Source organism: Pinus tabuliformis, chromosome 6 (genome assembly GCF_031772625.1).
Source record: "Pinus tabuliformis cultivar Carrire ecotype Pingquan chromosome 6, CPIR1, whole genome shotgun sequence".
NCBI classification, from domain to species: Eukaryota; Viridiplantae; Streptophyta; class Pinopsida; order Pinales; family Pinaceae; genus Pinus; species Pinus tabuliformis.
Genome location: NC_142292.1, coordinates 1,445,610,335 through 1,445,682,423, shown reverse-complemented (window position 1 = coordinate 1,445,682,423; position 72,089 = coordinate 1,445,610,335). Strand labels below are relative to the sequence as shown.

Genomic DNA, 72,089 nt, shown 5'->3' with positions numbered 1-72,089 from the left:
AATCGCCGAATACTTTTAGATACTGCACTTTAAGGCCGATTGCTTTATATAATCCCTGGACTAAAGCTTCATATTCGGCTGTGTTGTTAGTGCATTCAAATTCTAACCTACAAGACAGCATTGTCTTTTCTCCTTGTGGACTAACCAAAATGCAACCTGCTCCTGAGCCCTCGCTGGACTTAGAGCCATCAAAAAATAAAGACCAAAATAAAGAGGTATTAACAAAAGTATTTACATTTTTCTCAGCATCATTGAAACATCTAGACTTATCAGTTTGTGAAAAATTTTCAATCTGAGATGTAAAATGATTGACTGAAAAAGGAGATGGTTGGGCAACAAAGTTGCCAAAGAATGACTCTGACGAATAATTCCCCAAAATGTTATTGTTGAACGCTACAGGTTGGTTTTCTTGCTCAAATTCAGTAACTGTGTGGGTCATGTGTTTTTCTCGATCGATCCTTATTTGATTTGGCTTGCCCTTGCAGGGAAGCCACATATGTGACCAATCAGTGGAAATATACCCATGCAATTTTTCGGACCAATCCCTACTCAAAATTAAACCGTAAAATTCAGGTATATCGGCTATTAGGATGTCAATCCTCTGTACAACTCTGGGATCAGCAGACAACCTGATAGTTACGGAATTAATTTCTCCCACAACCTGCACTTTGGTCCTGTCCAACTGTACAATATGAATAGCAGACTTCTGGGGTTCAATGTTCAGTTTAGAGCAAACTGAAGCTGGCATTATGTTAGATGATGCCCCTGAGTCAATTAAACAGTTGTGCAGGTTTCTGTTATAAATCTCATAGGTCAGCAGGAAGGGTGGAGTATGAGAATTCGATCTATCTCCAATTAGAACTAAATCGGTAGCTTCAACCATACCTGGAGGAGGTTGGCCTGAATCATTAGCAGCTTTTGCACTGGGAAGGGGTGTAGAGGGAACAACATTCAATTCTTTAAGAAGTAATTTTTTCTGATGCTTTAATTTACTAAGTTCAAACATAGTTATGTTTGCTTTAGTTTTCTTCATGTCATCAACAATGTTATATTCCATTGAATCGGATACCACTAATGTTTTAGATGTTGAAGGAGAATTAGAAGTTGAAGGCTGGTTTTGGGGACTTCCTACAGGTGATTTGTTTGGAGGAACTTTTTCCTTTGTTGTGGTAGCACCTGCACTCCTTTTCTTTGAAGTTGCCTGGACAGGTTCAAAAGTACTTTTACTTCTAGTAGTAACCGGGAAGGCTTCTTCTTCATTATCGGTATCAGAGTTGGGGAGTATAAAATCCCACATTCCGTGGCATTCAGCTACTTCTTCTTCATCATCATTTTGTGAGGTTGTTTCCTCTTCCTCTTCTTCTTGCTCTGAATCTGCGTTAGATATGACATTCGGTGGCTTTGGTTCAGTTTTCTTATAAGTCCTAAATGGTCTTTTGTTTGAGGTTTCGGCCACCTGTTTCTTTATTTCAACCATTTTGTTAGACAAAGTTTTCAGGACCTTTTGCAAACCCTCCATGTCATATGGGTCTTTTGGGGTTTTCTTCTTGGAATCCTCTTTGAATGAAACTTTTTTGGCTTTTCTGTCTTCCAAAGCAGCTTTCTTCTCTAGAGCATTGATGCGTTTTTCCACAGCAAGCGCTTCTTTCATATTTTCGGCTAAGGTAGGTTTCCCTGCTCTATCTACAAAGATGGCTATATTGGCAGGCAGAGCTGTTATATACCATTCGCTCCGAATTTGTTCGCTTGGTTTGGAGGCAGTAGGGATTTTATTTATGAGTTTATTGAATCTAGCATTAAATTCTTTTATTGGTTCCCTATGCTCTATTCTTAGATTGGAGAGGTCGTTTATTAAAGTAGCCAAAGACCTATCATCTCCATATTTAGTAAGAAACTGCTCTTGGCAAGTGTTCCAACTGGTAATGGAACCAGAGGGTAAAGAAAAATACCAGGATCCTGCTGATCCTTGCAAGGTGTACGGGAAGAGTCTAACAACAACATCTTGTTCTGTTACTCCTTTCAAGTTGACTGCTAACATAAAATTATTAATGTGTTCTTCAGCCTGGGTCCCGTCATCTGGGTTAAATTTAGGTAGCCATTTTTCAGGAGCATCTGGTAAAGGATGCAATGGTGCAGGCATGTTGACTGCACCTGGCCTGGTCCATGGGTCTGCCATTATAATAGCAACAGTAGTTGATACTACTGTTGGAATTCCAGATGTATGGGAAGGAATTAATGCTGAGGAGTGAGCAGGTTGGGATGTTGAGGCTTCTAATCCCTGGTGAACAACAATATGTAATGGGGAAGTGGATGGTTGACTTTGCAGAGGGGAAGATGCAATGGAGGATGTGGATGAAAGCTCTCCACTATCAGATCCTTCAGTAATTTTCTTCGCCTTTTTCCTTTTGGGTAAAGGGAACTCAGTGGGTTCAATACCGAGTTTTTCGCTCTAAAGTCTGGTGAGAGGATGAGTTAAATTGAACTGCGAAGTCGCACTGCTTTGTGATACCTCAGATTTCTGTGGTGAAATCGAGAAGCTCTGAAGTTTGTGGATAAGAGACTGGACTTCAGGTGATTCAAGACTTAATTGTTCTGGAGTATGATGGGTTTGAGCAGTGGTAGTTGATTCCCCTTCTTCTTGTTTGGATACCGGCGAACCAGTATGCAAATGGGAAGATCGAGGGGATTCGGAGGGAGAATTACTCTTAGAATGGCTTATAGGTTTTGACTTATGTGCCATTCACAGTTGATGCCCTCCTTCTAGCGCCAAAAATGTTGATGCCTCGAAAATCGCTGCAACAACATCGGGGATAACCACCCGGTCCGGACCTTAGTACAGCTCCTTTTCCGTTTGGAATAGTGGCTCCGACTGGGGATAATGGGACCAGTTTCCCAGAAATAGATAAACGAGATGGATGGATGATTATAAACTACGCTAGCGATGAGCGAATAACTAAAACTATTGACAAGAATATAATAACTATGATCTACCCCGGGGACTTATTGAGCTTTTAAAGTGCAGCGCTTGATGATCTGTATCTATAAACGGGCATATAGATGACTCCATTTGACAGACATGGATGTTATTCTGTTCATGATTGCTATGCCTAAATAGTTAAGCAAAGCGATTAAAGCAATATTACCACACTTTATCACTTATATCATTGACATATACATGATTTAAAGAAAAGGCACATCGTAAAACATCCAATAGTGGAATGAATAAAGATCTGCTGTTACAGCGCATGCATATAATCAACAATAGCAAGAATAATCACATAACAATTCATATAAAAGGAATGAATTCAGACATAGATAAAAATACCATATGAGCTGCTTGACACTCCCAAATATCAATCGCTATTTGTAGTTCTTCCTTCAACGCAAAAACATTCTCAACAACGACAATAGTGCACAATTGCATAAAGAAGCTTCCTTGTTAAATTAAGAACAATTGGCCCAGTTTCATAAAAGAATATTGACTGAAGCACAATAGTGAAAACTTCAGTCTTTTAAGTCTGTTACAAAACTTTACGACCCTTTCCAAAATAACGAAAGGGTCTATAAATACTAAACTAATCTAAATATCTAATAAACAGAAATCCTACATAATTGGCATCAATAACTTATGATCCTATTTCCCAGAGTGATCTGGCAATCGGCGGTATGATTCATCAGGTAGGCTGCTTGCCTTTAAACCTGAGCTGACTTGTCGCAAGCATTGGCTCTACTTCAGGCGGTTTGTTGAGACGCGAACTGAGCTGGGCAGCATAGGTGGCATCCTGAATGTCGGGAATTATACACCCGATTGCATCTGTTAAACACTTAAGGGCGGCTCTCTGTGTGTGCGGCTTAATCAGGAAAAGCCAATATGCATCGAAGGTCAAACTGTTAACCCCACCGATTAATCTCTCCTTTTCCTCCAAATCAGGATAACACGTTTGCTCTAACATGTTTGTTGTTGTCATCTTTCCTGGCGTACATTGGGAAATCATATTCGCTAAGTAGAGAGTGTTGTTAACCAGATCAACTAGGTTGCTGGAGGTTGATTTACATCTTGAAGCTGCCCTTTCTGCTTTCATCACCTGAGTGTGCCATTCTGTGAAAAGTATGTCTTTATATGTTTCTGAAATCTTGGGCAAATTTGCTTCTCTCCCTTGATCAGAATCTTGCCAGTCAAGATATCCAGTTATGATCTCTTCGGCCTGGTCTAACTCATTTCTGACCTTCTCTACCTGCTGATTTATGGATGTCGTTAGCTCACACAATGGCTCTGCCTGAGCGATTTGTTGACACAGGAGCCTAATCTGTGATATTAATGCATTGTTGATTAGTGATGCTTCCTTTCTGAATTCTGCCACTTGTGAAGTGCCCTTTGCTTTTTCGAGCTGCGATGACAATTGAGTGATTTGCTCATCCTTTGTTTTCATCATTTGCTCATTCGCTGCTCTTAATTGTTCCAATGCTTCTGACAATTCCTTTTGTTTCTGGATTGCGTTTTGGTCGATCCTTTGCCTTTCTTCCTGCAATTGCTGGGTTAATTGATCATTCATTTGTTGTTGTGCCAACAACTGCTCCTCTGCTTGCGCTGCCTTCTGCTTTGTCTCGGCCAATTCTGCCTGTAGTGCAAAAATTTCTTGGTCCTTAGTCTTCAATAGAAGACTTACCTCCGATGCCTTGTCGATTGTTGCTGCGGAATAGGCTCCTGCATACTGTGACAGCTTTGTTAGGTCATCGGAGGGGTCCAATTCCTCCTTCCATACTACATTACCCGTGACTGTTTGGTCTGGAAAGATAGAAGGTTGATCAGTCCTTCGTCTTTTCCTTGATCGCTTTACAACTGCTCTATGCCTCGGGCTGTAAAAAACATCCAGGGGAGGAATATCCTCTACCTGGAGAATGATTTGATCAGAGGGGTCCTTTGGAATTATCTCAACATCCTTAGAAATGGGTGGGTCGCTGGTTCCACTTGGAACATGAGGTGAAGTGATGTCCTGTGTGTCACTTGTCTTGGAAGTGTCCCCAGTTTTTGAACATTCCAATCCACTGATGATGGAATGAAACTGCTGCCATTCCTGGAGTAGTTTGGGGTCTATGGTAGTGTCCACATTGATATCGGTGGTGGTATGTTTCTCCTTTTTGGCTTGGGACTCCTCCCGTTCCTTTTCCTGCTCTTTTTTCAGCTGTCCTCTTGTTCTTTCTTTTGCCTTTCGTCTTGCTCTTTTCTCTGTTGTTCCTCTTGCTCTTTCCTCTGTTGTTCCTCTTGTGCTCTCTTCTGCCTTTCTTCTTTTTCTTTTCTCTGCCTTTCCTCCTGTTCTTTTTTATGATCCTTTGTTACCACCGGAGGTTCCTTTGATTGTTGCCGAACAGGTCCGCTTGATGATGTCGCCGGGGTTGTTGCTAGTAATTCTAGAGGCAGAGTTTGCAACCTCTGTTCTCTAAGCTTATTAAACTCAGTCAGCCCTTCATCATTATATTTCAATCGAGCAAGTTCTTTAGCTTGACCTATTGTTTCGGCTGCAACGAATAGGTCGTCAAACCAATCTTCTTTGTGCTCAAATTTTGTTAATTTGGCCTGTTCTAGCGCATTGTAGGCAACTTTGCTTGGATCATATGGCCTGTTTGGGATAGTCGCCAGAGTTAAAGATTGAAGCTTTGTGGCTTCCTTTTCTGCATGTTTGAGATCATGCAGAGTATAGACACCACACCTAAAGGGAAAAGAGGGCCAGCCCCTCTTCTTTTCTTTCTTGAGAGTTTGCGTAACACTCTCAGCCATAATCTGATAGGCGATTTCTCTTGCTAGCAACTTGTCTGGTATATACAGAGGGAGAACATGTGGGTCGGCTTGGCTGCCGAAAACTCTTATGTAGGTAAATTTCTCCTCCCCAAACCAACTCGCTACCGCTGTTATATCAAACGAAGCTTGATAGGAAATCTTGGGAATGGGTTTGTCAAAAATAGAATAGTGAATAGGCACCATAAAGCCATTGCAGATTTGGTACAGATGGTGCTTGTAAGAGGACTTCCATAGTTTCTGATGGTATATGTGGATGGCCGTGGGATCTTGTGGCGTCCACCTGCAGCCGAGCACGAGGAATTCAGAATTAAAACATAGTGTATCTAAGATATATCCACTGTAATAGAATGGGGGAATTTTCCTTTCTGTGACGATAGTCTGATGTCTAAAGTCACGCACAGCTTGTGCTAATTTGTCAGAAAGGATGGTGGCCCAATCCATAATTATACCGTTTACAGCTGCCTCCATTAGAGGAACCATCTCTATGGTAAAATTAGCAGAGTCATGCAATCCCCATAATCTACACATCATTATTCCCGCATAGAAATAAGGAGAAGCAAGAGAATCGATCGAGTACTTACCGGAAGATTCGTGTTTGTGTTTGGCTGGATTTTGTCTCCAATCCCAGATGGGTTCGGATTCAACTTCATTTTCGCTTGCAAACTTCTCCAGGAATGCTTTATTATATATCTTCTTCGGCTCGGGCAAATGATACATTTGTCTTAGATCATCCGGCCTGAACGATCCGAAGATTCTCCCATCTCTAGTGTTGAAAGTTCTGTCTAAGATTGGGATTTCTTGAATCGCCCATTGCACTACATCTGTGTATGGGAGAATTTGCTCCCTGGCCGCTATTCTGTGAAGGAAAGAGTCGGCTAAATCTTTGAGAGTACAATCAGACTTGCGAGTAGGATCTGCAGTAGCTTCTGTTACTGTCTTTTCTGGTTCTTCGGCTTCAATTAAATTGTAAGTGCCTTGCCAAGTGACTCTGGTGAGACCCGTACACGTAGTATCGGATATTAAGCCCTTCTACTTGTCCACAAGAGCTTGTCCTGCTGCTGATGTAGTGGAAGCGCCTGCGGTCTTCTTAGATTTCTTCCCCATCTTGTTTGAGTTTTCTCTTTCGGATGGATTCTGCACAGAGAGACAAATGTACGTAATACAGAGATAGCAATGAAAACTTGCCAGTAATGAGAAAATATTCATAGGTGCGTAATAAGGGATTAGCCTTTAAAAATAGGCGCGAACACAATCCATGGAAAGATTTTAAGACTTATGATTTCATTAATTGGCCGTTTAAAACCTGTCATCCCTTAAATGCCCATTATATCGTTATTCGGCTGAATGATTCACTTAAGCGTGCAGTGGGCGTTTTGGCGGTTGAGTGCAGGTAAATGACTGCTTAACCGATCAAGCTTTAAATATGAATGAATTGTGATATCCCATCACTTAACGACTTTTTATTGAAAGCTGCGCTTTATCGCATCGCGTCGGGAGGATGAGGATTATAAAGTGCACATATAGTGTATCGCCGATCGCCGATAGCAATATCGGATCGCATCGGGGGTATGACCTGTGTGCCTTAATGATGTGCATTGGAATTTTCCGATTGCCGACTGCCGATTGCATCGCATCGGGGGAAAAGCTTTGAGCATATTAAGACTTAAGTAAAGATTACCGCCGATATCCGATCGCCGATTCAGCATCGCATCGGGGCTAATGGCATGGGGCGCTTTAAAATGTACATGAAGTATTGTCAACCACCGATTGCGATATCGCATCGGCGGAAATCAATGTGCCATTTATTTATATTTCTTATGTCATTGCGATATGCGATCTTGCGATCGCTTTATCGCAATGACAAAGATTTGCCTTATTTCTTTAAATGGGTTTTTCAAAAGGGTTTTATAAAATGAGTTCATTTGATTATCGGACCTTTTTGAACAATAATAAGTATTGATACCAATTAATATTTAAAGGGACCCATTTCATATGTTAATATTTATAAATAAAAATGATATGAAATGGGGGGTTGTTGTAGAGCACAACACTACACTACAACAAGTATATATCAATTTTTTTGGAATATTTTTCTAAAATATAAAATATTGTAAAATATTGGTGGATCTTTCAATCAATTGAAAAATATTGTAAAATATTAGTGAATCATTCCCTTAATTATAAAATATTGTAAATTATTGGTGAATCCCTCAATTAATCTTTACATCGAGTTATTTTTCCTTCGTATGCATTGATTCTCTAATAGAAAATTAGTTATCCAATTACTTCCCTTCAAATAAACCAACATCTTTAGGATTTCTTGGTTCCTCACCATCTATAAGTTTTTCAACTCCTTGGTGTGTAAATATGACAGTAAGTATTTTGTTTTCTTCTTCAATAAAAACTCTAATAATTCTTGATCAATACACAATTTTTTGAAATTACACAAAATGCACAATGAGATTGACAAAAATAAAAAATATGTAATTAAAGTTAATTTCCTATGTGATAAAAAAAATCTATTAACACAAACGCATTATAAAGCCACAATTTTCGAGTTTGAAAATATAGCCCACAAAGAAAAATGTTCATTACTTAGTATAACATGTTACAAAATAAGTATCATCAAGGGATATCAACTTCAAAAATCATAATACACTAAACAGTCTCTCATCCTCCACTAATTCCATGTATTGCTCCTTTAGCCTTCCCCTCAAAAGTATAATTTCATTACAATGAACACATAGGAAGCTAGAGAATATGCTATTTTTCCATGCAAATAACCAAGTAGAACATATATCCCTTTCCTAATAAATATTTTGAAATAAAATACAAGATAAATAGTGGATTAGCTAAAAAGCGAAGAAGCTTCAGTCATGCTGAACTGGAAATTAAATATTTTTCCTTAAGCCGCTAGATATATAAAAAAGTAATAATAACTACACAAAACATGTGGAATACCCCAAGAATAAATAAAGGCATATATGATTCCTAATATCTTATGTTTCTCAAGCAAACATAAAAAAAGAAGAACCTAGGTTTCTTATTCAAGAAACATTGTTAACTTTAACCCAAAACTTTTTAAATCAATGATAATTAGATGAAACTAGTCATTCCCAAACAAATGGTTCATTAAAAAATAAAACGAGAACTATAAGTGTTTAAGGGACTAACAATTTTTTTAAAGAAAATAAACACAAAAATGTAAACTTTAGCCTTTCCCTCAAAAGAATAGATTCATTAAACAAATGTTGTTCACATAACAATAGATCCCCTACAATGAACACATAGGAAGCTAGAGAATAGGTCATTTTCCCATACAAATAACCAATTAGAACATATTTTCCTCTCCTAATAAATATTTTGAAATAAAATACTAGATAAATAGTGGATTATCTAAAAAGCGAAGAAGCTTCGGTCATGCCAGAAACTGAACTAGAAATTAAATCTTTTGTGTTAAACGATTAGATATATAAAAAGTAATAAAAATTTATGTAACATATGTGGAATACCCAAAGAATAAACAAAGCCATAAATGATTCCTAAGATCCTATGTTTCTCAAATAAACATAAAAAAAGAAAAACATAAGGCTTCTTATTCAAGAAACACTGTTAACTTTAACCCAACACTTTTTAAATCAATGATAATTGGATGAAACCAATCGTTCCCAAACAAATGGCTCATTAATTTACAATAAAATGATAACTATAAGTGTTCAAGGGACAAAAAAAATTTAAACAAAATAAACACAAAATTTAAACTTGAAAAATGCTTGAAATTCTTGGCCAAGATATCAAATCTAAACGTTAAATAAATTTCATGTACTTCAATGACTATATTTGTGCATAGAGGAAAGCTTCTTAAATCAATTACTTATCATTTAATATGAAGAGATATGTTATGGATTCATGAGACTCTGGCTTTCATTTGCAACAGTGGAGAAGAAAATGACAATTTAATATCTGAATTTAAGACATGAATAAATTGCATATCTCCACCTCCTCCACCTCCACCTCCTCGACCACCTCGTCCTCCTCCCTGACTTCCTCATCATCCTCCTCCTTATTATCCTCCACATCCTCCTCCACCACCTCCTCTTCCTCCTCCTTCTCCACCTCCACCTCCATCTCCTCCTGAACCACCTCCACCTCCTCCTCCATCTCCATCTCCACCACCTCCTCCTCCTCCACCACCTACAACTCCAACTCCTCCTCCTCCACCACCACCTCCACCTCCACCACCTCCACTACCTCAACCTTCACCCCATCCTCCACCACCTCTACCTCAACCTCCACCTCCTCCTCCTCCTCCTCCTCCAACTCCTCCTCCTCCTCCACCACCTCCTCACTCCCCTGGTTTTTTATTTTGTAACTAAAGATAACACTTATGAAATTTAATAGCAAGGTTGTTTTGTAGTACTACACATATAAACTATGTCTAGGATGAAATTCTTCTCTACCTCCACCACCTCATCCTCCTCCACCACCACCTCCACCTCCTACTCCATCTCCACCTCCACCTCCTCCTCCACCACCTCCACCTCCACCTCCTGCACCTCTACTTCCTCCACCACCTCAACCTCCACCCCCTCCTCAACCTCCAACCCCTCCTTGACCTCCTCCACCTCCATCTCCACCTCTGCCTCCACCATTCCCTCCACAACATCGACCCCCACCCGCTCCTCCTCCTCCTCATCCTTTACCTCCACCTCCACCTCCTTGACTAGCTCCTCCTCCTTCACTTCCTCCTCATCCTCCAACTTCTTCTCCTCCACGTCCTCCACCACCACCTCCTCTTCCTCCACCTCCACCTGCACCACCTCAACCTCTAGCCACTCCTCCACCTCAACCACCTCAAACTCCACCTCTTCTTCCTCCTCCACCACCTCTTCCACCTCCACCTTCTCCTCTTCCTCCTCTACCTCTACCTCCACCTTGACCTCCACCTTCTCCTCAACCACCTCCACTTCCACCACCTCCTCCTCGACCTCCTCCTCCTCCTCCTACTCCTCCATCTCCTCCTCCATCTCCATCTCCACCACCTCCTCCTCTACCACCACCTCAAAAAGATCAACCTTAACCCCTCTTCCGCCTCCACCCCATCCTCCTCCTCCTCCTCCACCCCATCCTCCACTTCCACCTCAACCTCCACCTCCACCACCTCCTCCACCTCCACCCCCTCCTCCTCGTCCTCCTTCTACCTCACCTCCACATCCACCTCCTCCACCTCCACCTCCTTGACCACCTCCTCCTCATCCTTCACCTCCACCTCCACCTCCTCCACCTCCACCACCTTGACAAGCTCCTCCTCCTTGACCACCTCCTCCTGCTCCTTTGTTTCCTCCACCACCTTCTCTTCCTCCACCTCCACCTCCACCTCCACCACCTCCTCTTCCTCCACCTCCACCTCCACCTCCTCTGCTTCCACCATCACCTCCTCCTCCTCTTCCTCCTCTGCCTCTATCTCCACCTCATCCCTCCACCACCACCACCATCTCCACCTCCAACTCCACCTCTGCATCCACCATCCCCTCCGAAACCTCGACCTACTCCTCTACGTCCTCCTCCTTCACCTCCACCTCTTCCACCTGCACCTGAATGAGGGTGTTACCTCTAACTAACGTTCGCTTAGCTACTGCTAATTGACATTCACTCTTAGCTAAGGTAAGGGTGTGAACGAGAAGACTCTCCTTCCCGATATGAATGACTCTGACCGATATTAACTTGGACCACCTCCTCCTCCTCCTCCTCCCCCTCCTCCTCCTCCTCTTCTTCCTCCTCATCCTCCTCCTTCTCCTCCTCGGCATCCTCCTCCAACACCTCCTCCTTCTCCTTCTCAACATCCTCCTTGAACACCTCCACTTCCTCGACCTCCACATCCACCTCCACCTCCACCACATCCTCCACCACCTTCGCATCTGCCTCCTCCTCCTCCTCCTCCTCCTCCACCTCCAGCATCACCTCCACCACCTCCTCCTTGTCCTCCTCCTCCTTCTCCTCCTCCACCTCACCCACCTGCTCCACCTCCTCCTCCACCCCATCCTCATCCTCCACCTCCACCTCCACCTCTGCACTCCTCCTCCTACCTCACCCCCTCTTCCACCTCCTCCACCTCCCTCACCTCCTCCTCCTTATCCTCCACCTCCACCTCTCCATCTTCCTCCACCCCCTCTTCCACCTCCTCCTCCTCTTCCACCTCCACTCCACCTCCACCTCCAGCACCACCACCACCTCCTCTGCCTCCGCATCCAACCCACCCCCTCCCCTTCCTCATCCTCCACCTCCACCTCCACCTCTGCACTCCTCCTCCTACCTCACCCCCTCTTCCACCTCCTCCACCTCCTCCTCCTTATCCTCCACCTCCACCTCTCCCTCTTCCTCCACCCCCTCTTCCACCTTCTCCTCCTCTTCCACCTCCACCTCCACCTCTACCTCCAGCACCCCACCACCTCCTCTGCCTCTGCATCCAACCCACCCCCCTCCTCCTCCTCCTCCTCCTCCTCCACTCCCACCTCCACCTCCTCCGCACATCTGCCTCCTCCTCCACCCCATGCCCTTCCCCTCCCCCTCTTAAGTAAACTTAAAAAGGAAAAAATTACATATCATTTCATTCTATTTATTTATAATACTTATTAATTTTCACATTCCTTTACAGACATGATAATCTAATAAATAATATCTATAAAAAGTTGTTATATAAATAATTAATTATGAATAAAACAATTTAATTAATAAAATTTTATAAAAATTATATAAATAATATCAAACGTTGTTGAGAAAAATCATACAAAATTCAGTGTTTTATAATATTTATTGATTTTCACATTTCTTTACCATAATAATTCAGAAGTCAATATATACATGACAATCTAACAAATAATATATATATATATATATATATATATAATATAATATTGTAATATAAATAAATAATGATGAATAAGACAATTTTATTGATTTAAGTTTATAAAATTTATTGAAAGAAATCGTACATAACTAAATGTTTATTCCTAATATCGAAAACTATTTTTAAAATCAATAAAATAAAATAAACAAAAAAAACACAATTACCATAGAGAAATTTTGGAAACCCAAAAATAAGTAACACACAAACCGAAAGAAACTTCAGATTACCTCCACTGGTCATAAGCCTAAGTACGATGGAATACAACCATGGATATTCTATAATAATAATATTATTATAATCTAGCATATTCTATAGTTTGATGTGTTCTCGACAAAATAGGGTGGCCGAAACGCAAGATTACCAAAACCGCACTATGCCTTTAATACCTTAGCTGCTAAGATATATTTCAAATGTATTGGTGCATTAAGACAATGAACCCGCAGCGCTCTGTAGCCATTCAGGTTTTGTTGTTATTTGTGTTTATATTTCAGAAGCAAATTTAATTGGCTGGGGTGAGTACTAATTGTAATTGAGTGTGAGGATGGACAAAGTGCTCAGACTTTCAATGGAACACGAAAAGTATCAATAACTGCTTTGAAAACAATTATAAACAAGTGCTCAACATTTCATAAATTCTATCCATAGTTGCAAGAAAAAATTATAAACCATACTTTAAAACAGGCTCGAAGAACAGGCATGGCTTCGGTTTATCCATAGTTGCGGAAAAAAAAATTATAAACAAGAGTTTAAAACAAGGCATGACATGTTAAAATAATTCGAATGGACAGAAATGGCTTCCTTACCTCTAGTGTGATTAGAACTGGAATCATGAAGTTTTAGGTACGTTGAACGGGGACCGGAGCTTGCGTTCAGCGTGGATCGAACACATGACCTTCAGATACAACGGCAACAACATTGGCTTTACCAATGGAAACACCATTGTCAGGTTGTTACCACTCATCTTCTCTAATCTTCGAACATCCTCTACCAACTGTGCTACCACTCAATTATCCAACATCCTCATATGATAACTGATCGTTTCTCGTGTTGAAACAATTGGGCATGATCATGGTTTCCGTAGAAATCTTAACGTATTGCAATTGCGAAATCCGCATTTAACAATGAAGCAAACTGCTATGAAAAAAATTCCCATCGCTTGAGCAAACTGCTATGAAAAAAATTCCCATCGCTTGAAACGAAATGCAACGGTTGAATTTAAGATTCTTGATTGCCAATGAGAGATTGCGCTTGCGAAATCCGCATTGAAGAATGAAGGAAACCGCAATGAAAAAAAATCCCATCGCTCAAATCCCTCTATTAACTAAATTTAACTAAAGTAAAAAAGCAAAAAGCTCAAAAACGCAAAAAGTTAAATAAATTTTAAAAGCGGAATATTAATTTCATCTTGAAAGCTCTGCAAATAAAAGAAAAGTTAACAGTTACATTTGAAAAAAAAAAAAAACCAAAAAACTAAAAGCTAAATTTAAAAAGAACGGTTAATATCTTTTGAAATAAAAGGTTGGAAATTTCAAAGACCTAACCGTCAATGGCAAAGTAAAATACTAGAAGTTAAATTTTAAAAGAAACCTTTAATTTCTTTTGAAGTAAAAATTTGGCAGTTTCAAAGTCAGAAAGACCCAAGAGTTATTTGGATTTTTTTGAGTAGAAAAAGACAGTATTTCAAAATTACAAAGATAATGATGAAATTTAAAAACACAATGTGTACATTGCTTTTTTAGATTGACTTGAAAATAGCAAAGTTAATGAATTCACAGAATTACCAACAAGTAAAGAAAGTTATTATAATTTGTTTTCCCTAAATAATAAAATTGTTAAAATATAATTTGACGATAGGTTGTTTGATAACAAAATTATTTATTAGAATTCATATGGTTTAATAACTTTTGTCACTAATAAAATAACTTTTGATTAATAAAAAAAGTTATATGCACCAATAATTCTTTTTATTACTAATTAAAAAATAATTAGTTTATAATTTTTTTTAAGAAATTTGAAAGGATAAATAATAGAAATAAAATATTTATCTCAAAATTTCAGATAATCTGTTTTTTTCAATATTTCTAAGAGCTTTGCAAAACTCTAATAGTCTCAAAAACCGTAGCTATTATATTACTAAGGGTCTTTTTATGTACAACCAATTAGTTATTAGATTAAAACAATAAGGACAACTATAACGAAACACTAATTGGGTTTCCCAATAATATTTTGATTTGAAAATATATATATTAATATATGTATTTATAAATTCACTAATTACAATGAATTTGTTATTAGATATTTCCATATATTGCACTATATATTAACCTAATTGTCTCTCTTATTTAGTGTAACATTTGACCACTATGTCAACTATAATATCTGATTCAATATGTTTTCCTTAACCAAAAATCATTATGAATGTCAAATGATTGATATGATAATTGTTATGACGCATAACCCTAATTTATTGTGATCATTAATACTCCTAGAGAAATACAAGCTCTTTCATAATGCAACATCTAAACACTATTACGATTAAGAAAAAATGACATTGATCACTTGATTATTCTCAAGGGACTAACTCTAAAATTAATTAAACCATTAACAAAAAATGACATTGCTCACTTGATTATTCTCAAGGGACTAACTCTAAAATTAATTAAACCATAGTGCATTATGATATTTAACACATTGAATTCTAAAAGTTATCACCCATAGTACACTTTTAATAGCCAACACATTAACTGTAACATTAGAACTATAGCTTCTATGTAATTAAACTGGCCTAACATAGCCAAGATAAAGATGAATAAAGTGTAAGTCCAAATTCAATCCCATAAGAAAGGAATATAAGAAATGTTGAGAATTTTGGAGATAATATTTTTATTATTGATATGGACTGAGAAAGCACTTTTGGTAAGTGAAGATCATTAGAGTCAACATAAGGTAATGATCTTGACTAGTACTTATATTTCACCCATTACATGGTACAATGATGATGTACATTTTGTAGACCATTTAAGGTCTTAATGTTAGTGTCTGAACTATTATTTATTCACAATCTAATTTTATAAATAATTATATTTTTTGTATTTTATCCTTCCATGCACTAAAATTAACCAACTATAGATAAGTTTTTCTAAATTTACTTTTATTTATTTCAAAATTATAAAATTTCTAAATTGTGTATTTTGTATATGGTTTTCTACTATTTTGAGTGTATATGCAATATGAATAATAAATATTTTCTATTTGGTTTCTATTTATTCATCTTTATATTATTGGGTTAAATATATATATATATATATATATATATATATATATATATATATATATATATATATATATATATATATATATATATATATATTGTTAAAATAAGTTTTTGATATCTCATTTTTTTTCTTATTTCTAATTTTTTCCTAGTTAACATTAAATTAATTATTCAATTTTGAGTCAAATCTAAGATGAAGGCTTGTTGTTATGCTACTTTCATTGATATTTCAACTATTAGGGATATTTATTCTGATCACATTATATAAAATGTGTATGCAATCTCATTTCTTTATTTAGCAATGGCATTCAAAAGAAACAAAACACAACAAAATGGGATGACAGTATAAATTTTACTTCTCCATTAAGCTTGTTAGATTCAACAATAGTGTTATGTTTTTTTTTTTCACAATTATATAGAATAATGTCAACAATTAATTTTTTTAGATATCCATGATATCTATTATGCCATTCAAAATAAAATGTTAACATCAAAATAAGAATTGAGATTTTGGATTTCCAATTAATAAATATATTAAACAAAGTTCATTAAACTAAAACTCCATTCAAAAGGACAGCTTATCATTGTCATTTTGCATGAATAGGGAGAGTCTCTAACATTAAACTCATTATGCTAGAAGAAATTGGTGAAAGGACCATAACGACAAAAATATAAAACTGGGAAAAACACATTGGTGACATGTTGAATATGAATTGGTATGGATGTAAAAATTCAAATAACTCCATTTCATTCCCCTCTTTAGTAATTTGGCTAGACATGAAGCAAAATTCACAAGTTAGCCCCTAGGAAATCTTTAGAAATCTTCAAACAGATAAAGGGTACCTCAACACATAAAAAAAATGTCTCCTCACTCTTTGCACATTCAATTGTCCCTCAAAATATCTGAAGTTTTGTATATTGACTCTTTAGATGTAGACCCAGAAGAGGTTTTGTATCAGCCTACAACTAACTAGATATTTATAGAATCAGTTAATAATCTAACATAATATTCCCAGTTTCACCACAAGCTCGAGAAGAACAAGGGGATACACTTTTACTCCTTGCCTATGTCAAACAATAACAAGAAAGTGAAGCATAATTTTACATGGCCCTTTACACTTTACCTCTCAGTACCTATGACATAATCTCCTAGGAATATGGAAAGAAAGTATTCACAGAGTTCAAAAACAATAGGGACGTAAACATATACAATCAATGGGAATGAAATCCTCGCACATATTCAACTATGAGACCCACAACAATAATAGAATCTACAATCAGTTGCATGAAATTTTTTTGAGCATACCATAGAAGAGCGTAGAAAAAAGAAGCCTAGAAAATCACAACAACGTCTAGCATACTCTATTGAGGCTAACCTATTGCAAGTTCTTGGACATGGAAAAGATGTATTCTTTGAAAAAGATAACATAGAAAATGATGATAGTTCAAAAGATACAATAACATAAATAATAGACTCCACACAAACTCGACATAGAAAATGGAAGTTTATCATAGGCATATGACCAAGGATAGTCTACTAAACCCAACAGGAAAGAAAACAAGTTTTGAACATCGAATTGACTTTTGATTCAACTTGTGTTACTACGATAACAATCATAGAAGAAAATTATGGTCAAGATAAAACACAATCTAAGCATACTGATACTCAGGAATTTTCATCGAAGCATTGTAGGGTGGATGAAATATTAATGGAAATGCCAGTGAAAATCAATTTAGGAATATAGGTTACTTCAACCTCACCATTAATCTATCAACAAGTTTTTTGTGTACAATGAACTACACCTAGCACTTCATCTCTGATATAGAGAAAGAATAGTCGAACACACCTTCTAAGAAACCAAACCATGTCATGCTTTAGAAAAACAAATATTTAAATCCAAAGAAAAATTTGTGAGAGTAGCCAAGAAAAAATTAAAAAATAATGACGCTGGATAGTAATAATATGCAACAGACAAAACAACAAGCAATGGGGATTTGGTTAGAATGTTAGAACAAGGAAATAGAATAACTTAATATAAATATTCGAATAAGAAATAATGATCCAACTTTTGTTTTCCAACAATTAGTACATAAGTCGATTCACCACAATGAGTAACATAATTGTCAATTAAATGGATTGGAAGACAAAATGATAGTTCAAGAAATTAAGAATTATCCATTATAATTCAAAAGTATCACCAATAATTTTCTCCGATAAAGAAAGAGTTAGAAAAGACATTAGATCATGCAACTACACTTAGCATATTTCTTAATAATTGGCGAACATATTTAACATCCACACGAAATATGATAAAAAATAAATAATTTCTAATTTGAGAATTATACTCTCGAAAAGTAACTCTACCTCGTGCAAAGTCTACCCATAAGAATTAGATTTTACAAGAAAAAAATTCATACCATCTACAACAGGAGGAGAGATAGTCGTTCGGAGAAGGGAAGAAATAAAAAATAGAATCCTGCAATGTTCTTGAATATTTGTATGGAATTCTTAATAAAATGTTGAAATTGGAACAATGATTACTTTTTGATCAACAACTATCAGATTACATATCACTAGTTGACAACGAACAATATTTGGTAAAGGAATTCCATGCCAAGGCAAGGCTAGTTATACGAGAATGGTCTATATATGATCAACATATTCAAGTAATTGAATTAAATATTTATCAAATAACATTCCCCGCAACTTCAACACTAGCATCTACGACAATAACATCATCTTTGTCATCTCCGTGACTACCTAAATCTAGTTTCTTTGAGCCAAGATTCTCAGCATGTGGCTTATCTTCTAAACAACAATTTGACACTCAGGAAATTAGTGTTGAAGGTTCTAACTGGTCACCTGAGGAAAGGAAAGGAAAAAAAAAATTAATTTTAAATCCCATAGGTCTAGTTCAAGAGGTTCTATTTGACCATGAACATACATCTATTGATCAACCAAGAACCTAAGTTCCATTAAAAAAATTCCTTATAAACACATGTACATCCTAATTCACCACATACCTTGCTGAGTTGATAGTTATGGATGTTATCGTGATTCTCTAATATTATTAATGTTCCTTTATAAATGTTATCATATTTGGTCATTATGGTACTGGTTAATGATCTGAAGGTTTGTCGAGCAAATGATATATGTGGTGGCTTTCATAGTGATACTCATTCACTAAATTACCATGGTGACTATAGTGTTGACATAGTAACCTCCTAGTTTAATAGATAACCCCTTTATATACAAACCCCACTCTATATGAAAGCATATGAAATACTTACCTTAGACTTATATTGGTTTTTATGTGGATATGGGTCGGTTCCCATAATCAAGATCATTCCATGGTCCCTCCGCTCTTATCACCGACCGTAACCCTCATTATGGTGTTGATAAGAGAGGCATGTAATGATGGGATGGAAACCCTATGCACGACCACCACATCATCCACACCCATGTGATTTTTCTGCGTATTAGTCAAATCACTCCTGATCCTACTATGGATTGTGGCTCTAGGTAAATTAATGGTTGGTATTGCACCTTAACAAACCTAATCTGTATTCCCTTGCCAAGAGGGTTTCACTCTGTCATTCTCGTGTCTGGAAATTCCATAGTTCTTGAGAGGGGTTCATATTTTGTAACAGAGGTTGAATTTCCTATTATAAATGTCTGACAACTTGAATCTTATTGGAATTGTTCGGTGATTCCCACCATACAACTAACAATTACATTTTTCGACTTACAGAATTTCCCCTGCTTTATTTTTCTTTTATATGTTATTTTTCCTGGTTATTCATTGTTTACCAACCAAGGGGATTTCTCATGAGGTGTTTATGGTTGTTGTTCTATCATCCAGTGTAAAAACCAAGGTCTCTCGCCTCTATTGTGGTGTGTTAAAGACAAAACCCCTATCCTTTCATGAACAAATGCTTATCTGTCAAAGTGCTTGGGGTTTTTCCTTGTCTCAGTTAGCGTTATTTTAACATTCAACCTTTAAGACTTTGATTCCAGTGTTCCTCATATTCCATAAACATTTTAATTAAATTTTTCTTTCTTTGCAGGTATGCTTATGAGGTTCGACAGACAAAAAGAGGAGCATACACTCTAGCCCTTTCTCACTATACACTTGGCCACCAACTTCAGGTTTCAAGGTTACTAGCTCGCCTCTCCTGCTTGGTAATTTGTTCAACCTTTGGTTTTGACTCTTACTTATTTTCTATATATTATGGTGAACAACCCATTAATACTAGGTTTGGTGTGGTTACTTAGACTCCTCAACATTGCTTAGGTTTGAGCATGAAGAACACTTATCTACCATGCATGTATTTGTTCTGCCCTGAATGGTTTGCACAGGTAAACCCTAACGCTATTCTCTGTTGGGGTTTCCATTATTTCTAATGAACATAATTAATTTCCTTATTGACTATTGTAAATTATTGGTTTTTCCTTGTAAATTTCCAGGTGGGACTTCCATGTCCTCAACACTTGCTTGTCATCCATGATCAGGGTTTCTTCGATGTCCAATTGCTACATTCTTTCCTTACAAGGTTGGTTTAATCCTTGAATAATAATATTTTTTTATGTCATCACGATAACTATAAGATTGGCACTCAATTTCTGGCCTACAATTGTATTTAGTTAATTTATGTTTCTGACACTTTGGTAACTGCAAGTTTTTTTCTATAATGAACACACAATGCAATTCGTTTTTGTTTAAAAAGCACTATGTCGAGGTCTTAACCTATGTTACATCTGTGTTCTGTTAATTACATTATGGTTCCGAATACAGAGCATTGATTTGATTCAGGTTTCATTAGTGTATATTTCCTTTTCTTTTACAAAACATGGTTGTATTCAAAAGGTGTTGTATATTGGGTAACAACTATAATGCTAAGATACATGTTATCATGCATGAATTTCCCAATTAAGCTCACAATCTACTAACTGTTAATTCTGAAGGTTATTTTTTTTCATTCTCGTAATTAACTAACTGAACACCCTACTTGGTTGTTGTTGTTTAATTAATCCTACTGGTTCCATATTCTACGTGTTATATTTATTTTTGACCTAGGAAGAACGAAATACCTACAGTTAGTGCATATATATATATATATATATATATATATATATATATATATATATATATATATATATATATATATATATATATATATATATATCTTAATGTATATGTTTTGATTTCAAAGGGTGAATACCCTTCTATGTTTTATTTTACCTCAACTTTTTCGGTAGTGATATTTCCTTTATAGTTAACTAACAGATTGGTGAATTCCTTTTTACTTCACCCAGTCCTCAATTTATAGATTTATGGTTTCTTTGTAATTCGTTTTCTTATGAGAAATTTGTAAAAGAATCAATGTTTTTTCTTTGTGCAATTAGTGCATAGATATATTATATACAACTGGTGGTAAATTTTTATAAATCTAATGCTACTTACTGTGACGAGTTACCTTTGTTATTAATATTTCTTCTTAACATTCACTTCAGCTACATGCAATCTTCTCTAACATAGAATTTATATAAATTAGGGTAATTTCCCCCATAGTGGGAATTTGGTTTGCTGACGTACACTCTACTACATCCAATGGTCTATAACAGTAACAATTGAATATTTTTGGACTAGAATACTTGCTGACCTACTTTGCATTTTTTTCGCTAGCACTCTGTTATGTTCTGGGTATATCGATTTGATTTCGTTCCTTCCACTGCACAAGTATTGGGTTTAAACAATATTTAATTTAACATTCTATGTAAATGTTTTCACATGCAGTCCTGTATCACCACAAACCTGTTGCATTTTCTTTATAAAATCTACTTTGTCATAGACCTTCTACTGTATTTTCGCTGCTCCATGCAATCTACTGAATATTCTAGTTTTTCCTTTATTTATAACCTTAGCCTTATTATGTGGAGTGCATATTTAATTTTAGGATTCAGATTTAATAATTCATAGGTAACCCCGATTACCTCTTGTAATAGATTACTTCTCTTTAATTATTTAAAATAAAATTACTTTTTCCAATAGAGAAGAATTTTCCCATAAGTCTCTTACTTCTATATAACACCGGGTCCATCTATCTAGATACAATAGAGAAAATATTATTCTACTGTAGTTATGCTTCTAATTTCTTTTGACTAGAGTAATTTGACTTTACTCCTTCATATCAAGAACATTTTTTTCCTATGTATTCCCTATGAATAATCAAATACACTCTAATAGAGGTTAAACCATGCCATAATCATATTACAATACATTTCACTAACAGGCTGTAGGAAAAAATTCAAAAATTTACATAAGAACTACTGTACAGAAGCATTATCCATAACATTACTCATTCCACATACTTTATTGTCTATAATACATCATAATTGTAACATAACTCTAAATTAATTAATACTCGCAGAGATTCAAATAGTAGAAGAAAATATTCCTACCACTTAAAAAAAATCAATGATATTACAGTAAACAATCATTGGAAAATATTTCTGAACTACTAACACTATAGTAGGCCTAACTTAAGGAATTTACTCAGAACCCAACCTCGATTTGCACCTCTAGTTCCCCCTGATTTGAGTATTCTTGTGGAGGGAATCAACAATCTCCATTGGTTTCTCCTCTTAGGTATTTCTTAACTTCTTCCATATTGGATCTTTTTATTAGTGACATCCCTCTTTCTTCGTTTTCCACAACCACTAGCTTAGGCTTTGTTTCTTAAAATATCGCTTTTCTATTTCTTGAAGATTTAAGATTTTCAAAAGTTTGCATCTTTCTCCAACCAAGTGATTTAATGGATTTTTCTCCCTCCATTAAATCTTAACTGAATATTATCTAGAATTTTCCATGGAAGAATTATTTCAGCAAGCATCTCAATTCTAAATGAGTTATTCCCCAAGTATAGCCATTTTTCTCATTATCAATATAATTTATTTATTCACATAATGTCTCAATGTAGTTTATGGATTTCCACCATTTACGTTATATACTTAATTAAAAAGAGTAACCATTAACATTAACACATGGAGGGGTATTACATCCTTCCCCCCTTTATTCTACATTGTCCTTGATGTTTCCTCTATCTACTATTTTCCTCTGCAGCCACATTGGGTACATTTCTTGCATTTCATCTTCTTACTCCCACGTGGCCTCTTTGGGAGAAAAGTGCTTCCATTTCCCTTTAACTTGAACGACGGCTCGATTCTAGAGCCAAATCTCTTTCATGTCTAAGATACAGAGAGGTTCGACCAGAAAGTCTCATTTGGGCTCCACCTGTAGCAATTTCCAGTCAATAATGTGAGATTCATCATGTACATATTTCTAAAGACACATGAAAAAAATTATGAACATTAATGTGACTGAGTAGTGCTATTTGGTACAATGCAGGTCTTACTCTATCCAAAATTTCAAATGGCCCACAAAATCATGTCACCAAATTTGGACAAGTTCCCATACTTAAGGTACCTCTTTTGGGTTTAACTCTGAGATATACATGATCTCCAATTTTGAAGTCTTTGTGTGTTCTCTTTTTATCTTCATAACTCTTTTTTCGGTCTTTTTAGTTGTGTTATATTCTTTCCACGACTACCCCATGTGCGGGGAGCAGCTCAAAGGGTGGATGGTAAACCCCTTTCTAGGTTATGTCAGGTGCAGCAGGGGGGTCATAACAGTGGCGACTACCTGGCTTGTTGGGGGTATGCAAGGGGTCTAGGGTAGCACCCTGGGAAAAACAAATTGGATCCTATAATAGGTGGGTGGACCTACCAATGTTTTTGTGCGTGGATTTTGCACATGGCTTTCGGCATGATAGTTTTCTATCTATGGTATTTTGTAGATCCGGTCAAGGGAACTATGATTATGTTCTAATCTAGGGTTAATGGATTGGGGGTTATGGATGCTTCGACATGTACATATATGTATTGTAACATTGAAAGGAATATAATGAAAAATTAATATAGTAGTCCTAGTTTTTGGATCCAGGGGAAATATCTGCATATATATGTTTTATGTTTTATGCTCTCACCATTGTTTATTTTCTATTTCCTAGAATTAATATGTAGGTAATTTTTGTACGACGTTAAAACCTGCAAGTCTTGAGATGTTTTAATATTCTGTTTAATTCTTCATATAATATGTTCAATTTCTGTAACACAACTGGCCCAAGAATCAACTTATCCTCTAGTTGGCTCCAACTATGTTGTGTATGACATTTTTTGCTATAAAATGCTTCAAAGGGGCTCATTTTAATAGATGCCTGATATTTTTTGTTACAATAAAACTCAACTAAACGCAAAAAAATCTTCCCATTTTGTGGGTGTATACATTACATGCATTCTAAGCATATCCTCCAAAATCTGATTCGCTCTTTCAGTTCGTCCATCCATTTGAGGATGGTGTGTGGTACTGAAGTTCAAATTGGTTCCCATGCCCCAAAAAAAGGAATTCCACAAGTTTGAAGTGAATTTTGTGTCTCTGTCTGATACAATCCTCTTGGGTATAACATGCAGCCAATAAATCTCCTTCATGAAGATGTGAGAAATCTATGTTGTACCAAAGGTAGACTGTACTGGTAGGAAATGGGTTGCCTTACTCAAGGTGTCCACTACCACCATGATAGAGTCATGTTGTCTCATTGTCTTTGGTAACCTGATGATGAAGTCTAAAGAAATTACCTGCCACTTCCATTCCGCAATGGGTAATGGATTCAACCATCCAGAAGGGTGTTGATGCTCTACTTTTACCTATTGATATTCTAAGCATCTTGATAAGTATTAGTCACATCCTTCTTCATTCCTAGGAAAACTATTCTTTTCCTTAAGGTTGTGACCATTTTCTAATATCTTGGTTGTCCTGCATAAGGTATTTTACAATATTCCTCAAGTATCAGTTGTTTCAAAGAATTTACATTGACTATATACATTCTTTTTTTATAAAACAACATTTTTTCATAATTTTCTCTATAACCAAGAATATTTCTTTGTTGTAATTTTTGCTGAATTTCAACATATTTTGGATAATTGTTGATAGAATTCTTAATCTGCTCAAGAAAAGTTGTATTAACATTGCTAACTTCCACCCCACTTATAGTAGAAACCTGCCTACTCAATGCATCTGCTATCTTATTTTATTTTCCCTTTATGTGTTTTATTCCAATTTGAATTCGCTAAGAAATGTCATCCACCTAGCTTGTCTTACATTCAAATATGGTTAGCTGAATAGATATTTCAGGCTGATATGGTCAGTTACCAAGGTAAATTTATTCCCAAGTAAATAATTCCTCCACCTTTTTAAGGCATGTATGAATGCGAATAACTCTAGATTATATACAACATAACTTCTTTGATGAGTTTTTAACTTCCTTGACTCATAGGCTATCGCTGAATTATCCTACAATAGAACTCCCCCTAAGCCATCCATACTATCATATGTACAAACTATGAATTCTTTTTGGGATTTGAAAGTTTTAATATGGGTGTCATTGTAAGTAAATGTTTCAGTGTGTCAAAAAACTTTTAACACTCAGTAGTCTCGTCAAACCTTGCTCCTTTTTTCTTTAAGGATGTAATAGGATATGCTATTCTAGAAAATCCTTCCATAAATCTGCAATAATACACTACAAGTCCGATAAAGGATCTGACAACTTATACATATATTTGTATAGGAAAAAAACCATGGCTTTAGCCTTCTCTGGGTCAAGTGATAATCCTTCCTTAGACATGACGTGACCAAGATATTATATTATGGTTTTATAGAACTCACACTTGCTGAATTTGGCATATAATGGATACTCTGTTAAAGTTTGCAGAACCAACTTTAAGTGTTCTTTATGTTCATCTTCATTCCCGAAGTATATCAAAATGTCATCAATAAAGACCAACACAAATTTATCCAAATATTTACTGATTATATTGTTTATTAAGCACATAAAGGTTGTTGGGGCATTAGTAAAACCAAATGGAAGCACTACAAACTCATAGTGCCCATATCTAGTTCTAAAAGTTATTTTGTGTATATATTCACTCTTGATCCTTAGTTCATGTCATCATGTCCTCAAGTCAATTTTTGAAAAAATTGTTGCCCCCTTTACTTGATCGAACATGTCATCAATACAGGGCAATGGATATTTATTTTTAAGAGTTAACTTGTTTAACTTTTGGTAATCGATGCACATCCGAAATGTGCCATCCTTTTTCTTAAGAAATAGCATAGGTTCTCCCCATGGTCACACACTACGCCTGATATAACCTTTATCTAACATCTCTTGAAGTTGCATTTTCAATTCCATTAACTTAGGTGGGTTGATTTGGTATTGTGCTCTTCATACTAGGGTGGCACCAAGTACCAGATTGATAGAAAAGTCTATATCCCGGTGAGGTTGTAAAATGGGAATCTCATCTGGAAACACATCTCAAAATTCTTTAATAATTGGTAGTGTGTCTAAACTTTGTTTCTCTCCTTGTTCACTTCTTGTCTTTACTTGCACTAGATATAATTGACACCCTTTCCATGCATTATTTTTCACTTGTATAGCTATAATATGTCTAAACCCTCAAACTACCTGCCTCAACCCTAAGGAAATTTGGAGATAGAGGCATGAAAAAAATACCACTAAACACATCTCGGGCCATGACAAACTATTGAAAACAAAAGGATGAGGAGACCTAGAAATAACAGACAACCACCACACCCAAACTTCCATTTGCAAAGGAACTCTCAGGGCCTTGAGGTAGAGACATATTTCTTACTAGACTAGGAAGAGAAGAAAACCACCACAATTTAACTCCTACAGCAAGACAATTTATTAGTGCTCTTGTCCTCACCATGTCTCACCATCCAAAGGAATGTTCACTACCCTTCAGCTCACAGAGGTGCCAAACCATGCAAGTTAGCACACCATAGTGACCAAAGCACAAGCCACTGTAGATTGTGTTATCCTTTTACTCTAGAAGAACCACTCGAATGAGCATGCATATGTTGGCCATCTACACATACTCAACACTCCCACTACCACCTTCCCAAACTCCCATAACTAGAAAAAGAATATCCTGAAAACAAACTATCATTCAAGAAATAATCTCATTCACATGTCTCTAGAAGGTTTTGGGTGTCCTATGCCACTTTTCTATGGCCTCTCACCACATCGATCCCCCATGTTTTCCCACACTCATCAAGATAAAATTTACCCTTCATGTTATATATATATATATAACATGTTAATTATTTTCCATTTAAGTTTATTTATTTATTAAAAGGTTTAAAATAATTACTTGTAAATTAAAATTTTAAGTATATATATATATATATATATATATTTCTTCCATGGGTCAACTCCAAACTAAATGAAAAAATAACTGGATATCTCTTTAATTTTGAGTTACACACCACTAAAATGTTTTAATCATATTTTTTTTTTTGTTTACCAATATAATATATAGATAGTTTAAACTTAGATATTTATCTATACTACTACAACATAGACATACACACACACACATTCATGCCATATGTCAACTCCAAGATAAATAAGGATAAAATTACACATCTCCTTCATTTTGAGATAGACACCGTTAAATGTTTTGAATCATTAGCTATAATTTTTTCAAGTCTTTTATATACTAAAGACATAGTTGCCAATCTTACCTTTTTATTAATGTATTTTAAATTCTAATTGATATCAAATATTTTAGGAATTATACATCTCCATGTTGCCATTGAATTAGAAAGCACAAATTAGTTAAATGAGAAATATCCTTCACTTTATCTATTTATTTCTTACACTGAATTTCTTCTTGCCATCAATATTTTCTAAATGTCTGGAATGAAATTTTATTAAGTATGCAATAAATTTCATGTCTCCTTCATATTATTGAGTGGAAAATAATTTTTAACAGAGGAAAAACTATTTTACATTAAATTTTTTTATCTTTATATATGTCAAGTTCATATAAAATTCCCCGTGATTTGGGTGGAAATTGATGGTTGTCATGAATGCATTTATCATCACCATATATTCAGATGGAAAGTAGCTCTCATCTTCCTTTCATATGCCCACTTAGTTTGCTAATCCATCGAGGTTCATGATGCTTGATTCACTGCTCCATATCCTCTGTGTGATCTCCTTGTACTTGCCATTGATGCCTCATTCACTTATCTGGCAAGGGAAAACATTTTGTCAGTCTAGATATTTCCTAGCTCTTTTGTCGCCCAACTTTCTCATTCTTTGTCACTCACCCTTTCATACTCTCGTTTCCTTCCTATTGAAAATCTACCATTCACTTAGTGATTCTAAATTCCTCCTCCTCATTCTACCACCTGATATTATGGCTTAGGAGAGCAGATGTGTAAGCAATGGAGGCAATGGATGTGGTTGTGAGCATCATCCCTGTTGTATATTTTGACAAAACCTATAATCTCTTCATCCCAAATATTCATGCAAGCATACCATACAATGTAGCCTCCATGGAATCTGATGAATTAAGGTGCCTAGGTGATGGGAATTAGGCCTCAAAATTTTACAAGCCACATAGTTGTGGAAGCATCAACAAACCAAAGAATTTTCCACAAGGAAGGTTGTTAATTCTAATGAATTATTAGTCTCCAATAATCTCTACATGACCTTATCCACTCCTTCAACATCTCCTTCTCTCCTATCCCACTTTCCCATTCCTCCACTAGAACCCAAGATCGCATAGACTCCCTTTCAATCTCACCTGCTTCCTACGTCCTTCCCCTTCAATTAAGATTGATGATATGAAACTGAAATGTCAATTGAGTCGACAAACTAAGAAGGCACATGCATAGCAAGATTTCATTTCCTATGGTTGTCTTATTGTTGAGGAGGAGCCAGAAGGCACCCTAGCACAATTACGGCCCAACAACACACTTCATGGCTCTAGGAAAGAAAATTATTTTAAATGTATTTTTGAATGGATTTTATGCTTAACCCTTAGGAAAATTCTAACAAAATTTTTTGTATTATGATAACTAGTTATGTATTCTACTATCTTTGGATTTTTCCATGAATAGATATTTCTTGACTCTAGCTTTCAAGCAAGGACATTTTGGTTTCCCAGTGGCGGGAAGTTGGTCCCAAAATTTGCTCCACTGAAAGAATCGACATTATTATTGTTTTGAAAATTTTGTACATCAATTTTGCTAATATGAAGTTCTTGAGATGCTTACAAAATAAAATACATTAAATTCTTTTATTTAAGGTTCACATTGAAATATGTTATATATTATTAACATCAAATAGTTATTTCGCTCTATCTCTCTCTAAATACATATAGAAATTATATTGAAATATATTAGTTGGCATGAATATTCAAATGTTTTATCCAATTTTGGCACTAAAATAATTTTTAATAAATGAATTACACACCTTGCCAATATTGAAAAGAAATAAGACAACAATTTTGTTGTAATTATTTTATATCTCTCAAATTGAAATAATATTATGTTAATTGTTATGGACATTAAAATATTCTGTTTATTTACTTATCATCTTAACTGGTAAAAGACTTACACATCTTCATTTTACTAAAGAACTAAAAAGAAATTCAATTTTTTATCACTATTATTAATTTGATTGTTTTTTATTGTAAATATTTTTATTATTTTTATATAATCAAGCATATTGTGATAAATTTCATTGCCCAACCATCAATTTTCTATTGAGGTAATAAATAACTATTTATATGGGAATATATAGATATGATACTAAAATAGTTTTGTGTTGTTTCATAAATTTAGTGTTAAAAAGAAAATTAAATTCATATTATATAAATTTAATAATTTAAAATTATAATTTTTTTGGTTTATAATTAAATTTTAGCTAAGAAAAAGCTGAAACTTATCTCGAATATAACTATTAAAATAAATCTATTTTTTGAAATATTAAAACAAATTTATTATTCAATTGAGAAGTAAATGCCAATCTAAATGGAGTGTATAATAAATTATTAGATTGAAGCGGAATAATACCCACAATCAATAAGGTATAAATAAAGTGATAATTTATATGGAGAGTATAATCAGTTATTCAATTCACATGTACTGCGAATAAGTACTATTATTGACATCTAAATGATATGATTATAAATCACTTGGAAAACTATGCAGGTGACACTATTTTCCCAGAGAATGGACCAAGACATGGAGTAAGATAATTTTTTTATCATAAATGTTGTTATAAATTAATATATTATATGTATTGTCGCATAATCCAATATAACTACTCTCCATTTCCTTCTCCCCCACTCTCACTCTCTCTCCTTCTTCCTCCCTCCCACTTTCTCACTATCGCCCTCTCTCCATCCATCCCTTGATCCATGAGTACATCACTCTACCCTCTCTCTCACCCACATTCCTCTACCTCTCTATCACTTTACCTAACCCACCTCACTATAGCTCTCTATCATTCTCCTTTAGTATTGTCCCTCACTTTCTCTCCCTCTCACTCTCCCTCTCTCTCTATTCCCCTTTCCTTCCCTTTCTCTCTCTCTTTATCTTTCTATCTCTTCTCTCTACTTACCCTCCCTCTCTCTCTTTCCATCAGCCTATATCTCCCTCTCTCCCTCTATATCTCTCTTTGTCTCCCCCAATACCTCTACCTCTCCCTCTACCTTTATCTCGCTCTCCCTCTCCCTCACTCTCCCCCACTACCTCTCTCTCTCTCTCTCACCCTCCCTTTTCCCCACTCCCACTAATCCTACTGCTCTTCCCTCCACCACCTCTTTCTCACCCCCCATTCCTCTCTCTCTCTCTCTCTCTCTCTCTCTCTCTCTCTCCTACCCCTCCTCCCTCCCTCCCTCTCTTTCTTCCTATCCCCCACTCACCCTCTCTACCTTTCTCACCTTCCACCTTTGCACCTCTCCCCTTCCTTACTCTCCCTCCCTCCCCTAATCCCTCCCTATATCCCTCTTTGTCCCTTTCTCTCTCCCCCTCCCCCCTACCACTCCCTTTAAGTACCTCTACCTGATTATGCATCTACCTCTCTTCCTCTACAATCCTATACACCGCCCTGTCCACTCTCCCCTTCTCCCCTCCACACTCTCTCTTCCCCTTCTCTCTCTCTCTCTCTCTCTCTCTCTCTCTCTCTCTCTCTCTCTCCCCCACCCTAATCTCTCACTCTCCCCCTTATCTCTCTATCCGTTACCCTACCCCTCTCTTCCTTATTACATTCTCCCTATATATTTCTCCCTCTCTCCCTCCACCCTCTGTCCCCCTCTATCCCACCACTCTATATTTTTTCCAATTCCCCTCTCACACTCTCTCTTGCACTTCACCACACACCCCCCCACTCTCTCTCCCTACCCCTTCCCTCTCTGTCCCCATCTCTCCTTACCCATTCCCTCTCTCTCCTCAACTCTCCCTTTCTTCATCCCTCTATCTCTCTCACCCTTTCTCTCTTTATCCCACTATCTCCATGTTTCTCGCTCACCTTGTCTCATCCCTGCCCATCTCTCACACCCTCTCTCTCTCTCTCTCTCTCTCAACCATTTACCCATCTCTCCCTCCTTCACCCTCTCCCCCAACCCCTCCAATACTAACTCCATATATCACTCTCTGTCTCCCATCCTCATCAATTATTTTCCTGTCATAGTCTACATCACTCTCACTCTCTACCACCCTCTCCATTTCTTTCTCCCCCACTCCTCGTCTCTCACACTCCCCCTCTCCCCATCACTCCCTCCCTCCATCTATCCATCACCTTAGCTCTCTCTCTCTCTCTCTCTCTCTCTCTCTCTCTCGTTCCCCTCTACCACCATTTCTCTCTTCCCTTACATGATAAACCTACCTCTACATCTCTCTCTTTCCCTCTCCCTTTCTCTCACCCATTTTATCCCTCTCTCACTATCCACATCACATCTCTCTCTCTCCCTCTCTCTCTCCACCTTTCTCTCTCTTGCTCTCTCCCTTCTTATACTATCCTATTACCCTATCCCTTTCCAATCCTTACTCTCTCACTCTCTCTTCCCTTACATGTTTCCAATCCCTCTACCTACCTTTCTCTCTCCCTCTCCCTCCATCCCACTCCCTTTCTCTCCCATAATTTGTATTTAGCCTCATTGACATTAAAATTTCACTGCCCCCTCTCTCTCCCATGCGCACCCCTTCCCTCTCTCTCCCCATATCTCCCTACCCCTTACCTATATCTCCCCACCTCTCCCTTCCTCTCCCCCTATCTCTTTCACCCTTTCTCTCTATCCCCATATCTCCCTATTTCCCACTCACTCTACCTCTTCCCTAACCATTTCTCCCACCGTCTCCCTCACTCTCTCACCCATTTACCACTCTCTCACTCCTTCACCCTCTCGCTCTCCCTCTACCCCTCACATCGTCACTCCATATATCACTCTCTATCTCCCCTCCTCCCCCTTTATTTACCTATCTCAGTTTGCATCTCTCTCCCTCTCTACCTAACTTAGTCTCTCTTCGACTCCCCCTCCCTTTCCCTCTTGTTCTCTCTCTTTATCTCTCTATCTCTCTTCCACTCACACTCCCTCTCTTCCACCATCTGTCTCTCTCCATCCGCTTGTGTCCCTCTCTCTATATCTCCCTCACTCTCCTCCCCTTTTTCTCTCCATGCACCCACCTCACTCTCTACCACCCTCTACATCTTCTTCTCCCCCATTCCCCCTCTCTCACACTCCCCCTCTCACCATTCCTCCCTCCCTCCATATATCCATCACCTTAGCTCTCTCTCTCTCTTTCTCTCACACTTGCTCCCCTCTCCCTATGTCCCCCCCTCTCTCTCCAGCTTTCTTCCCTAACATGATACCCCTCCCTCTACCTATCCCTTTCTTGAACCCATTTTCTCCCTCTCTCACCCTCCCCCACACATCCCTCTCTCTCTCTTTCTCTCTCTTTCCCCCTTGATCCCTACCTCTCTCTCTCTTGCTCTCTCTCTTCTTATACTCTCATACTCCCCTCTCCCTCTCCAACCCTATGTCTCTTGCTCTCTCTTCCCTTACATGTTGCCCCTACCTCTACCTCCCTCCGTCTCTCCCTCTCCCTCCATCCCACTCCCCCCCTCTCTCCCATGTGTTGTATTTAGCCTCATGGAAATTAAAATTCCTTCCTCCTCTTATTCCTTTTGTTACCCTTCATTCCTTTCTCACTTTTTCTGTCCAACACTCCCTCTCTCCCTCGTTCCCTCCCAGCCACCCTGTCCCTCACTCGCTCCTTCTCTTTCTTCCTCTCCCCCCCTCATCCCCTTTCCCTTACTCAATCACCCCTTCTCCAACTCTGCCCTACCGAAATCTCCCTCTCCATCCCTTCGTCACTCCCTCCCTCTATCACTCTTTATCTCTCACTCCTCCCTTCCCATCCCCCCCCCCCCACCTATTGATCTCTTACTCTCACTCTCGCCATTGTCTCTCTTTCTCTCTCCCTCCCACTATTTCCCCATCTCCGCTATCCATCTCCTCCTTCCCTTTCTATCCCTCTCCCTCCCCAATCTCTCTCCCTCCCTCGCCCTCTTTCTCTCTCCCACTCTCTCTCTCCCTCCTTCCCCATTCTACCTTTCTAGCCATCCCCTTCCCCTTCCCCTTCCCCTCATTGCCCCCCTCATTCCCCACACACTCTCTCTCTCTTACTATCTCTCTCAATCCCTCTCTCTAGATCCTCCGCCCCACTCTCTAACTCCCTCTCAATTTCCATCTATCCCTCACTCTCTCCCACATTATCTATGTCTTCCCCTCAATCCTTATTTCTTTCCTTACCATCCCTTCCTCCCACCTTTCCCCCTCTCCACATTCCACTAGCCCCTCCCTCTCTTTTTCTCTACCCCCACCTCGCTCTCTCCCCCGATAATCCCTTCTCCCGCTCTTCCTCCCTTTCCCTACTCAACCCTCCCCCATCTCACCTTCCCTTCCCTCCCCTACCTCTCCCTTTCCCCCTCTCCCTCCCTATATCTACATCCCTCTCTTTACCTCTTCTCCTCCTCTCTATCCCACACTCTCAGTTTCCATATTTCCGTCTCTCTCTCTTTCTATCTCTCTCTCGCAATAAATCTATTTTCACCCTCACCACTCTCTTATGCATTCTCTTCCTCCCTCTCATTCTATGTCTTTCTTTCTCAAAATATCTCTCCCTTCATCTCTCCCTCACCCTGCCCTCATCTCTCCCTTCTGCCCCTTCTCTCTCTAACCCCATGCAACTCCCTCCACTCCCTCTCTCTCTATCTCTCTCTCTCTTTATCCCTCTCTCTCTAACACACACACATAAACACACTCCCATTCTACTCTCACATCCCTCCTCCTTAACCTCCCCCAATCCCTCACTACCACGTATCCTCTCACCCTCCCACTTCCTCTATCTATCCTCCCCTTTCCTATCCCCTTCCTGCCCCTCCCCTCTCTCTCCTCCCTCACCCTGCCCTCATCTCTCCCTTCTGCTCCTTCTCTCTCTAACCCCATGCAACTCCCTCCACTCCCTCTCTCTCTATCTCTCTCTCTCTTTATCCCTCTCTCTCTAACACACACATAAACACACTCCCCTTCTACTCTCACATCCCTCCTCCTTAACCTCCCCCAATCCCTCACTACCACGTATCCTCTCACCCTCCCACTTCCTCTATCTATCCTCCCCTTTCCTATCCCCTTCCTGCCCCTCCCCTCTCTCTCCACCTCTCTCTCCATCTCCTTCACTCCTATCTCACACATTCTTTCTTCCTTACTCTCTCACTTATCTCTCCCTCTCTAATTCTCACTATATGTTTCTCTTTCTCTAACTCTCTTCCCCTACCTCCCCTCTCTCTCCCCTAACTCTCACTTTCTCACTAACTCTATCTCTCTCTACCCTCTCTATATTTCTTCTCCTTCCCCTACATCTACCCGTCTCCTAGGACTCCCTATTCCTCAATATCACTCTCACTCTCTCCTCTTTTGTGAACCTTTTTATGTCTACCACAAATTTCAACCTCTCTCTTTCTCTCTCTTTACCTTCTCTTTTTCCTATTTTACATCTAAATTTCTAAACCTATTTATTATAAAATAAAAAATCCTTAACATATATTATTAGTTAAAATAGTTATATATATATATGATAATAAATTTTGGTTTGACTTGACATATCGTAAATTAAATCTAACTTCAAAGAAAATGACTATAACACGTTAAAGATTTTAATTATAACACATTAAGGTTGTTAATTAAATGATATTCCTCCTATTTCTATTCATTATTCATTTTTGCAGCAATTGTTCTAATTTGATCAGTTAATATCAGTCTAAGTTTTACACTAATTTAATATAAAACTGATTTTTATTTATTTTTGTTAACATTGAACATTAAATAGATTTAAATAAACTACCACTTGCTGGAATCATTTTAGCTAAAATATTTGAAAACCCCGTAAAAGGAGTGGATTAAAGTCGCACTAAATTTACTTCAAAACTCTAGCAATACCTGCTACTGGAAACGGTTAAAATGGCCTTCCGACCCATCTTCCAAAACATAATATTATCTTTTTATATTTATAGTTTTGACACTTGTGCTACAACGCTGAGGACATTTGCCATGGTATTGGTGGATACATCTCACCAATCAATAGCTCCACTATTGTAATTAGAAAGAAATTCAAATACATTGTGGAGAAATGTGGAAGGAAGATATTGGAAGGCGGAGGGAGGGCATCAGTTGGAGCCCCGACCAATCCTTTGAGTGCTTTGGTTTCTATTCAAAGTGATTAACCTCACAGAAGGAAGTTGGAAATTTCAGATAAATGATGATCTAGAGAAGTTTACGATTATGATCGACTGGACAATTCCAGTGATATCATATCTAACAAGGATGTTATAAAATTACTCTGAGTTTTGATAGCCGAAAACTTTCAAAGTAACAGATGGAAAAAGTAAATAAATGTCTAGCCGTAACCGAATCCCCTGCAACATATATAGCCATTAACCCATCCTAGAACCATGCACAACGACTTCGCTAAAAATATTTTTAATGTTTCTATAGCGTAATTGATTAGTGGACAATTATAGTGTGTTACCAAGCTTAACTTGTCTCTAATACCAATTTATTGGAAAGGCATAGGAGACAAAACATGAATTTACACATAAAACTTCAGTTGTGGCTCTTTTATTGATCATACAAAATATGATTTTTACAATAAACAATGAACCCGGTGAAGGGTATTTAAACTTTTCCAACCAGCAAAGTCAAGTTGAGTTAAGTGATAGATGACTTTTAGTTTGTGGTTGCAAGTGGGTGCATGTCAAGATAATCTAAGCAAGTCGCTAATTGGAAAAGTTTAAATACCCTTCACCAGTTTCATTGTAAGAATCATGTTTTGTGTGATCAATACAAGGGCCACAACTTGTGTTTTATGTGTGAACTATTTATGCTTTGTCTCCTCCACCTTTCCAACAAAAATGGCAGTGAAGGATAGCATTGAAATAATTCAATAGTTCTTGTGCTTCATAAAAAATAAGCATTGTCTCCTGATCTCGGGCTTGAGATTTCGATCATAGGTTGGCTGGCTGAAATTCATATCGAGAACTCAATGGGTTTTACACTAATATGGAAAAATGAGTTTTTACTTGTTCTGGAAGCCGAACCTAATGGAGACCCTCAAAATCCTCTAAGTGAATTTGAAAGCAAACATAGAAATGAAACCTAAATCAAGCATGATAAACTAATTATCAAAATAAACAAGGACAGGAGGCTGGTTTGAAGAGACTAAACTAAGGCGAGGGAGGTTAAACGAATTACATTAAATTTAAATAAACACAAAGAAAATAAACCAATAGCCCAAGAGAATAGCCCAACAAGGGTTTACATAGTAGCATCCCAAGAGAATAGCCCAACCAGGGTTTGTGTAGCAGCAGCAACAAGAGCGCATTGGAAGATAAAAACTCTCCCGTTGGTGGTTCCTATTCATTAAATCATAACACACAAGGAGGAAATGAATAACTGAAATGAGAAATTGAAAGGGAATTCATAAAAATTGCATCCAACAGAGGATCCTCTAGAATAGACTAGAGGTCCAGATCCACTGTCGTCCTCTTCTGTCAACATACAAGTTTTGAACATTAGACTCTCCACAAAGACACAAAAACTAGACACCCAAATGGAGGCGCTTCCCAGAAAACATATCATAAACAAATAGTCAATAGAGCATGAAGACGAAAGAGGGTGAATATTTAAAATTTGTAGGTGCTTCCACCTCCTTTTCCTTTAACATAAAAAAGAAAAAAGATATGCCTCATTCTCTATACCTCTTTAGTTTTCTTTGGCTTTTTTCCATATCAACATATATACTTTTAGCACGTCTTTCATAATTATTTCTATTTTAGGGAGGGCTCTTATTGCCACTTCTTCAAATGGATAAGCTTTTTCAGCCAACTCATCTTTATTCTAAGCTAATTGATGTGGTGGTTAATTATCTAAAAAAAAACTTACATATGTGGGTTTCTAGGCAAAGAAAATTAGGTAACTGTTAACTTCTTTCATATTTGGATTTCAATTATTTTGGAGTTTTTTTGTTTTTTTAATTATTATTATTAATATGCCTTCATTACATGGTAATATTTTTAAAACCCTACAAGTAAAGTAAGAATTTAAAAATTAAAATATATTTCAAAATTAAGAATTTATAAATTAAAATATATTTTAAAAAATATGTTGAAAAGTTAAAACAGAATATCAGATAACATAGAATAATATTAAAACTTTATATGATAGAAAAATATTTTTAATTTAAAATAGGAGAAAAATATATGGTAATTTTGTTTGCATTTCATATACAGCTGCCAAAAAGTTGAATGATAAGATTTACATAATTTTATGATAACATTTTATCTTCCACAAACATAATGATTGTATATTCACAAAAATAGGGAATTGAAAACATTGCATTCCATTTTTACATCTTAGCTATGCTCAAATTTAAAGATATATATAAATATTTCATACTAATAACATGATATTTATTTTTACATTTAAATTATTTTTTCTAACAAAATCAAAATTTTGATATGATTTTTTGACCTAAAAAATGATAAATGATAATCCTTAATGTTTGAAATATATATTTAATGTTGAATAGTGAATTATTATTTTCTTTTACAAAATAAAAACACAGTAAAAATAGTTTGATGAAATAAAATTTACTTATATTTAGTTTCTTTTAGACGCTAAAATCATAATAAAAGAAATGATTTATAACATAAAATTAATTTTAGTGTTTTTATGTTATATAGAATATTTTTTATAACTTAACTAATTAGGACAATTATTTAAAATTTAAGATATAATATTTAAAGAAATATTAGCAATAATAAAAAAATTATTTTAATGATAACTATAAAGAAGGTATGTGGCCTTACTAACCACCATCAATATAATTACAGGTGATGTGGCTTTCCATAAATAATGATGAGTAAACCTGAATTAACAGATAGTAGTATTAAGAAATAGTAATATGTGATGGATGTTCCTAATCTTAGTTTAACAACTAAGTAATGGTAAGCTTTCCCATTATTTAAAAGAAGTTTAAATACAATTTTAAATGTTTATTTTCAATAATGTAATTTGACATAAGAGAAAACAAAATATTAAAAGCCAAAAAAATGTTTCATTCATAACTATTTTCTTTCTTCCAATATAAAGGAAATGTATAGTTTTTTCTGCTTTGATATAAAGTTAACACTTAACCTAGTAAAAAATATTTTAATAATAACCATAAGTAAAATATATAATTTGGTATGTATTAGATAGGTATAAAATAGTAAATTTGAAAAGAAAAATATATGTATTTTTCTTAAAAAAAATATATATTTATTTTTAATGTAAAAAGATATCTAATTTAGTCATTTGAATGTTTATATATATATAAAGAATTATTGGAAGAAGTATGTGGAAAATTTATGATTCTTTCCATGCTCAATATTGAGCTGAGATGTCATTTTGGGAAAGATGGCAAATCCATATCAAATGAATCTATCATGCTTTGGAAATAATAAAATTTGAAAGAACGTTTGCACCTCTAATAAATATATATGTTTGGCTAAAACATTTTAATAGTATATTGTACAATATGACAATGTATGAAACATTTTGTGCTTGAAATGAAATTGACACATGGTATATTTATAACCATCATAAATCCATATTAACTCTAAAAGATCAAGAAACTTATAAAATTTCAATATATCTTCTAGCTCATAATAAACCTAAAAAGGAAATATATTTATAATAGTAACAATTAAAAAATAAAATTGTTTAGAATTATGACATTATCTTATGATATCCTCTCCATGTAAAAGGACAATTTTACTTTTTCTTTAGAGTTTGAAATATATTATTTTCAATATTCAAAACATCAAGTTAATATTTATAATAGTGATTCAATTATTTAATATAACGTTTGTTTTAATAATAAATTTTTTTATAGCTTATGTTTATCTTATTTTAAAATACATTAAAACAACTTATAAATTAATTCAGATTATTATTAGTTTTTTTGCTATTTTTTTTTTTTTTAATTAGATCATATAGATTTATTGTATTTTAAAATGAAACTTTGAACATATAAATGAATTAAAACTATTAGTATTCTATAAAACTTTATTTATATTTCAAGCAAAATTCATTTAAAAAAATGCTAGAAAAAAATACCAAAACATGTATTTGTCCAATTACAATTTATTTTGAATGTGTTAATGGATAATATATTGCCATATAAATAGTTATTTATTACCTAAATTAATTGATGGTTGGCAAGTGAAATTTATCACAATAGACTTGAGTATATTTGTAACATAATCTACCAAATAATTTTTTTTCTTTAATAAGTGGTCTACAGTATGGATATATGTTGTGCCTTAACATTATATCAAAAAATAATAAAAATATTTACATTAAAAAATTATCAAATTAATAATAATGATTAAAAATAGAATTACTTCTTAGTTCTTTAGTACAACGAATATGTGTAATTCTTTAACTAGTTAACATGAAATTGAGATGAAGTTTAAATTAATATTCATAATGTCCATATAATTAACATAATATTATTTCAATTTCAGAGATATAAAATAATTTAAAAAAAATATTTGTTGTCTTTTTTCTTTTCAATATTGGCAAGGTGTGTAATTCATTTATTTAAAATTAATTGGATAAAATATTTGAATATTCATACCAACTAATATATTTCAATATCATGTCTATACATATTTAGAGAGAGATAGAGAGAAATAAATATTTTGATGTTGATAATATATAAAATATTTCAATGTGAACCTTAAATAAAATAATTTTATATCATTTTATTTGTAAGCATGTCAAGAACTTAATATTAGAAAAAATGATGTGCAAAATCTACACAACCATAATAACGTTGGTTTTTTCGGTGGAACTAGTTTTGGGACCAACTTCCCACCATGGGGAAACCAATACGTCCTTGCTTGAAAGCTAGAGTCAAAGAAATATCTATTCATGGACAAATCCAAAGATAGTAGCATACATAACCCGTTATCATAATACAAAATATGTTGTGAGATTTTTCCTAAGGGCTATGAATGCAAGAATTCAAAAATACATTTCAAACAATATGCTTTCCTTTGGAGGTTGTTGAGCCATGAAGTGTGTTGTTGGGCCGCAATTATTCTAGGGAGTCTTATGCCTCCTCCTCAATAATAAGACGACTATAAGAACTCAAATATTGCTATGTTTGTGCCTTATTAGCTACTCCACTCACTTGACATTTCAGTTTCATATCATCAATATTAATTGAAGGGGAAGGGCCCAGGTGAAGCGGGTGAGATCGAAAGGGAGTCTATGCCATATTGGGAGCTAGTGCAGGAATGGGAGAGTGTGATAGGAGAGAAGGAGATGTCGAAGGAGTGGATAAGGTCCTATAGAGATTCATAGAGACTACTAATTCATTGCAATTAAAAACCTTCCTTATGGTAACTTCTTTGGTTTGTTTCTTCTTCCATAACAAACTGGCTAGTAAACTTTTGAGGCCCAATGCCCATGACCTAAGCGCCTTAATTCATCAGCTTCCATGGAAGCTACACTATGTGGTATGGTTTCAAGAATATTTGGGATGAAGGGATTAGAGTTTTTGTCAAAATATACAGCATGGGGATGATGGTGACAACCACATCGATTGCCTCCATTGCTTACACATTTGCTCTCCTAAACCATAGTAATAGGTGGGAGAATGAGGAGGAATTTAGAATCACTGAGAGAATGGTAGATTTTATTTAGGAAGGAAATAAGAGTATGATAGGGTGAGTGATGAAGCATGAGCGATATGGTTGACAAAAGAGCTAGGAAATATTTAGACAGACAAAAGTTTTTCCTTCAGCAAGCGAGTGAATGAGGCATTAGTGTCAAATACAAGGAAATCACACATAGGATATGGAGTGGATCAAGTATCATGAACATCGATGGATTAGCAAACTAAGTGGGCATATTAAAGGCATATGAGAGCCACTTTCCATATGAATGCATGGTGATAATAAATGAATTCAGGACAACCATCAATTTCCACCCAAATCAGGGGGAATTTTTTATCAAATTGACATATGTAAAGAGAAAAAAAATTCAATGTAAAATCTTTTTTCCTCTGTTAAAAATTATTTTCCACTCAATAAAATCAAGGAGATGTGAAATTTATTTAATTATTAATAAAAGTTCATTCCATATATCTAGAAAATATTGATGGCAAGAAGAAATTCAGTGTAAACAATAAATATATAATGTGAAGGATATTTCTCATTTAATTAATTTGTTCTTTCTAATTCAATGGCATCATGGAGATGTATAATTCCTTCAATATTTGATATGAATTAGAATTTAAAATACATTAACAAAAAGGAAAGATTGGCAACTATGTAGTTAGTATATAAAAGAACTGAAAAAATTATAACTAATGATTCAAAAAAATTAATGGTATATATATATATATGTGTGTATGTGTATGTGTATGTGTATGTGTATGTGTATGTGTATGTGTATGTGTATGTGTATGTGTATGTATATGTATATGTATATTTATATTTATATTTATATATACTTATATATATACATATACCATTAATTTTTTTGAATCATTAGTTATAATTTTTTCAATTCTTTGATATACTAACTACATAGTTGCCTATATATATATATATATATATATATATATATATATATATATATATATATATCAACATGAGGGGTCAATTTTACGTTGATGAGTGTGGGAAAACATGGGGGATCGATGTGGGCATAGGCCATAGAGAAGTGGCATATGAAACCCAAAATATTCTAGAGACATGTGAATGAGATTATTTCTTGAATGATAGCTTTTTCTTTTCATAATATTATTTTTCTAGTTATGGGAGTTTTGGAAGGTGGGAGGGGGAATGTTGAGTATGCATAGACTGCCAACCTATCCATGCTCATTCGAGTGGTTCCTTTAGAGTGAAAGGATAATGCAAGCAAGAGGGGCTTGTCCTTTGGTTGCTACGGTGTGCTAACTTGCACGGTTTAGCACCTCGATGAGCTAAAGGGTGGTGAACTATCCTTTAGATGGTCAGACGTGGTGAGGACAAAACAACTGCTAAGCTATCTCGCTGCAGGAGTTAAAATGTGGTTCTTTTCTTCTCTTCCTAGTCTAGTAAGAAATATGTCCCTACCTATAGGCCCAAGGATAATTTTAGGGGCGAATGTTCGCCCTTTGGCAAAATTAAGGGGTTTTAAATTTTTAGTGGGCGAATATGGAGAGGGTAAAAAAGGTAAATTTAGCCCTTGAAATTAGGACTTACAACATTCCATTCGCCCATTTTCAAGAATAGGTTTTATTTAAGTGAATCCTATGGGCCAAATACCATATTTATAAAAGAGGTATGGTAAATTAATAAAAATATAAATAAATGAGAGGTATGGTAAATAAATAAAACATTTTTTATATTTACTCCATAAGTCACCTTATATACATGTAAGGGTGTAAACAAATAAAAATATAAGTAAATTTGAAGTATGGTAAATAAATAAAACGTATTTTTATACTTACTCAAACGGTATGGTAAATGAATAAAAATATAAATAAACTAGACGTATCGTAAATAAATAAAATCTCTTTTTATATTTAGTCCATAACCCTCGTTCTATTTATGAAGGCTCAAGAAAGAGGTTTTATTTAAGTGAAAGATATGGGCCAAATACAATATTTGTAAAAGAGGTATGGTAAATTAATAAAAATGTAAATAAATGAGAGGTATGGTAAACAAATAAAACATTTTTTTATATTTACTCCATAAGTCACCTTATATTTACGAACAATCAAAAAATGGGTTATATTTAGGTGAAACCTATGGCCAAAATACTATGGGACAAATACCATGGACTAGATTATTATTAATACCATGCAAAAAACCATTATTAACCCTAATATTAGAATTAATAAAAATAAAAATGGCACATGGTATTGACCCATGGTATTCACCAAAATGGCACATGGTATTGACCCATGGTATTCACCTGGAATGTAGCCTATTTAAATGGGGGAATTAAACCAACATGTAGCCTATGCTAAGATTCACTAGGACTTTACAAAGTTTTATTATTTAGTGAAAGACTCGCGAAGATCTTACAAGATTTTATAATTGAGTAAAATATTCGCCATGCCTGGTGAGAGATTCTCCAAAAAATTATATATACATATTATATTATAGATAAAATCGCCTTCCATTTTTCCTATATACCATGGAGATTCGCCCATTTATTATATTTATAAATTTAGGGGGGGTTCTTAAAATTTTCCCTGAGGCCCTAGGAGTTCCTTTGTAAATGGAAGTTTGGGTGTCATGATTGTTTTTTCTTTATGGGTCTCCTCATCCCTGTGCTTTGAATAATTTGTCATGGTCCTTGTCGTCTTTAGTGGTATTTGTTGCATGTTTCTGTCTATATATTTCCTTAGGTTTGAGAGAGGTAGTTTAAGGTCTCAGGCTCACTACTGCTATCCTTGGTTTCTTAAGGTACTCTAATGAAGAGACACTCTTGTAATCATGGGGGTGCTTGTTTAGTGATATTGGTGGAAGAATATGTAATTTCTAACAATTTTTATCTTGTTGAGTTTTGAAGCAGGATTCCATTACGAAACTGCAACATTTAGGTGGTTGAATTAAATTTCTCTTTGGGATCTGGACTATATAGTAGCATAGATGAAGGGGGCATGTCGGGCAAGGTGGATGACCTCAAGAAGTCCTGGTTGGCCATGGTAGATAGGTGGGCGAAGTGGAGGGTGATGGGGGCATTGATGCTATTTCTGAGGGTGAATGGGATCATGAACATATTTCATCACCTAGACATGTGGAAGTGTAACCATGTTTAGAATATTTGTATAAGCAGTTGTAGAGGGTTACCACACTACTGGAGCAGCTAGGGAAATAGGGACATGATGATTGGAATGAGGTGATAACATTTATGATTAACTGACAACATAATGAACAAGAAATTTTGGACAAGACAAGTTTACTTATAATGAGCCAAATATGGACTAATAAGTGACTAGATCATATTGAGGGTCAGATTGACTACATAGTGTTGCATGTTTACGGGGCCCCTAGACACCGAATGCTTTTTAATTCTAGATAGGCACTCACACCCCTTGATAATCCTTGATGGAAGTTCTTTTCATATGTATTCTATGGTTGTTTTGGATGGTTTGTGCATTTATTTTATGAACACATCGTAAATTTTGACACTTTGGTATGACCTTTTGTATATTTGTCCTAGTTAATAAATCTAGTTGGAATGAGGTTGGGGGAGAAGCATACCTCAATTAGAGTGATGTTGAACTCGTGTTTTCATTTGTTTTTGGTTTTTACAATTCAATGGTATATTTTGTTTGGTGAGATTACTGTTTGAAATGTATTTGTCTTCTTCTTAATTTAATTTAATCATATAATGTTGAATGCCGCATTTGTAATTTTTGTTTCTACAAATTCAACCATTAAGGAGATCCGTGTTTGAAATGTATCTCTCTTTGTGAAAATTAAATGAAATATTTTTTTGGTGATATCATTATTTGAAATATAATTTCCAATATATAAATATAAAATTGGGAAAATTTTCAAACATTTACTTATAAAAATTCAATTCAAATTTATATGTATATATATATATATATATATATAAAAGATTCGCAGAATTTTTGAAAATGTTACTTTCATATATAACCGAATTCATGAATCCAATCTACGTGATGTACGGCGTCGTGGATCTCGACCCTCCGTTGATCAATAATATAGGATCTAGCCTAGGCACTATTCTCACTCTCAATTGTCTATAAACATTATAAAACCTATGTTGCATGGGTACCCATTCCCCTAGAAAAAAATCCCCAATATGCCAAGTACTTGTTCATGGGCTTGCACATTTTACCCAATCCATACAAACAAATATCATATTATACCGAATCAAAACCAAAATATATACAATATGTAGCACCAAAATGAGGTTTTATATGAGGGATTTTAAATTGGGTTGATGTTGATATAACTATTTTATTTTATACATCATTATAGTAAGAAAATCCTCCATGTCAACAAACCAATAAATCCAACATGTCAAAGATTTTATCCTCCCAATATTTCTCTCGTTCTTCTCATTTTTGGGTCATCTTGAGATTTTAGATGTTGTACACTAGTGTCAATGAGTTATTCAACTCTAGTTCTTCCACAGTGGATAGCCTTATACAATTACACTAGGTTCTTACTTGTACTTTATGAATTTACCACTAATATATGGTATTAAATGATAGAAATCCCCCAAAGCATACAGCAACTCATTCAACCTTTTCCACTGAGGTTTATTTTGAAGGAGTTGCGGGATCCATTACCACAGAGTCTCATGAGGTTACCAAATATTATTGTAGTTGGAAGTTCATATCAACCACCATTCAAAAATCCAAAAAAGAGGAGAGTAATCAACAAAATGGTTTTGGAACCATACCAGCTCCCTTACTCTTCACTTAAGTTCACGAGAAGGTGGAATAAACTATTTATTTAGGGATTTAAAATAATAATAAATAAGTAGTCCTTCAAAAAACATTTATCCCTCCAAAACATACAATCAACAACAATGTCCACCCTAAATAGTAAAATTTCACCAAATTAGTAGGTGGAAGTCATATTTCTTGGGGGAGATAGAAATATTAACAATAACTATGATTACATAAATGGTCCACACCAAAGACAAGATCTAGAGATTAACAATAGAACAAAAAAATAGGAAGCAGCAAATGAGGCAATGTTTAGATGAGTCCAATATTCCTTCTCACAGTGATCTTAGACCACACACCTTTAATTTGCCCCACACTTATCACTTCTGCTAAAAAACTTGTTATTGTTTAGTCATATGGAAATTCTTTCAATGATAGCTTTTGTATGAAAACATATTTGTCACATAGGTCACTCTACTTCACAGACAATATAGTAAAATATTTATATTCTACTCTAAATTTTATTCTTCCACCTTCTCCCTCCCTGCACTTCCTCCCCTCTAAAAGACATAGACATAGCAATTTTTGAGTTCATTATTCCATGCTCATCTCTTTGTGGTGCACTAGTGCTTATGGACACTATAATCATGCATGATATAACCTATGACTAAATTATTTATTATTTCATCATATTTATAGTAAAGGGCAACCCTCCCATCCAAAATATGTCTCCATCCAATAAAGTTTGCATCAACATGAATGGAATCAATCAATCATATAGCCAACTTATCCACCAAAGAGGAAAACAACATAACATATAGAGAGAGAGCTTTGATATACAAAAAATAATATTTGGAACAAGGACTTACTAAATACTACCCCATAAATGAAAATGTGGTTGACTTCAAATCTACTATCAAAATATACAAATGCTAAAAGAGATCACCAATATATATAAAAAATACGTTTTAAATGTAGTGCTAGAACATTAAATTCCATGACTATAACAAAATCCCTTTTTATACACATACAAAAAATAAAGGGAATTACCTTGTTATAGTACATCATGATCATGCCATAGACAATCCTTTTCTTTTTCATTGCCTCTTGATCTATGTTCCCACCTTCCCTAACTTCTAGAACCCTGCCACCCATACTTGTCATAGTTGCTCCATGAATGACTATTCTCTACCCAACCTTGGGCATGTTCTGGAATAGAAGATGTCAAGAAAGGATGTTCCACCTTAATCACTCCATTTATAACCTTGAGAAATAATAGCACCCCCTAATTTACTTGGATATTTGTGTCATTCTGAAATGTTTTGAAGGTTTCTCCACTTCCATCACTATAAAGAGTTGTCATCCAAATAAAATATTTAAAAAAATAAATCACATGGGAACAAAGAAACATCATATCTAGTTTGAATACCAACTATAAGACAAAAGTTATGGTCATGTTCTTAACTCATAATGTAGCCATGTTTATCTCTGTGAATCAAGCCTCTTATTGAAGATGATGCTACAACATTTACCACTTCCATGATGTGATTTCTATACAAATAAAAAATCTCTAAAGCATCTCCATTTAATCTCATAGGTTTTCAAAAATGATAAACAACATTCATGAACTAGAAAATATCATTGTTGTGCCATCATTGACTAGAAAATAGGTACGTATAGTAGAATCCTGGGATCAAGCCCACTTGGTTGATTATTACAACTATCCAATTCAATGAAGGATAGTAGGAATTCTCTTGTGTAAGAATATTTAGAATTTCGAAACACAGACAAGAATTCAAATTGCCTTGGAAAAAAAACAAGATTACAAAGGTATCAAAACATTCCACATTATTAGAAATTACATTGTAAATTTTGGACAATGAATTTGAGGATAGTTAGAAGGAGTAGCTGCATTTGAATCAAGTGAATGCTTCAAAGATACAAACCAATTATTATGGTCTTTCCTTGTTTTAAAAAGGCAAGGAGATTCCACATAGCTTCAATGAGATAATTCACATTTGGATTTCTCACTAACACCTTGCAATAAATAAGGATTTTATCTCTTGAATTTATTTAACTAAATATATTCTTGAAATCTAATTTTCAAGTACACAATAGTGGACACTTTGAAGAAGGACCAACAAGTAAAAACATGAACCCAAACCTTACTTCATTTTTAATATGGATGCAAGAAATGAATTCAGTAGGCTGTAAAAATATTAGAGGAAATTTCATCCTAAAAGTGGCCTCCAAAGGAAAATAATAAAATAAGAGTTAAGAATTTTAGAGGGGAAAGAAGAAGAGTGCTTTTCTATTGTATTTTTGGCTTCTCTCCTTATAGGTTTACTCAAATTTCAATTGTAGACACTCGTTGTATGTGGAATTAAACTCCACATCCAACGAGTATCCATTATGCATACTTCTAAGAAGACCTGCATTGATAAAAAATGAATATACATTAAAAATGTATGTTAAACACACTTTTTTAATGTATCTTCAGTTTTTATCTATGTAGGTCTTCTCAGAAGTATGAATAATGGGTACTCATTAGATGCAGAATTTAATTCCACATCCAACGAATGTCTAGACTTGAAATTTTATTTTTCTATATATTATGTACATGAATATTTCATGGGAACTTTTAGGCTGAAATTTCCTCTAATGGTAGCATACTCTGCTCCTTGTGCAAGAGTGCTCTCAGTTTCACTTCAACCATATGAAAAGAAAACAATAAAACCACAACATGGAAATAGAAACTTTCACTAATTAATGTGTAGTGACTCATATATGAGGAAGTGGGAACCTTCTTTATTTATTCCCTTCCATAACTTTGTATTAACTCTATAGTATGCCCCATGCACAAATATTTGTATGAACACTATACTATGGCCTAGGTGCACTAGTGAGCACAAATTTTATCTCTTTGGATCAAGAGGAAGGGGCTTTATATCTAATGAAAATTAAGCTCTCCCAAGATTAAGTGAAATGATACCCAGAATACCATATTTCCAGGTGTGATCTATACTTCAATAACTAATGTGTATGTCTACACTCACAGGTTCTCAAGTTTCCTTGGTCGGTTCCATCATCACTGGATTTCCTTCAAGTTCCTCCTCCTACTATTTATTTTCACACTCACTATTACAAATTTCCAATTCAAAAATCTACATGTAAATTCACAGTTGCAAGGACCTCAACTAACCCTAAAAATGTGGCTAGATAATGGTGCATTTACATGTATAAACGAGACCATAATTCGAGTTAAGAGTATCATATATATCCAATCATTTCCTATTACCATTTATGATTCTAAAGGATGCAAAAAGCACATTACAACCAATAGGCTACTTTGATATTTTTAAGAACTTCAATTTTTAATACTGTCATAAAACCGAGTTAAGGATATTTGTATAAACACGTTTCACAAGCCAAGAAATACTTTCTTTTAGGAACCTTCAATTAGCTAGTGAGATTCTTTAAGAAGTTAAAAAAAATATTTTTACAATCTAATCTATCATAAAATTGGTTTCCTCTAAACAATAAAAGAGATTAATTTATGCACAAAATCCCTTGTAAGTTTAGATACACTACTATCTAAAGACATTTCAATTTGAAATTAAAAAATACCTAGTAAGAATTTACAACTAAAATAAGGAGGAAAATGGTTAAAAAAACCATTTTAGAAGTATTTTGTAAAACAAAAACATTTACAACCATATGCAATATTAGGCATCATATATATCCCATCATCTCTTAGTGTCTTGAAGATTCTAACATCAACATAAATAGAGAATTTGAATCCCAAAATAAGATTAATTTCTTACTAAAATCAGATAACTATAGTATGAAAATGAAAAATAACTAGTTACTTCATATATTTCCCTGACATTGAAAAATTTTAGGGAAAAGATGAAACAACCATTCAATCCCAATATTAACCAGGACATTTCAGGAGTCGTGATGCCTCTTGTCATAAGTTTCCATGAATCGGGAAATTCAATTCCCTTGACGAGTTAATTAACAAGGATTTATTTCCCCTGCAATGAAACTATTAACTTCGTCTTGAATGCTTATACACTAGGTTAACCAATTTTCTCAAGCTAAAATACAAATAAAATTCATCGCAGACTTTCCTACCTTTATTTCACCATTTTTTCACCTTTCATACCGAACACCCTCCTTTCATAGATGAGTTAATACACATAGATAGAACTGAAATAGGCCTTTGTCTTGTTCTCATCATAGAAAAATAACCTAAGAACTGACTAAATGATCTCTTTAGTTGTTTCTTTCCCCTCCATCAAAATAAGCTTGAGGGGTGTGTTGAATAGTGACAACATGAAGGCCCAAAGGACATACACAGTTACAAAGTAGTCCTACATAACAAAAATATACATTTATTTCAACCTACAATTCAACAACTTGCCTTCATGTAAATGTTTTTTTGTTTCATGATATGCTTAAAATCCACCTTATATGTACTACTCCCCATCATTAGCTTCCCTTTTTATCTTTCATCAGACATGCTAATAGTATTTTTGTTTCTTGTAGCTAAGTAGGCTTATGGATGCAAATAACTACATACATGAAAATTTCTAGTGCAATATATATTGTTTTTCTTGTAGCTAGGTAGGCTTATGGATGCAAATAACTACTTAAATAGAAAATTCTAGTGTTTTGTATAAAATGGTAGGCTTGTGGATGAAAATAACTTCTTACAAAGAAAATTCTAGTGTATTTTATAAATAACGCATGAATTGGGAGGATCTATAAAAAAGTGAGCATTATCTAGATTCCAAATTAATTGGAAAAGTGGGAATGATGAAATATCGAAATAAAATGAAGAAGCTAGATAGCTATATAAAACCATTCATATAAATACAAGGAAAGGAGTAGACTTAGAAATTTCAAGTCTAGGTAGGCAACATTTGCCTTATGTTTTATCTTTGTAACAAGAAGAACAAATAAAAATGTCAAATAGATATCTAAATAAATTCTTAGAATAGCAATAGATATATTTACGTTTACTTAAAATTTTACTAATTAGTCTGAGAAGAGGAAAAGTGATGTGATTTATAGTTAACCATATATAAGTGTAGCTCGAGAGTACAATAATAGAAATGAAATTCCCATGAAAAAGAAAGATGAAGGAAAAATAAGAGTTGTAAAAGGTAACTAATAAATGCATAGAAAATATTAACCTATTCTTGCAAATTGATTCACCCAATGAGGATTGGGCTTCCAGTAAATTTCAAATAGATATCATTATAGAAATTGTTACAATTCTTCATAATTAAGTGGTGTGTATTTCCATTGTAATTTCTAGCAAGGTCCTCTATGAAGTCTCTGGCCTCTTTATGATTAAGACCTATTGTTCCAATATATATGGACTTGCGAAATGTAAATCGCGGTCATTGTCGAGGCTCTACCTAGAAATTGCCACTCCTTGGAAAGTCATGTGCCCCAAATGCATACTCAATTCCATGACCTACACTCCATCACTTCCTTAGATCCTTATTGATTTGAATTCCATTTAAAAAATGGCTCATTCTATTTTAATCTTATGGGAGTTAGATTTCAATGTGAAAATGGATAGAATTTTTTTGACACCATCAGGATGGAAAAGTTCCAAGCATTTACTTATCATTTAAAAAAATTAACTTTATCTTCTAGAATTTAGAATGTTACAATCATCTCAAAAATGAAAATTATACCCTTCGGGATCTCAATATGCATTATCTTATGTATGGACATTGGATTTCTAACAACTTGGCATCATACACTTTCAGGTGCTTGAATTTCAAATTTCTCTTCAACAAATTTCAAATTTCTCTTCAATAGTCTTGTACTTCTACAAAGTTGCAAACCAAAAAGGGTTGTAAAGAGCCTTGTTAAATTATAACTCAAACCATCAAATTCAATTTCTTAGTTTGTAATATATTTTTAAGAAAATTCATAATGGTTAGCATTACAACACAACTATGAAATACAAAAAGCCCTCATGCTATAGGTGAGATATTATTTGATGGGCTACATAATTAAGATGCCTATCCTTTAAGGACTTCAATCTTTCCACACATAAAAATAAAGACAAAGGATGGAGTAAAATCTTAAAAAAAAATTAGTGTGTATACCACTACTTAAATTTATGGATCGATAATAGAACAATAATGCATGTACATAGTCTTAAGTTTACGGATTACAAAGAGAATAATCATATATGAATTAATGGAAAATAGACTATGAATGATATGCAACCTGATTCACAACATCAACTCTTCGCTTTAAATGGGGATATCTTTTTCAATATTATTAAACAATCTGAGTTGACATACAATTCTAATGAACCAAGAGATAAGATGGATCGATTGGGGTAATCTTTCGACTACAACATTGACATTCAGATTTAGTTTCATTCTGTCAAAAACTAATAATGATGGGATTCCATGACACAATATTTCATTCTTCAAAAATTTCAAACACTTAAGCCACATTTTCTAGGGTCAATAAATAATATACATGGGAAAACATTCTTTCAAATAGTTGGCATACATTTCCTAGACCCATTAGATGGATGCACATAAGAAGAAGAATAACCATTTTGAATCTTTCTTATCTACTTGGGTCGCATTCATTCGAATGAGTTGTGGGTTCTCTAGTGTACACAAGACCTTAAAACTAAGCCTGCCATGGTTTTGCCTCAATAGCTATTGCTTTTATTTGAATAACTTGCAATGAGAAAAAATCATAACAACTAGAATAAGGGATCAAAATAAAATTTTAACTTTTATATACAGATAATAAGTTTTCACTCTATATGAAACCTTTTTTAATAAATGGTTGTGGTTTTGAAAACTAGATCTGAACAAAAACAATAGAAGAGAGCAAGGAGTTGTGAAAAAAAAATGTTTTACATCTAACAAAGAAAATGATTGAATAAAAATAGCTCAAAATACTAAGAAACAAATTAAAATTAAAACTATGGTATTGGGGACAAGCACAGTAATAGGAAGGGGTGGCTCAATGCGAAGCTTCATCATATAGTGGCACCTCTCAGTTGTTGCAACCATGGGCACCTACAATGTCCCAATCATCTCCATACCCCACGTCCATGTTGTTGTGAATGATGGTAATGATGGTCTTCCCTGCATTGCGCATATCAGTGAGAAGGAATGGGTAATCTTAGTCTTAACTATCCAACTACATGCCCCCTAGTTGCTCTCTTTCTCGCCTTTAATATGACTGAGATGAGAAACCCCAAAACACTTTAGACCACTCATACCTAAGAACTTTTTATCTTGCATAAAAGGTGTCTTTGAGCTAAGACAATAAATAGTTATGTTGATAAGTGATATAAATAAGGACTTGGTATCTTGCAAAAAAAAGACTCTTTCAAAATTAGCACAATAAAACTTAAAACAAAGTAAAAATTTAGTCTTAAACAAATGTCTTAAAACCCCCTCCATATAGTAGTGTATCCACAATGCTTTCTCGGTAGTACTAAAAGATCCCTCCAGATGGAATGAAAATAATATTCAAATAACAACAAAGAAAACATAATTTAAAACAAATTCAAAGAAAACAAAACTCTAAATATAATTATTAGTTTAAAAAATACTATTACCTTTACAAATTGACCAAAGAGAAAAGAAGAAAGGCATACATGTGACGAAGATGTCAATTAAATGTTGATAATTAGGAAAGCTTCCAACCTCCTTTTCTAATATCCTCTTTCTTACCTAAAATGTTTGTACACTCTCAATTAATTTTATATTCTTTCATTTTGTACAATTTTTTTTCAAAAATTACACATTAGATTAAGTGCGCATAGACTAAATTTATTTTCTAAAAATAGATTTATATAAAAAATAACTACTCTAATAAATCATAACAAACTACATTCCATAATTACATTAATAAAATATTCACTATTACGCGATATGGATTGAATGCAAGAGGCATTAACAAAAAAACCTTAAAAATACAAGAGAGAGAAATATGGCTTTCTTCATAGAAATAGAAACGATCAAAGAATCAAGGTGCTTTCCACTATTAGCTCTTTCCAAACAAATATTTCCTTTCTTTTATAAATTGTACAAATATTTCTTTGTTTTTATAAATTGTTCAAACAAATTTTGGTAGTTGATAATGAACAAAATCAACCTTTATGTTTTCCTTGTGAGAATAATGCAGAAATAGAATTAGTTAGTTATGAGTGGTTGAACAGAATAGTTAGTTATGAGTGGTTGAACAGAATAATTAGTTATGAGTGTTTGAACAGAATTGAGTTTCCTATATAAGTGTGATGTAATTGAGTAAATTAATTGAGGAAGTCATGTGAGCTTTGTCTCACGTTTTGCTGGTGTTTCTACCTGTGTGAGTTTTCTGTTGTAATTTGTAATTTGGTATCAGAGCCAGAGCTCTTTTGTTTGCGCCTCTCTTCTCTTCGTGGGCAGGGAGTGACTCTGCCATTAGAGTGTGCGTGAAGAGACCTCAAGACGGCTGCGTGGAGTGTTGTGTGTCATTGCTGTGTGCTGTCCAGAACCGTCTGCGTGCTGCCAGAACAGTGTTGTCCAGAACCGTCCGCGTGCTGCCAGAACAGTGGAGTGCTGTGTGGAGTAGAGTGTGCGTGAAGAGACCTCAAGACGGCTGCGTGGAGTTCTGTGTGTCATTGCTGTGTGCTATCCAGAACCGTCTGCGTGCTGCCAGAACAGTGTTGTCCAGAACCGTCCGCGTGCTGCCAGAACAGTGGAGTGCTGTGTGGAGGGCGTCGAGTCTGGAAGTGAAGAGCCAAACGGTGAAGAGCCAAGTCTGGAACGGTGAAGAGCCACAAACCCGTCAACGGATCTTGTCCAAAGTCTGGAACGGTGAAGAGCCACTTGTCACGATTAATTCTCCATGCTTTTCCATCAATAGATAATAAGTATAAACAGGTGAAATATATGCGGTAGCATTTGCTATAGTTCTTGCTGGTCAGCTTTTATATTCTAGTCGTTCTTGGTACTTCGTGTCTCGTTTTCCGCGAAGTAAACTTGCTGTCATTGAGGTGTTATAAGTGCTGGAGATTCAGGCTGTCTTTGGCCGTTTTCTCCTCTTCCAGGATCTTTAGAGTTTTTTTTTAAATAGCGTGTGTAAGAAGCTTAATTGGAGGCTCCTCCTACCGTTGTTTTTTTTTTTAAATTGTGAGTTGAACAAATTCAGAAGTGAACGAGGCTGTGCAGTTTTATGTGAGTTGAACAAATTTATATTTGTTCTGGGTATTTTAAAACAAGAGGGAGCAAGTTTGTAAGTTTTGTTTGAAGTTTATTGAATTTGGTCATTGGTGGCGAAATGGCTAATCCTCTTGCAGATTCATATTTAAATGAGTCTTCAAAACTTGATGGAGAAAACTATGTAAATTGGAAATTTAAGATCATCACAGTATCCTGTTGAGCATATCCTTTTGCTACTAATCTTGCCTTAAATTTATCAATTGTACCATCTGCTTTAAATTTTGTTTTATACAACCATTTGCTTCCAATTGGAACTTTATTTTCAGGAAGTTCCACTAATTCCCATGTTTGATTTTTCATAATAGAAGCATACTCATCATTCATAGCATTAATCCATGGTTCATGTTGTTTAGCCTGCTCATAATCAATTGGTTCTTCAACATTCATTATATTAGACATTAAGGCATAATCTCTATACCTTTCAGGAAGCCGAGTCTGTCGGGACGACCTTCTTGGTGTGGGTGTTTCATCCATGATCCGTCGGCTTTGAGGTGTATCACCCCCTTGTGATAACTCACTGCTACTAGATGTGCTCGTATTGCTGCTATCATCCTGATCCTGTACCTGTACCTGGACCTGTTCCTGTTCCTGCTTATTCAAAGTATCAAGCTTGATATGTGCATCATTAGAAATATGCCATGTATCATCCTTTGTATTACTTTTATCAGTCTGCTCATGAAACAATACATCACGACTTGCAAATAGTTTATGGGAACTTGGATCAAACAATTTATAGGCTTTCTGATCCGCACAATATCCAATGAAAATACACTTGATGGACTTGGCATCAAGTTTTCTTCTGTTAGCTTCAGGAATATGAGCAAAAGCAGTACATCCAAAGACTTTGAAATGACTCACATCAGGTTTATAACCATAAAGAACCTCAAAAGGAGTTTGAAAAACTAATTTTTTAGTGGGACATCGATTCTTCAGATAAACAGCAGTGTTAATGGCTTCTGCCCAGAAACCATTAGAGATGTTCTTACCTTGCAACATACTACGAGCAGATTCCACCAAGGTTCTATTCCATCGCTCAACAACACCATTTTGTTGAGGGGTATGTGGCACTGTGAACTGTTGTTGAATTCCATTAGATTTACAATAGGTGTTAAATGCTTTTGATTTATACTCACCCCCTTGATCAGATCTGAGTATTTTAATGCACTTTCCTGTTTGTTTTTCAACCATATTTCGAAACTCTTTAAAATACTCAAATATATCACTTTTCCTCCTAATGAAATAGACCTAGGTATATCTAGATCTATCATCAATAAAAATAACAAAGTATGTAGCACCACCAAGGGACCTAGTTTACATAGGGCCACATACATCAGTGTGAATTAATTCAAGTATATCATACTTTCATTTCTCAGTATGAACAGGAAACTCTTCTCTATGCTACTTACCAAGTGCACAAGCTTCACATGGTAAATGTTCACACTTCATAACAGGAAGACCTTCAACCATTGATTTCCTTTGTAACAACGATAAATCATTGTAATTTAGGTGCCCATACCTGTGATGCCATAATTCTGCTGTCGATGTCTCTTGGGATGTCAATGCAACATGGCGCTTGACTGTCACATCCAATCTGTATAATCCTCCAACCCTGGTACCTGTAGAAACAACCTTGTAGTGGTCCTGAACATCTTTCACTATACACCCCAATTTACCAAATTCTACTTTTAAATGATTATCAGTGATAGCGGAAACAGATAGCAAATTCTTTTTAAGAGCAGGTACATACATCACATTATGAATCTGTCGCATTTGTCCATTAGGTAAGTACACATTTACTATGCCATAGCCTTGAACTTTTAGTGACCTATCATCTCCTAGGTAAATGTGTGTACCATCAGATTTCTCATAATATTTATCATACCATTCTTTATTACAAGTCGTGTGTGCCGATGCACCAGAATCTATAAACCAAGTATTCTCATCATCAGTTTCAGCAGACAATGCAGCATCAGAAATAAATAACTTAAGATTTTTAAATCCATCATTCACTGAGGTGTCTTTGTTTGTGTAATTTCCATTATGCCTGCTATGTCTTTGATTTGATTCATTATTCTTTCTCCTATAGCAATCTTTTTCCAGATGTCCAGGTTTTCCACAATAATGACATACAATGTTCCTTTTAACATAAGAATCAGGAGGTGCCATACCTTTCTGCTTTGCTTGAAAACGGCCTCTGTTTCTGTCCCATGGTCTCCCTCGGAATGATTTTTGGCCTCTTGCAGTCAAAGCCAAATCAGAACCATTTGACTCCAGTTCAAAAGTTTTCATGCGCTCTTCTTCTTGAAGAAGAATTCCAGCCAATTCTTCAAATGTAGGGGGTGTTGGTCTAGCTGAGAGAGCTGAAATAAAGACTTTATAGTCTGGGACTAACCCCTTTAAAGTAACAGTTACCAAGTCTGTACTAGAAACCTTTTCACCAATATCACCAAGCTTATCACTAAAGTCTTTAATTCGGGAAACAAAGTTACTAATGCTTTCATTGGCATCCATTTTGATAGATAGCAGCTTTGTTTTTAAAAATAAAATACGGTTTGCATTAGAAGTTTCATACAAACCTTTGAGAGTGTCCCATGTCGCCTTTGAAGTTTCACAGTCCCGAATGTGAGGAATAATATTGTCCTTCACTGACATGCGTAGCAGCACCCTTGCTTTTATTTCACGCTTCTCCCAATCTTGAGTGTTAGTAGGAGGTTGAGGCTTGGTCTCGTCACCCTTGACAATCGGCCAGAGATTGTATGCTTCCAGTACTGTGATGATCTTAAATTTCCAATTTACATAGTTTTCTCCATCAAGTTTTGAAGACTCATTTAAATATGAATCTGCAAGAGGATTAGCCATTTCGCCACCAATGACCAAATTCAATAAACTTCAAACAAAACTTACAAACTTGCTCCCTTTTGTTTTAAAATACCCAGAACAAATATAAATTTGTTCAACTCACATAAAACTGCACAGCCCCGTTCACTTCTGAATTTGTTCAACTCACAATTTAAAAAAAAAAACAACGGTAGGAGGAGCCTCCAATTAAGCTTCTTACACACACTATTTAAAAAAAAACTCTAAAGATCCTGGAAGAGGAGAAAACGGCCAAAGACAGCCTGAATCTCCAGCACTTATAACACCTCAATGACAGCGAGTTTACTTCGCGGAAAACGAGACACGAAGCACCAAGAACGACTAGAATATAAAAGCTGACCAGCAAGAACTATAGCAAATGCTACCGCATATATTTCACCTATTTATACTTATTATCTATTGATGGAAAAGCATGGAGAATTAATCGTGACAAGTGGCTCTTCACCGTTCCAGACTTTGGACAAGATCCGTTGACGGGTTTGTGGCTCTTCACCGTTCCAGACTTGGCTCTTCACCGTTTGGCTCTTCACTTCCAGACTCGACGCACTCCACACAGCACTCCACTGTTCTGGCAGCACGCGGACGGTTCTGGACAGCACTGTTCTGGCAGCACGCAGACGGTTCTGGACTGCACACAGCAATGACACACAGCACTCCACGCAGCCGTCTTGAGGTCTCTTCACGCACACTCTAATGGCAGAGTCACTCCCTGCCCACGAAGAGAAGAGAGGCGCAAACAAAAGAGCTCTGGCTCTGATACCAAATTACAAATTACAACAGAAAACTCACACATGTAGAAACACCAGCAAAACGTGAGACAAAGCTCACATGACTTCCTCAATTAATTTACTCAATTACATCACACTTATATAGGAAACTCAATTCTGTTCAACCACTCATAACTAATTATTCTGTTCAACCACTCATAAATAACTATTCTGTTCAACCACTCATAACCAATCTCTGGCCAATTGTCAAGGGTGACGAGACCAAGCCTCAACCTCCTACTAACACTCAAGATTGGGAGAAGCGTTAAATAAAAGCAAGGGTGCTGCTACGCATGTCAGTGAAGGACAATATTATTCCTCACATTCGGGACTGTGAAACTTCAAAGGCGACATGGGACACTCTCAAAGGTTTGTATGAAACTTCTAATGCAAACCGTATTTTATTTTTAAAAACAAAGCTGCTATCTATCAAAATGGATGCCAATGAAAGCATTAGTAACTTTGTTTCCCGAATTAAAGACTTTAGTGATAAGCTTGGTGATATTGGTGAAAAGGTTTCTAGTACAGACTTGGTAACTGTTACTTTAAAGGGGTTAGTCCCAGACTATAAAGTCTTTATTTCAGCTCTCTCAGCTAGACCGACACCCCCTACATTTGAAGAATTGGCTGGAATTCTTCTTCAAGAAGAAGAGCGCATGAAAACTTTTGAACTGGAGTCAAATGGTTCTGATTTGGCTTTGACTGCAAGAGGCCAAAAATCATTCCGAGGGAGACCATGGGACAGAAACAGAGGCCGTTTTCAAGCAAAGCAGAAAGGTATGGCACCTCCTGATTCTTATGTTAAAAGGAACATTGTATGTCATTATTGTGGAAAACCTGGACATCTGGCAAAAGATTGCTATAGGAGAAAGAATAATGAATCAAATCAAAGACATAGCAGGCATAATGGAAATTACACAAACAAAGACACCTCAGTGAATGATGGATTTAAAAATCTTAAGTTATTTCTTTCTGATGCTGCATTGTCTGCTGAAACTGATGATGAGAATACTTGGTTTATAGATTCTGGTGCATCGACACACATGACTTGTAATAAAGAATGGTATGATAAATATTATGAGAAATCTGATGGTACACACATTTACCTAGGAGATGATAGGTCACTAAAAGTTCAAGGCTATGGCATAGTAAATGTGTACTTACCTAATGGACAAATGCGACAGATTCATAATGTGATGTATGTACCTGCTCTTAAAAAGAATTTGCTATCTGTTTCCGCTATCACTGATAATCATTTAAAAGTAGAATTTGGTAAATTGGGGTGTATAGTGAAAGATGTTCACGACCACTACAAGGTTGTTTCTACAGGTACCAGGGTTGGAGGATTATACAGATTGGATGTGACAGTCAAGCGCCATGTTGCATTGACATCCCAAGAGACATCGACAGCAGAATTATGGCATCACAGGTATGGGCACCTAAATTACAATGATTTATCGTTGTTACAAAGGAAATCAATGGTTGAAGGTCTTCCTGTTATGAAGTGTGAACATTTACCATGTGAAGCTTGTGCACTTGGTAAGCAGCATAGAGAAGAGTTTCCTGTTCATACTGAGAAACGAAAGTATGATATACTTGAATTAATTCACACTGATGTATGTGGCCCTATGCAAACTAGGTCCCTTGGTGGTGCTACATACTTTGTTATTTTTATTGATGATAGATCTAGAGATACCTGGGTCTATTTCATTAGGAGGAAAAGTGATATATTTGAGTATTTTAAAGAGTTTCGAAATATGGTTGAAAAACAAACAGGAAAGTGCATTAAAATACTCAGATCTGATCAAGGGGGTGAGTATAAATCAAAAGCATTTAACACCTATTGTAAATCTAATGGAATTCAACAACAGTTCACAGTGCCACATACCCCTCAGCAAAATGGTGTTGCTAAGCGATGGAATAGTACCTTGGTGGAATCTGCTCATAGTATGCTGCAAGGTAAGAACATCTCTAATGGTTTCTGGGCAGAAGCCATTAACACTGCTGTTTATCTGAAGAATCGATGTCCCACTAAAAAATTAGTTTTTCAAACTCCTTTTGAGGTTCTTTATGGTTATAAACCTGATGTGAGTCATTTCAAAGTCTTTGGATGTACTGCTTTTGCTCATATTCCTGAAGCTAACAGAAGAAAACTTGATGCCAAGTCCATCAAGTGTATTTTCATTGGATATTGTACGGATCAGAAAGCCTATAAATTGTTTGATCCAAGTTCCCATAAACTATTTGCAAGTCGTGATGTATTGTTTCATGAGCAGACTGATAAAAGTAATACAAAGGATGATACATGGCATATTTCTAATGATGCACATATCAAGCTTGATACTTTGATTAAGCAGGAACAGGAACAGGTCCAGGTACAGGTACAGGATCAGGATGATAGCAGCAGTACGAGCACATCTAGCAGCAGTGAGTTATCACAAGGGGGTGATACACCTCAAAGCCGACGGATCATGGATGAAACACCCACACCAAGAAGGTCGTCCCGACAGACTCGGCTTCCTGAAAGGTATAGAGACTATGCCTTAATGTCTAATATAATGAATGTTGAAGAACCAATTGATTATGAGCAGGCTAAACAACATGAACCATGGATTAATGCTATGAATGATGAGTATGCTTCTATTATGAAAAATCAAACATGGGAATTAGTGGAACTTCCTGAAAATAAAGTTCCAATTGGAAGCAAATGGTTGTATAAAACAAAATTTAAAGCAGATGGTACAATTGATAAATTTAAGGCAAGATTAGTAGCAAAAGGATATGCTCAACAGGAGGGCATTGATTATGAAGACACTTTTGCACCAGTAGCTAAGTTGAATACAATTAGATTACTGATTTCCTGAGCCACAAAACATAATTGGAATATACATCAAATGGATGTCAAATCTGCTTTTCTAAATGGTGATTTACAGGAAGAAATTTATTTGGTTCAACCTGAAGGGTTTGTCAAACAGGGACAGGAGCATCTGGTTTGTAGGTTAAGAAAGGCATTGTATGGTTTGAAACAGGCACCAAGATCATGGTATGTAAAGATTGACACTTTCTTTCTTCAGAATGGGTTTGTGAAAAGCAAAAATGATCCTAACTTGTATGTTAAGAAAGATGAAAAAGGACATGTTGCTTTAATATCTTTATATGTGGATGATCTCATTATAACAGGTAGTGCTCACAAGTTAATTGAAGAAATTAAAGTTCAGTTGTCACAGGTTTTTGAAATGAAAGATTTGGGTGAAATGCATTATTGTTTGGGCATTGAGGTATGGAGAGAAACTGGTAAAACTTTGATCACTCAAAGCAAATATACAAAGGAGATTCTTAAAAAGTTCAATATGACAGATTGTAAAGCTATGTCAACTCCCTTAGAACAGAATGCAAAGTTGTACAAAGAAGATGGTTCGAAAGAGGCAGATGGAACATTATATCGTCAGTTAGTGGGAAGTTTGAACTATCTCACCACTACCAGGCCAGACATTGCATACTCAGTCAGTATCCTTAGTCAATTCATGGCTAAGCCTTCAGGAAATCACTGGAATGCTGCAAAGAAAGTTCTCCGATACTTAAAGGGAACAGTGAATCTTGGTATTATGTATACTGATGTATCTGATGTTGTACTGACAGGTTTTTCTGATTCAGATTGGGCAGGAAATCCAGATGATAGACGATCTACCTCTGGCTATGCATTTCATATTGGATCAGGGGTCGTATCTTGGAGTAGTAAGAAACAGCCAACTGTTTCTTTATCTTCAACAGAATCAGAGTACAAAGCTTTGACCAATGCCACCTGTGAAGCTATTTGGTTGCGGAGAGTTCTTGCTGATCTTGAAGAAGCGCAAAGTGGTGCAACATGTATCAATTGTGATAATCAGAGTGCTATCAAATTAGCACATAATCCAGTTTACCATGCTAGAACAAAACACGTTGAGTTACAGTACCACTTTGTACGTGAGAAAATTGAGTCCAAAGAAATTGGATTGATATTTTGTAACACCAAGGACAATGTGGCTGATATATTTACTAAGCCCCTTGGTAAAATCAAATTTGAAGTTTTTAGAAGTCAGTTAGGTATTGTAGAGAATCCATTTCTCCATTAAGGGAGGATGTGAGAATAATGCAGAAATAGAATTAGTTAGTTATGAGTGGTTGAACAGAATAGTTAGTTATGAGTGGTTGAACAGAATAATTAGTTATGAGTGGTTGAACAGAATTGAGTTTCCTATATAAGTGTGATGTAATTGAGGAAGTCATGTGAGCTTTGTCTCACGTTTTGCTGGTGTTTCTACCTGTGTGAGTTTTCTGTTGTAATTTGTAATTTTCCTCAAATAGCTACAACACCATCCAACGTTTGAATAATATACCAATATTCTTCTCACGCTTGATTTAAATCACTAACATATATTTAAACTCTTTTTTTTCTTCTCATATAACCAAAATAATTAACTTTTAAATCACTGACATATATTTAAATTTTTTTTTTTATCCAATAACTATAACAAAAATATAAAATAATAATTTAAAAATCAAAAATATTACTAAAATGTATTTCTTGTTTTTAGAAATTTTAATTTAAACAAATATTAAATCTTATCAAGCCAAAAGTAATACAACCTGAAAAATATCCCTCGCTTTACATTCTCTCCATTCTTTGCATTATCTCTATCTTTAATACTATAGATGAAACCCAACAAAGTAAATAAAAAATAATTATTATTAAACATTTCTCAATGAAATGTTCCGTTTTGCAATATTTAAGAAAAACAAACAAAACAAATCTCCTCCTGAGAGAGAGACTTGCTTTTTCGGTGCAAGTTAGCTTTTTCAATAGCCATGATTTTCGGTAGTTTTTAGCGTTTTCAATAGTTATATGTTTTTCTTCCCTCTAACTTACAGTTTTCTAAAATTTATTATCTGACCGTAGATTTAAGACATTTTTTTTCAATTTTATTTTCTATTATTTTTAATGAATTTAATATAAAAATTAATTAACATGCAAATAATTTGTGAATATTGTTAGAGTGGTAAATTTTAAAGGTTTGTACTTTAATAAGCTGCAATGGTTATCAGAAAAACATATTTAATTAATATAAGAAACACTTTTTTATTTTATTAATTACACTTTAATAAGTTTAGATGTTTAAAAAATGTCTATTAACCTAATAACATTGATAGATTTTACAGTTTCATATATATAAACAAATAAATAAATAAAGCTGTGTGAATGAATTGGAATTTTTATTGTAGTTTTTTCAAGATGTAATTATGTCAATTGGTATGTTTATTTGATTTATTAATTAAAAAAAAATGTTATATCAACAAATGTCATGAGAGTATTAATTTTTTACACAAGTAGTATTCATAAGACATATAACAAACTTATTTGAACATTTTGAATCTCAATAATAAAATGGGGTAAATTTTCAAAGCTAAGAATCTTGTTACATGTATATATGCTTAATTTATATATAATTATTTTTATCAATAATAATAAGTTATGTTTTTTAGAGTATGTGATATTAATAAGTCATGGTATTGACTCTTCACATTGTAACAAAACCTATTTATAGATTAAGAATATTCATGATAAAGTGAGAATGAACTTTCATTGTTAAGAAGTGTGCTACACATGTTGCATATATGGTTAATTTATATACTAGTTTTTTTTATCATTAATATTAATAATAATAATTTAAAGTTATAATTTATTTAATTTTTATGCTCCTTTTAATTTTAACAGTGTAAAATATATCTTAATTTAAGTGTTTGATGTTTATTGTGATTTATTTAATTCTTTTATTTAAAATGATGATGATAGTGGTGGTGGTTAATGTCCACTGAGACCAAATTGGTCTATCAGACCTATAATTTTCTTAGTTCTTAATTGTTTGGCTTCTCGTCTTTCTTGGCAAGATTGGTGTTGTAGTTTTCATTTTTTTCTCTACGGTCTTCCAACTTCCTTTATCTTGCATCTCCTTCATCTCTTCTGGTTCTTGGGACATTGGTGCCTTAGCTTCACGATCGGTTGTGTTCGTCTTTATGAAGATAATCAGAGAAGTTTGGTCTGGGAGAATTAAAATATAAAATGTTGATTTTAATGGTGTAACTATTAATTTTCAAGTAATTTTGATGCTATCTAAAAATATTTAAAAAAAACAGAACATTTTGAATATACCATTAATCTTTCCTTGAATAAATTGTTATGATTATTAATCATATTTGATGAATTGGATATTTTGGGAGGAGCATCTTGGCTAACAATTGTGTCATCTAGATACTCTTTATTCTCTAGACTATTATCTATACAATACAAATAAGACTAATGCTTTACCACCTATAACAAGTGCTACATGGTAATTGGTACATGTGGCTTAGTTTAAATATAGCTAAATTAAAGTGAAAAACAATAAAGAACTAAAATTGCATATCTCTTATCTTGCAAGAACAAGAAAAATGTATTTAGATAAAAGAATGTAATAGTTTTTTATTCATTTCTACACCATTTTGCAACAAACATTTTGATCTCATATATATATATATATATATATATATATATATATATATATTTTATATATTTTATAAATATAGCATATATATATACACATTGAATATAATAATTTTATAAGTATAACAAAAGAAGTCCATATATTTCAAAAAACACCAACCTATACCACTAAAAAAAAATCAACATGGCTAAAACTAAAATATTTTAACATTTTTTTATATAAAATAATTTATAATAAAAAATAAATAAAAATTAATATGATTTATTAGTTATTTCATTCTTTTCTATCAATAAAAAAAAAATCTATTTAAAAAAAAATATAAATCCATGACATCAATTTAAATATCAATGTAATGCACCAATTTCCACAACTTTATATGTAATTATGGGGATGGTGACTGCCAAAATTAAATTACATGTTATCATTGGGTAGCTAAATTGAAACAACAAACCAGAAAATAATCTATACTCAAACAACAAAATATTTTTTTTGTCTCTATATCCCTCTTTTTATCAATTTTCATGTATTTATTGGGAACTAAAATAGAAGTAACATACCATTAGTTTTCATTGTTCCTAGGCTAAAACCAAATATTAAAAAGAGATCAAATAAGTTATACTTCATGTTTGAGAGAAAAGTTTAGTTTCTTTCCCTCTGTCCATTCCTTAGTAAGTTGGCCCTATGATTATTTTTTTGAGACAACTGGTTTGATGAAATGATCTCTCAGATGCCTAAAGTGTTGAAGAATTTAACTAGGTTTGATCTTCATAATTGTACTTGAGTCAAAATGTAATATTTGTCAAAGCATGGGTTTCATGATTGGGTCAATTGTCTTAGGTCAATATTCCATTGTAGGCTTTAGGTTATTGTCTAAGTTAATTTTGTTTGAAGAATCCTCCATCCATCAAGGTCTCCTTGTTGTCAGCCTCAGAAAGAACCCTCATGAACTCAACCTCCCTCAAAATATCACATGTAGGCCTAATTGAATGACAAAAATCTTCATATATTCATGTAGACTCATTAAAGATGGAAAAACAAATATATACATATGTGTACAGACTTTTCTCAAGAGGAAAGTTCAGAGCTATTTTAGAGAGGCTTTTCGGTGATCACAAAATTTAGATAAGAATTTCAGAGACAAACTTTTGTTTCATTGCATGGATGGAACTCAAATAAGTAACCTAATTTCGATGTTATGTGTTCATAGTTCAGATAACTTCAAGAATGGCTTTTGGTGATATTGTAGAAAGAGAGACCCATTGTCATTACAAAGAGAAATGTGTAGTAGAGTGACCTCAGTTCAGTACTCTCACATGACCACAGTGATCTCATCTTGATGCTATTACAATGACCTCATGAATTCATTTCGGTGCTATTACAGTGGTTTTTTCATAGTGTCTATATGCTATTATAATTTTGCTATGATAGTGGATGAAGGACCTCATATTGGGTGAAAAAGTAATCTCTTCAAAGACTCAAGTGTGGAGAAGAATGATTGTTATAGGATAAATAGAATTGAAGCATGACAAGGCTGACTTGATGGATGGAGGTATTCTCAAGTCTAAGTTGTAAGGGTCTTGGGCATATCATCTTAAATCTACTGAGGAATAATTTTGACTGGGTTATCCCCTAGAGTGGGGTGTTTCCCTGGCAGCGTGCCTACATCTTGTGTTCTCTTCTATTTTTTTTTTTTGGCATTAGTCTTGATGATAAGAAAAGATAACTCAAGAGAACAAATAATAATAATGAAAAACATCACAAGATAATGTGATAATAAGAGAAATCATGTAACTTCCGCTCCTTGGATTTCTCAACATGGTATCAAAGTTATGGTCATGGTCAAAGGTAGTTTGAAGAAGGGAAGTTATGGGCTAATGAAACTAATGAAACTAATATTACAATGAGCATATTAAAGACACCAAGAATGGAGAAATAATCCGGATCATTTAAGAGAATGAGCTTGAAAAATTTCAATGAATACACAATACATCAAAGGAGTGAATTCACTATAACTTGTAGAAATATTCTCAACATATAAGTAACAGTGAAAAACAAGAGAGATAGTCCCGGCAATATAACAAGTTCATATATTTTGTAGAATGGATTCATATAATTTTTGGTGATGGTACAGTCCTAACATTTTCGGTGATGGCATAGTCTTAATATTTTCGGTGAAGGGACAATCTCAGCACTTCTTGAAGGAACAATATTGACATTTCGGTGAAGGCACAATAAAGATATAACTTCGCTATATATTTCAGAGATGGCTTAGGTGATACCATAATTACAGGGTCTCAGTATAGTAACACAATCTCAATGCATTCATTGTTTCGATGCAATCACATGATAAAGGGTTCATCACAGTAAGAAGATCTCGATGCCACCACAAAAATGAAGTCTCAGTGATATTACAATGATAAGGTCAAAGCAGTAAAAATATTTTGTCTTCCACTCATTGAAAGGATGGAACTTGGTACAACTGCCTATGGAGATCTATCTAGTACAAGCACAAGGAACCAGCTTAAGAAAATCAAGTAAGTATTCCATACTCAAAAAGATGCACTTGCAACATATATAATAAAATCAAAGGTATGTAATTCACAAGGTACATATGCATTTTAATTTCTATTATGGTTCATATAATCCATGTTTCTAACTAGTCTAGGATAAAGAGTGTACTCTCTAGATAATATATTAAAACACATTAATTCTCTTCCTCAAGGGATTACAAATACTCTAGGATTCTAAGAAAGAGTCATTGATTAAAGAAGGAATAATTTTTCATAGGATTCCATCCTCCATGGTTATGTAGGAAATCTAATTTGAGAAATCAAATCATGGTCTTGGTATCACATGTTTTTCTTGTACATATGTATTACAGGTATAAAAGATATTGGCTTAGTACTAAATAGACACTTCAAGGAATCCTTCCAAGGTCTGTTGGAAAACATATGCTATATCCTCAAGGAGTATGGAAGAGGACCTCCTAAGACAAGGTTTGTTAAGGAAAAAAGGTATGCCTCAAACTAAAAAACATTGATTTATTTATAATAAATTATTATTCATTTGATAATATATTACTAACAGCATTAGGTCTAATTGTATTGATTCATAATTATTCTTGTTTCCGATGATTAATCACTTGATAAACCTACCCTCATCATATTCATAATTGATTTTATAGAATGCTAGACAAGTTCTCTGGAAAACCCTAACCTAAGGATATGCTAATGTTAATGTTAATGTATGAAACCCTAAAACTGCTAAGGGTTATTATGAAATGCTATTTTGTTGTTGATGTCATGTTTGAGGTTTTTATATGATCCTGAAAAACCTAACTTGTTATGGTTGTAATGATGGTGTCTGAAATCCTGACCTTTGAAGTTTTGGTAAAGTAGGGTTTTCTATGTTATGAATTGAAACCCTAGATCCTTAGGGATTGGGTGATAAGAAAAACCCGTGTTATGTCTTTAGAGTCCTAGGAATGAAACCCTACCCTATTCTAAGCCGATTTATGTCTAACATAGGTAATGGTTTTGGTTTCTAGTTTTTGGCAATGGATTCTCGTAGATTCACTTTATGCTCCAATATCCCATTCTACTTACTCATGTGACATTCATGCTTGGCATTTGCATGCCCCTTAGATATTTTGTTGGTGTAACGGATATTAGCCAAACTTTATGCTTACAAGTTTAACATCTGTTTAGTGGTTACATTTCGGGATCATTGTTATTCATCGTTGTATTTTGACATCTTGAATTAATTAATAACAAGAATCACACCAAATTTATTTTGTAGACCCCATAGCCAGTAGGATTCAAGAATGTAGCTCATTATCATAATTGCATCATATATACTCAGTCTTTTTTACTTTTTGGCATGTGAATTAGTCTTTTAGAGGCATATCTTTATGTTGTCACAAACAATTTAGATGATTCAGAAGGTGAGAAATAAATCTTTGGTGTAATTGCAGATTTTAGGTTTGATAATTATATGTCATTTATAGGTTATAAATGTCTTCAAAGTTTCACTTCTAATTGAGTATTCGACTGAACATATTGAGTATATATTATATGTAACTATTTTTCCCTCCACCCACTTTTCATAACTTCCATGACCATTAGGTAGGGACCTACAATTTTGATGTTATTTTGCTTGTTTAGTAAAATATTTGCCAAGACTTTTAAAAGTTTTATAATTTATTGAAAGTTGTAGAATTTAAAATTTATAAAGTTTCAAGGTCTATTTTTTTAAAGTCTAATTTTTTAAAGGGTGTTAGCTCAATGGAAGAGCACCTTCTTTACAAGCAAGAGGTTGGCAGTTCGATTCCATCGTGTCTTAATATTCATATGGAATGGTGGTGATCAATTTTTGGTGACAAAGACTCTTTTTCCCAGCACCAACGAGCTTATGGTGACATTTTTGGACCCTTACTAAAATATAAAATGGGGATGATCAATGAATGCCACCATATATATACATCAATATTGACGTCCATAAAAGGTCCATCACCATAAATTGTTGTTGTTCATATGAAATAATGACGGTCATTATCTGTCATTATAATCATTAGTCATAACGAACCTTGAATGTCGCCACAAATTCACTTTTAGTAATGCCACCTTTGGTGATGCTCAGTTTTTTGGTGATGGAGGCTAAGGTTCGTCACCATTTCTCATATGAAATGGTGACAACCACTATCCGTCATTATAAATCATTGTTGGTGACAAATCATGAATGTCACCACAAAATCTATACTTTTGGTGACGTCACCTTTGGTAGCATTCATTTTTTAGTGACGAAGGCTCTTTTGACCATCACCAATGAGCTTATGGTGACATTTTTTGACCCTCACCAATAACCTTTTTTTTGTAGTGGAAGATGAGACTATCCATGTGGTGGGTTGGCTTATTCATATCTAAAAACTTATCTAGTGATGGAGCCCTGACATTCATGGATTCATGCAGACAATCCTCCATTTTTCTTGGAGCTCCACTAACTTAATGTGTATTTCTCATTTTGTTGATGCAGTCTCCCAATTTTCTAAACAACCATCCATTTAAAAAGAATGATCTATAAAAATATTCTTGAACCAAAATAAGCCATAAATTAGCAAAAACCACCACTACTATTCATTTCTTTATGGACATTTTGAAAAAACTACAATAGGGTAAGAGCATAATTCTACCCTAAATATATTTTTCCTTGTTTTAGTTCCCACAAGGACATCAAATTTTGTCTCATATCATTCCTATCCAATTGCTCCTCCTAATACCACGTTAACTGGATTACACATTCTCATATTTATATTTTTGTGCAATGAAAAATAATTGTTAAGCTTGATAGGAAAACCAATTAAATTAAAACCCTTGAGAATAACTCATCCTTAGGTAAATAAAATATTTATCATTAGTTACTTCCCAACACAATTTAAGAAAGTATTTAGATAAAAAAATGAATAGGAACAAGATGGAAATAAATATACTTACCAAGAGTTATTGTCTAGGATTATTTATGTTTTCTTCAATGCTTTAACATGTAGGACTAAAAATGTAAATCTGCAAACTTAGTAGTTACTTCCTAGGATTATTTATGTAAATCCTTATCCCTTAGGCAATTAAATTTTCCGCTTCATATATCAATTTGTAGTTTTTCCAAAAGCATAATATCCACTTAAGCAACACGCCACCCTACACCACTTTTTATATGTGGTAAAATGTTAAATTTATTTTGTATTGGATAAATAGTAGTCTTGAAATTAAAGAACACTTAGGTTACACAATTGTCGAAATTAACTTGTATTTTATTAATCAAGTTACTTCTCCAAAAATATTCAAATCATCAAATATAATTCATAATTCTAACAATTTACTAAAAAAAAATTAATGGTATGGCCTAAATGTTGTAATCTCTTGTTTTTTTTTAAGTAATTTTTTTGTTAATATACTTTTTAATAATCCTATAAAAATTTGTTAACATTGTACAATTGAATTATGGAAGGTGTATAATGAGGATTTTATGCCTAGTTGAATAAATTTATATATTTAAAAGTGCAATTTAAATATATAAATTCATTCAACCAGTTAAATATATAAATTCATTTAATTAGTTATGAATTTTTATATATTTAAGAATGCAATTTGAATTCCCTAATGGGGGTGAATTTATAGTATTAAATGTCCTGAGGTCATGTGATTCGAATGTGAAGGAGAAAACAAAGGTTACCCCTTGGATCAGCACCCACGGCACCACTTGTCTGACAGTCAGTCGTGCATGGTGTTTATACCATCCACAGGATCAACCATGAGGTTGATTATTAGAAAATTTTAAATGAAGGGATCTAGTGCATGAGGGAGCTTAGTACGACATTATTTTCGCTTGGAAATCCTGACCTTGATGATGGTTATGGTTGCACTGTGTATGAAACTAGTGTTTAATGAGGATATTAACATGCATGCCAACAAGCACACTTGTCCTCCTTTGCTTCTCTAGAGTTCAAGAGGTATTTTTGGCTCTTGTCATACACATGTTATTGGTTATTTCTATGAAGAGAGGGACCTTTCCCCAGGGTGCTAGATTTTCTAGAATGGTTTCAACTATGGTAACCCCCTATACATATCCTCCATTACAACTCAGTAACACTGGTGCATGACGATTTCCATGAATGTTAGGTGATATATTTCATTCCTTCGAATTTTCATG

At 34.8% G+C, this 72,089-nt stretch overlaps 1 pseudogene; it reads right to left on the bottom strand.

The window, feature by feature from the left end:
* Positions 1-50,092: 50,092 nt before the first annotated feature.
* LOC149264058 (deSI-like protein At4g17486 pseudogene) lies at positions 50,093-51,689 on the bottom strand (annotated as a pseudogene).
* Positions 51,690-72,089: the final 20,400 nt, after the last annotated feature.